The sequence below is a fragment of the Taudactylus pleione genome, unplaced genomic scaffold (assembly GCF_031769625.1).
Source record: "Taudactylus pleione unplaced genomic scaffold, aTauple2 ptg000587l, whole genome shotgun sequence".
Lineage (NCBI taxonomy): Eukaryota > Metazoa > Chordata > Amphibia > Anura > Myobatrachidae > Taudactylus > Taudactylus pleione.
In genome coordinates, this window is record NW_028284989.1 from 207,793 (window position 1) to 279,881 (window position 72,089).

The 72,089-nt window shown below is 41.1% G+C and overlaps 1 protein-coding gene across 1 annotated transcript; it reads left to right on the plus strand.

Annotated features, from left to right (window-relative positions):
- Nucleotides 1-5,905: 5,905 nt before the first annotated feature.
- On the plus strand, nt 5,906-51,211 carry LOC148481231 (vomeronasal type-2 receptor 26-like). The gene is made up of 7 exons (XM_088453796.1): nt 5,906-6,003; nt 30,721-30,810; nt 33,405-33,545; nt 34,395-34,686; nt 38,853-39,077; nt 48,351-48,474; nt 50,316-51,211. The coding sequence occupies exons 2-7, from the start codon at nt 30,773-30,775 to the stop codon at nt 51,209-51,211; spliced, it is 1,716 nt and encodes a 571-aa protein (XP_088309922.1). The 5' UTR covers nt 5,906-6,003; nt 30,721-30,772.
- The last annotated feature ends 20,878 nt before the right edge of the window (nt 51,212-72,089 follow it).

The following is a 72,089-nucleotide window of genomic DNA, read 5'->3' on the forward strand; positions in this document are numbered from 1 at the left end:
CTCGGATCTGAAATCGAGGCAAAACATCATCATCCCGCCTTCCGGGTCTCGCGGGTTTTGGATACTATATAAGGTACCCGCGTCGGCACCATTTTCTCACTCGGCTGTGGACAGTGAAGAGGGAGGGTGGGAGTTAGGGCTGGCTGAGCTGTGTAGTGTAGTGTAGTGTAGTGCAGAGTAGTGTTGTGCTGTGCTGTGCTGTGCTGTGCTGTGCTGTGCTGCGCTGTGCTGCCATTGTCCATAGGGGCTGTGTCCACTACTTCAAAGTCCATAGGGGCTGGCTGGACTGTGTTGTGCAGTCAGTTGTCCATAGGGGCTGTGTCCACTCCAAAGTCCTGTGCAGTGTCCCAGTCCTAAAGGGGTGCTGTAGTGTTGTCCAGGGGGTGCTCTGTCGGTCAGGGGTGCTCCCCCAAGTGCTAAAAAAATATATATTTTTTTTCTGTGTTTGTGAATTGTGTGCGCAGTAGCCGCACGTGCATCAACAAAGTAGTGCCAAGCGTGCGCCTGTGTCATAAGTAAAGAGCCGGCTGGCTTGACCATTAAAGGGTGCTGTAACCACCCAAAGTACACTCCAAACCAAATAAAAAAATATTTTCTGTGTTTGTGAATTGTGTGCGCAGTAGCCGCACGTGCATCAACAAAGTAGTGCCAAGCGTGCGCCTGTGTCATAAGTAAAGAGCCGGCTGGCTTGACCGTTGAAGGGTGCTGTAACCCCCAAAGTACACTCCAAACAACATAAAAAAATATTTTCTGTGTTTGTGAATTGTGTGCGCAGTAGCCGCACGTGCATCAACAAAGTAGTGCCAAGCGTGCGCCTGTGTCATAAGTAAAGAGCCGGCTGGCTTGACCTTTAAAGGGTGCTGTAACCCCCAAAGTACACTCCAAACCAAATAAAAAAATATTTTCTGTGTTTGTGAATTGTGTGCGCAGTAGCCGCATGTGCATCAACAAAGGAGCAGCGCCAAGCGTGCGCCTGTGTCCCATAAGTAAAGAGCCGGCTGGCTCATTTCTTAAAGGGTGGTGTAACCCACAAAGTGCACTACTCTCCAGCAAAAATAAAAAAATATTTTCTGTGTTTGTGTGCGCCTTAGCCGCACGTATATATCAAATCAATATAACATAAATGGAGGACCAAACTTTCTCCGATAAAAATAAAATAGAGAAAGATCAAGAACCACTTCCTCCTAGTGCTGAAGCTGCTGCCACTAGTCATGACATAGACGATAACATGCCATCAACGTAGTCTGCCAAGGCCGATGCCCAATGTCATAGTAGAGGGCACATACAATCCCAAATGACAAAGTTCAGGAAAATGACCTTAAAAAAAACATTTAAATCATCTGAAGAGAAACGTAAACTTGCCAATATGCCATTTATGACACGGAGTGGCAAGGAACGGCTAAGGTCTTTCCCTATGTTCATGACTAGTGGTTCAGCTTCACATGACGATGGAAGCCCTCCTCCCACTAAAAAAAAATCAAACGAGTTAAGCTGGCAAAAGCACAGCGAAGAACTGTGCATTCTAAGAAGATATCACAAATCCCCAAGGAGAGTCCAAGTGTAGTAGCGGTTGCGATGCCTGACCTTCCCAGCACTGGACAGGAAGAGGTGGCTCTTTCCACCATTTGCACGCCCCCTGCACATGCTGAAAGGAGCACCCACAGTCCACTTGCTGATATGCAATATCCTAGTGCTGAAGTTGCTGCCACTAGTCATGACATAGACGATGAAATGCCATCAAGGTCGTCTGCCAAGGCCTATGCCCAATGTCATAATAGAGGGTATGTAATATCCCAAAAGCCAAAGTTCAGTAAAATGACCTTAAAAAATAAATTTCAATCGTCTGAGGAGAAATGTAAACTTGCCAATATGCCATTTACGACACGGAGTGGCAAGGAACGGCTAAGGTCCTTCCCTATGTTTATGACTAGTGGTTCAGCTTCACATGACGATGGAAGCCCTCCTCCTCCCGATAGAAAAATGAAAAGAATTAAGCTGGCAAAAGCCCAGCAAAGAACTGTGCAGAAGATATCACAAATCCCCAAGGAGAGTCCAAGTGTGGAAGGTGCGATGCCTGACCTTCCCAACACTGGACGGGAAGAGGTGGCTCTTTCCACCATTTGCACGCCCCCTGCAAGTGCTGAAAGGAGCACCCACAGTCCACTTGCTGATATGCAAATTGAAGATGTCACTGTTGAAGTACAACAGGATGAGGATACTGGTGTAGCTGGCGCTGAGGAGGAAGTTGGCGAGGAGGATTCTGATGGTGATGTGGTTTGTTTAAATCAGGCTGCGGGGGAGACAGTTGTTGTCCATGGGTTGAAAAAGCCCATCACGGTCATGCCTGGGCAGAAGACCAAACATTCCACCTCTTTGGTCTGGCAATATTTCTATCCAAATCCGGACAACAACTGTCTTGCCATATGTACCATATGTAAAGGTGGAATAAGTAGGGGTAGGGACGTTAACCACCTAGGAACATCCTCCCTTATACGGCACCTGCAGCGCGTTCATAAAAAGTTACTGTCAAGTTCAGAAACTTTGGCTAAGACCGTAAGCAGTCCAGGAACACCTAAATCCCGTTGTATCCAAGCGCCTGCAAACCACACCGTCAACTCCCTCCTCGTCAATTTCCTCCTTAGTCAGGATCGGAAGTAGTCCTGCAGGCCATGTCACTGGCATGACTGACTCTCCTATCCAAGATTCCTCCGGAGGATCCTGCATTGCTACACCTACTGCTGCCGCTGCTGGGAGTCGTTCATCATCCCAGAGAGGAAGTAGGAACACCACTACTTTTACTAAACAATTGACCCTCCAACAGTCCTTAGCGAGGAGGATGAAGTACGACAGCAGTCATCCTGAAGCAAAACGTATAACTGAGGCCTTGACTGCTATGTTGGTGTTAGACGTGCGTCCGGTATCCACCATTAGTGCAGTGGGATTTAGACAATTGATGGAGGTAGTGTGTCCCCGGTTCCAAATCCCGTCAAGATTCCACTTCACTAGGCAGGCGATACAGAGACTGTACAGAAATGTCAGAAAAAGTGTCCTCAGTGTCCTAAAAAATGCCATTGTACCCAATGTCCACTTAACCACGGACATGTGGACAAGTGGAACAGGGCAGACTAAGGACTATATGACTGTGACAGCCCACTGGGTAGATGTATCACCTTACACAGCAACAGCAGCAGTGTCACCAGTAGCAGCATCTCAGAAACGCCAGCTCGTTCCAAGGCAGGCTACGCTGTGTATAACCGGTTTCATACAGGAAAAGGGGAAGAAGATTGATTGCACAGGAAAACAGTTAATTCTAACGATCTAATTATAGATTTATTGGATACACGTATCTAGGTATATTTCAAAAACTGGAGGTGCATCCCAGGAGTAAATATTATCAAGGTTTAGAAGAGGAGAGAAAAAAAAAAAAAGAAAAGACTCCTATCAGGGCACACTCCTGTGCTGTATTGATGGCTACAAAATTAGTATAGGAGAAATAGGACAAACTGATTACATCTAAGTGAGATCATGATCATATGTGAAATTTACATTAATGTCTCAATTAGCAGACAGACCACCATATATTTACCCATTTAATATATCTGAAATAGATGTATTGATGTTGATATTAAAACTAAAAAGTTTATTACATTCTTAAAATGAAACATAGACACTCAAAATCAACTTATTATACAAAGACAGCATAGACAAATAAGAACATTAATAGTGTATGATACACTATATCTATTAACAGTGATCCACTATATCCAGGTCTATTTGACAGTACTGGAAGTATAGATATAAATATTTGCTAATGATATACACAACTGAAATCGACTATTCATCGAAATGCCACCCTAAATAGTACACATGCGATACTTCACTAATCACAGAAACCATGCATATGGTGCTGGGGGTATAGTTATAAATATATGCACAATTGGAATAGATAATTCATCAAATTACCACCCTACCTAGTACACATATTAAGATGCAATATTTCAATGATCACAGGAAACATACATATGGTATGTCTAGTGAAAGTAGTCCCTCAATAATCCACCGGAACCAGTGAAAAAATAATACATAAGATGAGCCCACCACAGCCTTCTAATGTGATATTAGTTAATAAAGGTGTAATGTACTGTTATCTAGGGTAGGATATTCTAAGGTTGAGTGGATCCACCTGTATATTTAGATATACAAATAACATGTATCACAATTGACATACAAATACAAAACTAAAGGCGAAATAATAAACAAATACATACAACATGCAAAAGGTATAATGACACCACAATATTAAAATGCTGAACACCACGGATACCACCTATATATATAATATGGAGGTTATTAGAGGCGTCCCTCTATTCCGATCTGGGAGAGTACATATGGTACTAAATATTTTCCTGATATAGATACAGGTATAGAGTGGTGTGCTTATATGCCCAGGATCTGCTGTTGCCTGTCTTAGATATTAGAGGACAGGGAATGAGAGTCCCAGGAACTGGCACCAGAAATTAGAAAGCTGCTTCTGCTGTTACAGCCCAGTCTCACCAGTATCCCTGTTGCCGTACAGCAGCGCAGGGAATCCAGGCAGCTGGCTATAATGAGAGAGCAGGAAAAAGTAGAAGGAAGATAGTACCTGCCAATATTGTCTCCTTCTGTATGATCATCCGTGGTGCAGGGGTCCAGAGTGCGCACTGTGGAGCCCACCAGCAGGCTGTCTGACACGTGTTTCGCCGGGGCTTTATCAAAGGAAGCACCATGCTGTCATGTGCATGCCAGAAATAAATAGTGCTGGCTGTAAGCTGATAGGTTGCTGTTTGTTATTGACAGCATAATCCACCAATGGGCATGTGGTATTGAATAAAGGGGAGGGAGCAGTATATGCTGTTCGGCTGATATCATCTGTCTCTTAGACAAGGAGCTGGCCTGATCGTCAGCTGTGTCAATTACGCTGCTAATCTATGGTAAACTCTCATTATATCACCTAAACCCATATAAAGGGAAATAGTTGTAACAACAGAAAGTGACCCACTGTGTACTAGGTTAGTATCCATTATTAAATATAACACTACAAATAGAATAGACAATATTAAATAAAAATACAGTGATAATTAGCTATATTAGTTTTGCACAAGTAACCACCTGTAGAGTCTTTTTAATCAATATAGATAACAATCTGTAATTAAATACAATGTCAGCTCAATCCATAGTATTATAATTCTATAATGATGAAAATCATTATTAAACATCCATTGTTACTGATGCGGACCCCTTATGGTTAAATCATTAGCACACAAATTTTCTATCAGTATGCAGTATGCTCCATACGTTATTGTTTGTAATTAAATATGTTACAAAAACTATTTTACATATTCCTGCAGATCCATGTACTTAGATATTAATACCGCATAATAGAAATAAAGAGAACTATATTCCCACCTATGTCCTAAATTAATCTTGGATTAGTGTAATTGTAGGTAATTGTGACAGTAGTGCTGTTATGTGAAAGTAGTGATCACAAAAGGGTGTAATTTGTAATTTTAATATTGTCTATTCTATTTGTAGTGTTATATTTAATAATGGATACTAACCTAGTACACAGTGGGTCACTTTCTGTTGTTACAACTATTTCTCTTTATATGGGTTTAGGTGATATAATGAGAGTTTACCATAGATTAGCAGCGTAATTGACACAGCTGACGATCAGGCCAGCTCCTTGTCTAAGAGACAGATGATATCAGCCGAACAGCATATACTGCTCCCTCCCCTTTATTCAATACCACATGCCCATTGGTGGATTATGCTGTCAATAACAAACAGCAACCTATCAGCTTACAGCCAGCACTATTTATTTCTGGCATGCACATGACAGCATGGTGCTTCCTTTGATAAAGCCCTGGCAAAACACGTGTCAGACAGCCTGCTGGTGGGCTCCACAGTGCGCACTCTGGAGCCCTGCACCACGGATGATCATACAGAAGGAGACAATATTGGCAGGTACTTTCTTCCTTCTACTTTTTCCTGCTCTCTCATTATAGCCAGCTGCCTGGATTCCCTGCGCTGCTGTACGGCAACAGGGATACTGGTGAGACTGGGCTGTAACAGCAGAAGCAGCTTTCTAATTTCTGGTGCCAGTTCCTGGGACTCTCATTCCCTGTCCTCTAATATCTAAGACAGGCAACAGCAGATCCTGGGCATATAAGCACACCACTCTATACTAGGGATGTGCAGGCTCGGATAGGTTCGAGTTTGCACGTGGAGTTCGGATTTTTCCCTCCAAAAAAACGGAACTCAGAACGAGGCAAAACGTCATCTTACATGGACGAACATCATCATTCCTGGACAAAAGACCAGGAATGATGATGTTCGTCCATGTAAGATGACGTTTTGCCTCGTTCTGAGTTCCGTTTTTTTGGAGGGAAAAATCCGAACTCCACGTGCAAACTCGAACCTATCCGAGCCTGCACATCCCTACTCTATACCTGTGTCTATATCAGGAAAATATTTAGTACCATATGTACTCTCCCAGATCGGAATAGAGGGACGCCTCTAATAACCTCCATATTATATATATAGGTGGTATCCGTGGTGTTCAGCATTTTAATATTGTGGTATCATTATACCTTTTGCATGTTGTATGTATTTGTTTATTATTTCGCCTTTAGTTTTGTATTTGTATGTCAATTGTGATACATGTTTTTTATATTTATATGTTATTTGTATATCTAAATATACAGATGGATCCACTCAACCTTAGAATATCCTACCCTAGATAACTACATTACACCTTTATTAACTAATATCACATCAGAAGGCTGTGGTGGGCTCATCTTATGTATTATTTTTTCACTGGTTCCGGTGGATTATTGAGGGACTACTTTCACTAGACATACCATATGTATGTTTCCTGTGATCATTGAAATATTGCATCTTAATATGTGTACTAGGTAGGGTGGTAATTTGATGAATTATCTATTCCAATTGTGCATATATTTATAACTATACCCCCAGCACCATATGCATGGTTTCTGTGATTAGTGAATTATCGCATGTGTACTATTTAGGGTGGCATTTCGATGAATAGTCGATTTCAGTTGTGTATATCATTAGCAAATATTTATAACTATACTTCCAGTACTGTCAAATAGACCTGGATATAGTGGATCACTGTTAATAGATATAGTGTATCATACACTATTAATGTTCTTATTTGTCTATGCTGTCTTTGTATAATAAGTTGATTTTGAGTGTCTATGTTTCATTTTAAGAATTTAATAAACTTTTTAGTTTTAATATCAACATCAATACATCTATTTCAGATATATTAAATGGGTAAATATATGGTGGTCTGTCTGCTAATTGAGACATTAATATAAATTTCACATATGATCATGATCTCACTTAGATGTAATCAGTTTGTCCTATTTCTCCTATACTAATTTTGTAGCCATCAATACAGCACAGGAGTGTGCCCTGATAGGAGTCTTTTCTTTTTTTTTTTTTTTTTTTTTTTTTTCTCTCCTCTTCTAAACCTTTATAACCGGTTTCAGTAAGAGGCACAACGCCGACAACCTCTTAGAGAAACTAAGGGAAATCATCGCCCAGTGGCTTACCCCACTTAGACTCTCCTGGGGATTTGTGATATCTGACAACGCCACCAATATTGGGCGGGCATTACATCTGGGCAAATTCCAGCACGTCCCATGTTTTGCTCACACAATAAACTTGGTGGTGCTGAATTTTCTGAAAAGCGACAGGGGCACGCAGGAGACTCTTTGGGTGGCCCGAAAAATTTCTGCCCACTTTCGCCATTCAGCGACTGCGTGCCGAAGACTGGAGCACCAGCAAACACTCTTGAACCTGCTGCTCCTGGAGGAGCAGCAAAAGGCCATTCAAGCCTATACATCCACCTATGACATAGGCAAAGGAGGGGATATGCACCTGACTCAAGCGCAGTGTAGAATGATTTCCGTGTTGTGCAAGGTTCTCCAGCCCTTCGAATTTGCCACACATGAAGTCAGTTCAGACACTGCCAGCTTGAGTCAGGTCATTCCCCTCATCAGGCTTTTGCAGAAGCAGCTGGAGAAAGTGAAGGAGGAGCTAAGACGGAGCAATTCCGCTCGGCATGTGGGACTTGTGGATGAAGCCCTTCATTCACTTTGCCAGGACTCCAGGGTGGTCAATCTGTTGAAATCAGACCACTACATTTTGGCCACCGTGCTCGATCCTAGGCTTAAAGCCTATGTGGTGTCTCTCTTTCCGGCCGACACAAGCCTGCAGAGGTGCAAAGACCTGCTGGTGAACACACTGTCAGCTGAAGCGGAACGTGACATGTCAACAGCTCCTTCTTCATTTTCTCCCGCAACTGGGGCTGCGAGGAAAAAACTTAGCTATCCTAAGCAACCCGCTGGCAGTAATGCAGGGCAGGCAGGACCAAGTTTGGACATCTGGTCCGGACTGAAGGACCTGGCAACAATTTCTGACATGTCTACTGTCACTACATATGATACTGTCACCATTGACAGAATGGTGGAGGATTACATCGGTGACAGCATCCAAGTAGGCATGTCAGACAGTCCATACCTGTACTGGCAGGAAAAAGAGGCAATTTGGAGGCCCCTGTACAAACTGGCTCTATTTTACCTGAGTTGCCCCCCCTCCAGTGTGTACTCCGAAAGAGTGTTTAGTGCAGCCGGGAACCTTGTCAGCGAAAGGCGTAGGAGGTTGCTTCCACAAAGTGTGGAGATGATGATCATAAAAATGAATTATCAACTCTTCCAGGGAGACCAGCCTCCAGAACGTACAGAGGGACCTGTGGTGGTGGATTCCAGTGGGGACGAGTTAATACTCTGTGAGGATGAGGATGTACACAACACTGAAGAGGGTGAGGAATCGGTGGATGAGGAGGATGAGGACGACATCTTGCCTCCGTAGAGCCAGTTTGTGCAGGGACAGATTAATTGCCAGCTTGTTTTGTGGGGGCCCAAACGAACCAATAATTTCAGCCACAGTTGTGTGGCAGACCCTGGTGCTGAAATGATTGCTTTGTTAAAGTGTGAATGTCCTGGTTATACAACATAAGGGTGGGTGGGAGGGCCCAAGGACAATTCCATCTTGCACCTCTTTTTTTTCTTTGCATTATGTACAGTTTGGGGCCTAGTTTTTCAAACTGCCATCCTGTCTGCCACTGCAGTGCCACTCCTAGATGAGCCATGTGTTTGTGCCACCCACTTGTGTCGCTTAGCATAGTCATCCAGCTACCTCGGTGCAGCCTTTTGGACATAAAAACACTATTGTGAGGTGTTCAGAATAGACTGGAAATTAGTGGAAATTAAGGTTATTGAGGTTAATAATCGCATAGGAGCAGAAAAACCAACACATTCTGTGATTGTAGCTGTTTTTATTCTTTTTTTTAAAAAAATACAGATCCAAAACCCAAAACACGGAAGGGTGGTTTTGGCAAAACCAATCCAGAACCAAAACACGAAGAAAGATCCAGATCCAAAACCAAAACACAAAGAGTGGCCGGTGCACACCCCTAACGTATACATATATATGTATCTCCGACAGATCCCACATATTATAAATAACATATGTATATGTACAGTATGTATGTATGAAAATATATAGGGCAGGGTGTAGGAGATCTAGTCATAGTGTAGGGTGTAATAGAACTGCAAGATGTATCTGTAATTGGCAGTGACATGCCATGACTGTTTATTGTTGCTAAGGGGTCAATTTGTAATTTCCCACATTTTAAATGTGGATAGGATATGATCATTTTGCTTAATTTTTAAAATTACAATTTTCACGCAAATTTAGGAATAATCTCTTGCCGAGACACTGGCTCTGTCTGTGCGTGTACTGCGCATGTGCATTCGTTGGCCTGTGCATGCGTCATCAGGGGCAGATGGAAGATCACTCTGGTATACCGTAGCCCATAGGCTACTATAGGCAACGCTTTTCAGAGCTTGGTAAATACGTATTGGAACCTATGGGAGCTGCTTTGTAGTCAGAAATGGAGGGAACACAACAGATATCGGTACACATTAGTAGCCGGTACACATTAGAATATTTCATGAACGACGGAATTATGTAGGTCCAGCCTTCATTAATATGCACTGCATATGTTGCTGCATTATAGGCAGATCAGAGGATGTGATGAACAAAGCACAGGAGTGCGCAATAGTGCGTACACAGTAGACAATGTGGACAATTTGTCATTTCAACTTGTCTAAAATCGTGAAATGTTCAAATCTACAGTCTAGTGTGTACCCAGCTTAACACATAACACCATCTGAGGATAGCGTAATGTGCGCCCTCAGGGTAGATAAGTAGGAATAGACCGTTCTCTTCCTGCTCATTCATACTACATAGCGCCCCACCATGGGCCCCAACCCAGCTCATGCATGCACAGCTAAACAGCAATAACTTAACCCCGTCCTGTTCCAGTATTACCACTGCAGTTTTGTTTGTTAAAAAGGAACAGCAAAAGATGGCAGTTCATTTATTAATTTGCTGCAGTGATTAGGGATGTGGGATGAACACTTATGGAAATATGGCAATAATCAGTGAACATTTTTTTTTTATTAAACTAAACTGTACTAGCAGTCACAGAAAGGCAGACAATACAGTTCACACCCTTTCACGGAAAACAAACAAACCAGTTTTCTTGCTATTTCTCTACTATGAAGTGGTTGAAGGTAGGCACTAGCTATGCCCTCCATGAAGATAACCACACCCATGGCATAGGTCACACCCCCTGTATAGACCACTCCACAGTGGTCATGACCCCACATCACCGCAGCAATTGTCACACCCCCTGCAGTGACACACTATAGGCCCTTCATGAATTTTAGCTCCAGGCCCATGTGGACATTAATCTGGCACTGAGTACGTGTAACTGTTCAGGTGCAGGTGTGTCTGCTGGCTGTGATGTTACCATCATTCCTTCTAGAGCTTGAATACTGACAGCCATTAGTTTCTCGCTCTGGATCTCTCTCCTCTTTGAGATGTTTTTGTCATGTTCTATGGCAGATTCTATGAGGGTATCTATTGTCACTCACCTCCAGCCAGGCTGTGAGGTCTGAACTACTTCCCTTGTGGGCACTACTCCGTTCGCATCCACATTTCCATTCAGAACAGGTATTGTCTGAATGGGATGCAGACCGGCCGCGCTGCTACCTTTGACCTTATTACCTGGCTGGAGGTTTAGTCTGTTGCTGCAACGTATAGTATTAACAACTTCCTCTACGGGTGCAGAGGATGTTAGCACTTCCCTTGCTGTTACTGATGGAGATGGTGGCACCACTTGTGCTTGTCGTGGTGCAGCATCTAACATGTTTACAGCATGGGAAATGGCCGACATAACAATAGGCTCATCATCCACATCTTAAACATTTTCCTTATGGTTACTTAAGAGAGGGTACAAATTACTTGTTACATTTTTATGGGTTTTTTCAATAACTGTACCTGCACCCCAATCCACATAAGGTGGTGGTGGTGCACGTGAACTACTGGCAATACCTTGTCGCACGTGCATGCTATTTTGCGGCTCTCACGCATTGAAATCTAGCACCGTGGGTGTATTTTCTGGCAATGCGTTCGCAACGCTAGTTTGCGTCGCTTGCACATTTTTAAGCCACGCATTGCCTTCATGCTGCCACAATTTTAAACATTCGTAATATTTTACCTTTTTCCCTCGAACACACCAGACTGATGTGATCCCGGACATTATTCAATACATCCTTATCAAAACTACAAATTCTGGGAAACGGTTTAACACTCTTCATCGTTATCTTAAACCATACATCACAATACCTTATTGCATAAGCACCGTACTTAGTATGCATAATACGATGGGCCGATCCAAGCGGCGCTTCCATTAGCACCACATCATTGTCTAACATCTCTATTGTTTGCGTGGCTCCCATCTTGGGACAACTCCTACATTTTTCAATGAAAATTTAAACTAGTGAAAGACAATCAAGATACTTTCACTTACCTGCGGACGTCTTTGAAAAAGGGTGTATCCACGAACCCTATGGAGGACCTCTAGACGCTTCCACTTACCTTCGGGAGAAAAGCTGCTCCCATGCAGAAATCCCTTTTTGACTATGTTTCAACCACTAGGGGGCAACAAAGTACCCTTTGTTTTCCAGTTGATTTCGTCTACCCTCTCTCCAGTTCACAATCATAATCTAATCAAAATTATGCTGTTCAATTATAGTGTCCAAATAAGCCTAACAGATCACACACATTGATTACTGAATACTATAATCACACTGGGAGCCGAACCCTAACAAAAATAACAACCCATACACCTGCCTTCTGTAAAGTAAACGGTAAGCTGCTACCAAGTCACTAGGCTGTTAGTTACGCCTAGCACTTAAGGGTCCTACGATACCCTTAACATTTAGGTCCCGTGTTACGCCCTAAACAAATACTCACAGTTACACACTTTTTTCCTGCGCAGAAAAATACACGTTAACCCAGTTATTGGCAACAATTGATAAAGTAAACTCAACGGCTTTGTTTAAACACATGGCAGCACAACCGGAAATACGTATACGCTATTGTGCAACTAGTCGCATACACAATAATGCGACTACCACACAACCGTATGACTCTTACCCTTAGCTGCGTACGCAAAAGTGCGTCTCTGCTGCGCGCGCAAAAATGCGACTCAGCCGTGTATACAATACTACGGTACCCTTTTTAGCGTAAAATACTATCAACAAAGGAAAACAAACTTTTTCCTTTCTAGTCCCTGGATTCTAGTCAGCGTACCTTGACTCACATGATAACGGATAGCGATTTCTCAGCATCAAGTGGTTGCAGGAAAACTGCGTGTGGCCACTATCCACCCTTTGGTGAGATATCGATAACCATATGTTTATTGTGTGAATAGGTAAGTGACCTCACACTACGAGCCCCCAACTAACGATACTGAATTTAAACCTCTATTCACTCCTGCCTATACCTTCTAAAACCTGCCTATACATTCTAAATCCTGCCTATACCTTCTAGGGTTTGACGCTATTTGTGTATGCAGTCTTACAGTAAATAAATGCCTTCAGATCTTGAACATGTGTTTCCAAAGCACAAAGTATTATTTTAGCAAAGTACAGTTAGCTACATGCTGTGCTTAAGTACAATTTGGCACAAAGAAATTATACAGACCCAAGATACAGTTATGCATACACACGCGCTCTGGGACCATATACCGGCATAACCAAGAAACCTCCGTCAATCAACAATCAGCAAGAAGACTCCAGATTGGGGTCAGAACACACATATATATACCCTTACAGAAATAGACAATACAATAGAGTTTTTTTTGCGATCCCATTGGTTCTCCATCACGGTGCTTCTGTTACAGGACATTTAACAGGTCGATTCAAATGGACACAGATCAGCCTCCAACAGCCTTTGTCTCCGTTTTCCCGCCTCATGCAAATCTAGGCTGTTAATTTTACAAAGTACATTTTGGTGCTTTAAGTCTCTACGGTCCATAAGTTGAGAATGCATGTTGCGATCTTCACACCGATGATACCGGAAAGCTGTTGAGAAAGTGCAGATCAGTATTACACCAAACATGGCTTACTTATCACGTATTAAACCTTGGATACCAAATAGCCTTTATTTCACAGCATTTGTAATAAATGAATAAAACTTGAATCTTACACTTTAGAGCTATGGAACCTTTTATGTGAATGTGCAGTGTATAAGTATTCGGGGTTTGAGAAAAGATGCTAGTTAACTTGGGGCAGATGCGTGCGCATGAAGCTAATAAACAGCGTTTTCATACAGGATCTTATGCATTCGCTAATGTGCGACATGTTAACAGCGCAACTGTGTGTATTAATGTGTGTATGGGGTATGGAAAAATAAGCAATTGTATGATGCTAATAATGGCATCGCCATATGTACTTAAGTGTGAGTTCAGCTAAAATGGCGCTGGGCGGCCATTCGTAAAATGGCGGCTCGCAGATCTCAATTTCAAGATGGTGTCTTGTGGCCATTCGCAAGATGGCATCATTTTGATCTAATTTTAAGCTAATCTTGTCTCAACCAATTATCCAGCTTCGACTCCAGCACAGGGATTAGTGCAGCCCTGTTGTAGCACAGTACATAACTATCCATTTTCAAGGTGGAAGGGTGGGTCCCCCTTTCCCTCTCTCCTTTCAAATTAACCCATTTTGTTTAATTCCATAAATGTAGCTGGGGATAGTAAGTTGTGATTTGTGATTATTGCATGAATAGGTTATGAGGTGCACAGGCGAGTCAATGAAACATATTTTTGTAACACATTTTGGTCCTGATTTAGAGGTGGATGCACCAACGGTGTTGGATGTAGTGGAGTAATTTTTTGCTACTGTGCATGTATCCCGATTGTGTCTGTGCAAAGTCACAGGGCTTGGTTCAGAGATGAACGTAATTGCAGCTGCGACTGGGACTTTTTGCAGAGTTGCAGCAGAGATAATATGCAAATGCTAGTTTCAGCCTTCACATCATGTACTAGCATGTGCCAGGTTGTGAAAGTGCCTGAGACACCTACTTTCGGAATCGGTATGTAGGCACCTAACCCTAACCTCCCCCCCCAAGTGCCTAACCCTAACCCCCCCTTCCCCGCTGCCTAAACCTAAGTCCCCCGGGGGGGTGCCTAACCCTAACCCCTCCCTCCCCCTAGCCTAATCCTAACCTCCCGGGGGGGTGCCTAACCCTAAGTCCCCCCGGGAGCCCTAAACCTAACACTCCCCCCTGTGGCTGTCCGCTCGTGGCACCCGGCATCCCTTCATTCGGGATGCCGGGCACCTGTCTACATATAGCCGCCGGTCATTTCACCCTCGCCGGGATATGACAGTCAGGAAGCCGGCTGTCAGTATAATGACAACCGGCTTCCCGATTACATCCCCCTACTTTCAATGCCTGTGAACTCTATAACTCTGCTGGGCGTTCCAAACAGCGCACCATCAGTGCACCATCATGTTCACCATCGACACTTGCACCAGCCCTATGGCTGGCGCATTGTCTCCTAAAATTCCTGTGAACATGGCCTCTGTGGCTGCAGCACTGCATTTGGGAATGCAGCAGCATTCACGGACACGACCGTAAATCTCCCATAACATGCCCATGAGACGCCCTTTTTTTGGATTCACTTCAGACCACCTCCCAGTCACCGCCAAGGAATGCCCATTTTTTGCCTCGCCTTTAATAATACCAGCACCTCCATATGCAACTGCGGACTCCACATTCACTCAGGGGAACGCAAGCGCCATAAGGGTTTTCAGGATGTTTCACACACCAATTGGTATTCGTGTATGTGTATGGATGCTGACAGTGGGCGAGATGCTCATTCAGACACACAGATAAACACAAGAGAAATAGTTTGTACAGTGATAACACATGGAAACTTCAGACCTGTTACTCGCTGGCAGTGCCATAACAGGGCTGAGACACCCTCTGAGCACATGACATCATGAAGTCATGCAGAGGGGCGAGGCCACCAACACAAACAGCACTGCCCTAAGCTTTTTCAGGATGCTCCGGGAGAGTCTCTTCTGCCAGCATGGTGCCCATCCAGGGACCGTGGAACAGTGACAGAGCCACCCATTGGGCTCCATTTTCTGTGCGGCAGGACCGCTCACACACCCCTAGTTACAATCCTGCTCATTAGTGCTCGATGCCTAGTACAGAATACAGACCGATGGTAATGATGATTGGCAGCCGCTTTTGGTTGAATTACATCCTGCTGATACTATGATTAGAGTGGATGCTGCATACTATTCACATTATTTATATGATATTTGTATTCAGTCTATATGCAGGAAAGCAGATTTTGGGTGTTTGTATTTCATTGAATTTAAGTCTTGCTTTTACTATGTATTTGCATCTGTATTTGATTTTGAAGTTGTTTTACATGATGAACGTGTCTGCAGTAATTATTAATAACACCGTCCAGACACTAGCAGACTGTTTCATACAAAAGACACTATTGTGCATGAATTGGGTACTGTAATGTCAACATTTATCAATAACACTGTCAAGCCATGTCACCTGACGTACAGTTAGCCAGACTTCTGGACAACTCTTTTGTGTTAGTGTCTACTTGCATACTACTGTTCTCACCTGACATAAAGACAAGTCAAGCTCTGCATGATGCGTAAGGTGATAATATGTTTCGGGTGCATTTTGGTTTTGAAAGCCCATACGCGGGGGCACCGAGAGGGGGGGGGAAGTGGGAACAAATTATCCGGGCCCGGGCTTGCTGGGGGGGCCCGGGTCTGGCACCACTCCCCCCCCCCCCCCCCCCTCTTACATCACACAGCAGTCTCCTATTCCTGTGGGGGGAGCGATCAAGCTGATCATGCCCCCCACTGGTTATGCGCTTCAAAACTTTTTTTTTTTTAAGCTAAGGGAGCATGGCCACGCCTCCTGTGATTAGGTCATGCCCCCTTTTTTACCGGGGCCCAGCGTGGCTCTTGATGGGCCTGCCCATACGCCCAGGGGCGTTTTAAGAGAGGACCCATGCGCATCCACCGTATGGGCCCCCTCCTTTCCGGGAGTGCAGTAGACACTGGTTTTGACCTGTAATATGACTCATTTTGTGATGTTCTACTTGAGTACAACTCATCCAGCACCGCACTGATAGGTTCCTCCTACTACAAAAGTCAGCTGTGTTTTTTGTTACTAGATTAGTGCAAGAGGGTTAGTTGTTAGGTCCTGATGTGATGATCACCTTAGGTGTCCGAGTCGTGAATGGTTTGAGGGTACTCTATCCAGATGCGATGCGGAAACCTCATATTCCTGTTGGACGAGATGTCTGGGGAGGAAAACAAGAATGTAGTAACATGTTATGTTCTGCAGTGACACGAGTGGCGCTCCGCTGAAGCTATGGATACCCCTTTCTGGGTGGCGTGAAAGGTCATCACTGGCACTTTTGTCCTTAGAATGCAGTTTTCACCTACTGTAGCTCTTCTTCCTCCAAAATCCGATGACCAGTCTCTGCTCAAAGTGGCTATAATACAGCGACCTGTGATTTGCATGCTGCAGCTGCCCTGGTTTTGCTGTCTCTCGGCAAACCACGATTGGGGACCATCTTTGAACTGAGAGATGCTAATTGACATGGCACTGCAAATGTTGTAACTCACCAGAAAATTAATCTATAACTTTCCCTCTGGACCTGATATCCACAGAAGTGGTGAGTAGAAGAGCACCCCTCCTTCTGTGAGGTTACCTGGGCACTTGACCTGGGTCCATGCACTGATAAAGACAGGTAAACCAGATGGTGTTTGAAACGCCATTTTGTTTGTAAGTGTGTTCCATTTTAATAAAATACACAGGCATTGCTTATAGAGGGATGTTAGCTGGGAACTTGTCCTTGGAAGAGTAATGAGGACATGTGAAAGTATTGCAATGAGATAAGATGTATAAGAGAGAATACAAAAGCCGGTACGGCCGGTACAGTGAAACTGCGAATGGCTCATTAAATCTGTTATGAAGGTCTTGCATACCCTTATGATAAAATATTATTGCTTTACATGCTAAGAGAAGTTATTTTTATTCAGTATACTACTGCCATCTAGTGACAATATATTATGCTTAATGTTATTCATATACAGTCAGCTGCATAAATATTGGGACATTGACAGAATTTTCATCTTTTGGCCTCTATTCACCACCACAATGGCTTTGAAATGAAACAAACAAGATGTGCTTTAACTGCAGACTTTCAGATTTAATTTGTGGGTAATTACATTAAAATCAGGTGAACGGTGTAGGAATTACAATGGTTTCTATATGTGCCTCCCACTCTTTAAGGGGCCAAAAGTAATGGGACCATCAACTCAAAAGCTATTTCATGGACAGGTGTGGGCTATTCCCTCGTTATTCATTATCAATTAAGCAGGTAAAAGGTCTGGAGTTGATTCTAGGTGTGACATTTGCATTTGGAATCAGTTGCTGTTGACTCTCAATATGAGATCCAAAGAGCTGTCACTATCAGTGAAGCAAGCCATCATTAGGCTGAAAAATCAAAACAAACCCATCAGAGAGATAACAAAAATATTAGGTGTGGCCAAATCAACTGTTTGGAACATTCTTAAAAAGAAAGAATGCACCGGAGAGCTCAGCAACACCAAAAGACCCAGAAGACCACAGAAAACAAATGTGGTGGATGACAGAAGAATTATTTCCCTGGTGAAGAAAAACCCCTTCACAACAGTTGGCCAAATCAAGAACACTCTCCAGGAGGTAGGTCTATACGTGTTAAAGTCAACAATCAAGAGAAGACTTCACAAGAGTGAATATAGAGGGTTCACCACAAGATGTAAACCATTGGTGAGCCTCAAAAACAGGAAGACCAGATTAGAATTTGCCAAACAACATCTAAAAAAGCCATTACAGTTCTGGAACAACATCCTATGGACAGATGAGACAAAGATCAACTTGTACCAGAGTGATGGGAAGAGAAGAGTATGGAGAAGGAAAGGAACTGCTCATGATCCAAAACATACCATCTCATTAGTGAAGCATGGTGGGGGTAGTGTTATGGCGTGGGCATGTATGGCTGCCAATGGAACTGGTTCCCTTGTATTTATTGATGTGACTGCTGACAAAAGCAGCAGAATGAATTCTGAAGTGTTTCGGGCAATATTATATTCTCCTATTCAGTCAAATGCTTCAGAACTCATTGGACGGCGCTTCACAGTGCAGATGGACAATGACCCGAAGCATACTGCAAAAGCAACCAAAGAGATTTTTAAGGCTAAAAAGTGGAATGTTATGCAATGGCCAAGTCAATCTTCTGACCTGAATCCGATTTGAGCATGCATTTCACTTGATGAAGAGAAAACTGAAGGGAAAATGCCCCAAGAACAAGCAGGAACTGAAGACATTTGCAGTAGAGGCCTGGCAGAGCATCACCAGGGATAAAACCCAGCATCTGGTGATGTCTATGTGTTCCAGACTTCAGGCTGTAATTGCCTGCAAAGGATTTGCAACAAAGTATTAAAAAGTGAAAGTTAGATTTAGGATTGTTTAGTTTGTCCCATTACTTTTGGCCCCTTAAAAAGTGGGAGGGACATATACAAACCGTTGTAATTCCTACACCGTTCACCCGATTTGGATGTAATTACCCACAAATTAAATCTGAAAGTCTGCAGGTAAAGCACATCTTGTTTGTTTCATTTCAAAGCCATTGTGGTGGTGAATAGAGGCCAAAATCTGAAAATTCTGTCAATGTCCCAATTTGAATTTGATAAGTCAAAATTTGACGCATGTGTAGTGCTAGTTCCTTTGTCTGTATACTAAATTATGTTAATTGTGAGTGGTATAAAATGTTATAACTAATCCAAAAATAAACAGAGTGTAATGGTGTCGCAAATTTGATGTTTCTCTACATTCATCTTCTGGCCAGAAGCCATTTTGGATTTATTCTCATTTGAAGATTGACTGTTTTGCTGTGAGGTGGTTTTATATATATATATATATCACATTAGCTCTATCACCACATTAGAGTAGACTAGAAGAAAGTGTATTTCCCAAACATGTTCCCTTACTGAAGTCTTGTTTATAACCTCCTGTAACCAGGTCCCCCAATGTAGGATCAATCAATAGTTATGAAAGTGATCTCATTATCCAACTCATTTTTGTTATTCTGTCACATGTTCTTACAGATGTGTCCTGCAACATCTTTGTCAACGAAGCGGCTTGCCGCGAGACGCGTGCCCGCGATGGGTGCATGCATCTTGTTTGCTCCTACAGTCCATAGGATTGCATGGTGCGAATGCTGCTGCGGCCTGGCATACTGTCGCACGTGTATGCAGCAAATTGCATGCCGCAATGCATACGAACGTTTGCCGCATCAGGAAAAAGATGTAGCAGGACACTTAATTATTATTATTATTATTATTATTTAGTATTATTATTATGTTTTATACTCTGATATTAATGCTGCTGAGTGAGAAGTGTTTTCTACAGTATTAGGTCACTTTCCCTTATTTTAGGGCTGTTGTAAAACTGAATCATGATAACATGGGTCACATAATAGGTCCCACATTTTTGGGCTTCTCACAGTATCTTCATCAGAACCTCAACAGCTAAAGAAATGACCCACTGGTACAACCCCAAGTATACCATGTGGATGGTAGCTATCACCTCTCCATAGTGATCTGTCTACAGGAATTTTCCTGTAGGTGGTGCTATGAATCATCACTTGTGTGCCCCCTCCCAAGGTGAGGGTCAAAAACTGTATCTAATAATGATAAGATATCACAGTGAATGATACATTGTATTCATTATTTAAATATTTCACAAAACTTAGTAATTTTTCAATTGTCCCACTAGATATAAAATGGCATCTATTATACAGTATATTCCACTATCTGTATGTCTATCAGCCCGATCCCTCAGAGTTAGATCTGATATCTCCTTCATACCTTGGTACCACAGCTCCAGTTCTCCTTTTAGCAAAAAAATTATTTTTATAACATTTGCTGGTTAATGTCTCTGTAAACAATGTATACAGTATAATTACCTCTGATGAAGTTCTACTGACAGGGTGAAATGAATCAGGCATATAGTCATCCCTGACAGCCCCGGCTCACACCTCACATTGGAGGGGGGAAGATGTATCAGTACCAGCCAATCAGCTTCTAACTGTCATTTGTCAAACACAACCTGTAAAATGGAAGAAGCTGATTGGTTAGTACTTTATCTCTCTCTACTTTCTCTATCCCCAAGGATTGGTATATTTCCCTCTGGATCTTATATACTGATGTGCCCAGCTATAATGTGGCATCACAGCGCTATCTCTCACGCCACGCATGGCGCACCACACACCACGCCATGAGTCGCGCCACAAAGAAAGTTTATTAGTGAAAAAAGTCATTACGTGTAATACAACATTTTGCCCACCAGGTGTCACTTTCCAATGTACCATACGGTATGTTCTGTATCACCGGCCGATGATTGTTTGACAGAAGCTTAGACATTAGACTTTACAAACTACAGAACTCTAGTAATGGGTGAAGCATGTGGCCTAGCGGTCTAATGCCTAGTCTCACTACTTCTCCTCTCTTCTTGTTCTGTGGGTTCGAGACCTTGAAAATACAGTATGTTTTTTTAATTTATTTTTAAAATCTTCACTTAAAATATTCAGTATTCAATACAGTACATGTGGAGCGCATGTCTGCCCAGTGCTTCGGGAGTCAAACAGCGAAACTAGGATTTTTATTATTGTACATACAGTACTGTACCTTAGAACGCAAACTTGCGTCAATGCCGGCGCGGACATGAACGCGGACATTATAGTGATTTATTATGACCATCAAGTGGCAATGGTCCCTGTTAAAGAGACTGGTTTCTGTATATCAAACTGACTGTGCGTTTTAAACCGCAAAATTGCGTCAATGTCTGCGCATGCCCAATGGTCGGATTTTAATCACAATGGAATGTGTGCCCCATGTCCAGTGGAGCTAAGCCATACATTAAGTAGCCCATGTCCAGTGGAGCTAAGCCATACATTAAGTAGCGCTATTTTATGGCGCATGCCCAGTTGTCTGTATTGCTAACAGTACTGTTGAATTTTCACACTAGTGCCATTCTGCACTGTCCGAGACTTACAGTACCGCACAGTATACACAATAGTAAATTCATTACTACATAAGGTGCTACAGTAGTGGACTAACAGCAGTTTGTAGGGCATATGCAGAGCGCAAACTTGCGTCAATGAAAATGCTATCCTAGACTTGGTAACATTAGTAATTTAATATGTTTAGTAACTGATAGTTGACTGTGTATAAGAGAGGGGTCTCTATAGTACAAACTGACTCTGCGTTTAAACCGCAAAATTGCGTCAATGTCAGCACAGTTTGCATTGTGGTAACTTATAGCCAGTTCTGATGGGTTACGGTACAAATAGGATCTCTGGCTTGTGCCCAGTGGCGGGGTTGCAATGCATTGCCAGTGGTGCTGCGCCATAGCCATACCCTTGTAGCGCTAAGGCTATGTACTGTACGCCATGGCGTACAGTATGGAATATCATACTGTACAGTACCGGGTCATGATTCACACACAGTGAAAGTGTGTTTATTATTATTACACTGACTGTGTAATAATAATATTAAAAATAAAAAGCGTAACCTTGACTGTCTAATAATGAAAAGCTTCATTATTAAGCTTCCTGGTTTCGAACCCGGGTTGTACAGACGTCTGCTATGTAGAAGTTCGATTTCTTACCTCTACGCTACAGATGCCTGAGTACTGTACTTCATTGTATGGTACTGTAGATGTCACATAAAGTACTGTAGAGGACTAGGAGAGACTTGTGAGCAAGGGTTTAGGTGAGAGGAGGAGGAGGAGGAGGAGGAGGAGGAGGAGGAGGAGGAGGAGGAGGAGGAGGAGGAGGAGGAGGAGGAGGAGGAGGAGGAGGAGGAGGAGGAGGAGGAGGAGGAGGAGGAGGAGGAGGAGGAGGAGGAGGAGGAGGAGGAGGAGGAGGAGGAGGAGGAGGAGGAGGAGGAGGAGGAGGAGGAGGAGGAGGAGGAGGAGGAGGAGGAGGAGGAGGAGGAGGAGGAGGAGGAGGAGGAGGAGGAGGAGGAGGAGGAGGAGGAGGAGGAGGAGGAGGAGGAGGAGGAGGAGGAGGAGGAGGAGGAGGAGGAGGAGGAGGAGGAGGAGGAGGAGGAGGAGGAGGAGGAGGAGGAGGAGGAGGAGGAGGAGGAGGAGGAGGAGGAGGAGGAGGAGGAGGAGGAGGAGGAGGAGGAGGAGGAGGAGGAGGAGGAGGAGGAGGAGGAGGAGGAGGAGGAGGAGGAGGAGGAGGAGGAGGAGGAGGAGGAGGAGGAGGAGGAGGAGGAGGAGGAGTTCAGCCCAGCCCAGCCCACTGGGCCCGGCTGGTGGCGGGGCTGCTCACCCTGTGGGGAAAAATACATGTCGTCATTAAGGAGCATTTGAAAACAAGAGTTCACACCTCTATTCCAAATTGGAGAGGGATTACGGTACAGTACTGTAGATGGCCTTAGGGAATTAGCTATTGATTAAAATACAAACCGATACAGTATACTGTAGTACAAAAACTACTGTAGTCTGTGAAGCTGGCATTGGGCCCAACATAAAACAGTATGGTACTGTCCTGTATATAAAAAAATATACAGTCCAGTAAAGTACTGTATGACCAAGTGGTGCAACGTCACACATACTGTAGGCTATGTGGGTGGCACTGTTGCCACCCCACGAGATGTACAAGATGGCACATGTGCATGACACTGGAGCCCGAACCCAGCGTAGGACCCCGCTGAGGACTTTGCGAGACCTCGCCGGAGGGGTACGTACGGTATGAATAAATACAGACTTAAAGGGGGCAGGGCCAGCACAGAAAAATAGTGTGTACAGTACTGTAGGTTAACATAGATTTGGTCGACAGAGATTATAATGGTGGATCAATCAACTTGCCTTTTGTTACTGTAGGTTTATTAATCAAACAAGCCATGTCAACCAATAGTGTGTAACCCTTTAGTCCATGTACAGTACTGTAGATTTAATCAGCCTGTCAATCAAATGTCTGCCAGTCATGTCAGTATGTGTTAACAACTGTCAGTCATCATCAGATACTGTACTATCCAACACCCTACAGTGCAGTGTACAGTAATGTAGAGTATGTCAGTCGTGCATTGTACTGTATTCGTTATTGTACAGTATACTGTAATTCATGTGATTATACAGCAATGCTGTACTTACTACAAATTATTCACCTCCGAATTCGCTGTAGGCGAGGCCTGTCCCTCCGAAGCAGGTCACTCCACCTGCACTGCAGTGCGTGACCTGTGCGCCGAATGCCATATAGGCTATAAATTTCATTACTCGCGGCTCTGTAGGCGAGCACTTTGTCTTGGTTAGTGGTGAACTCTTGGTCCCGCCACTTTACCAAGACAAAGAGCTCGCCGGACGAGTAGCGTCTTGCCCTGACAGAAGCCATTTTGACTAGCCAGTGACGCACGTCGTACATCGCACAACGCACGCTGACAGTAATTCTCTCGTTATGGCAGGCGTCTGTGGTGCACTGTAATGTAGTCATAACCGTAGTGGCAAAGTCAGTTTTGAATATTCATTACAGGCACATTCATAGCGGCACACTAGTTGTCCTAGCAGACGGGGGATGGGGTCCTTGGCAATGGTGACAATTCATAGCATTTTTCAGGACACTAGGGCAGAGCTGACTACTTACAGTAAATGGATTAACAAAGCTTTCTTTATTATGGTAATGTGAGGCTCTTGGCTTGCTTTGGGGGAAGGGACCTGATGCACTGTGTATGACTCTCGGCCCACTGGGCATGCGCCAGAAATCCCATCGCAACCCTCCTACTGGGCATGTGCCCACCAGAGATGGAAATGCAACAGCATAGAGTACAAATACTGTACTGACTGCAGTAATACAGCCAACTGTGCATGCTCAGTGATAGCATAGCGCTACATGGCGTATGGCTTGGCGCCACAGATCCCATTGTACCCCCCTCCATTTCTAATCCATCGCAGATGGCTGACAGCCACCATAGCACCAACCGTGTAATACAGAGAGCTCTCTCTCATACAGATCCCACTACTACCGTACTTAGTGTGCAAGGTTGGAGCAGCATCACCAATGTCATCAGTTTGCAATGCAACGCTATTTTGCGCATCAAACGCACAGTCAGCTTTGAACACAGAGCGCTCTCTCACAGACGGAAACCACTCTCAGACACAGTCCAAGGGACGTAGCCATAGTGCACAAGGCTGAGACCGCATATGCGTTGTTGCATGTTTGCGTTTTGCGGTTTTTGGGCGCACATGATGTGATGCAGAGCCCTGTCTCACATTCTAGACAGTAGATTCACTAGCAGTTTCTGCAGTTATCAAATCACTATTCTGTGGTGCTAAATTGTACGGCACCGTCAGTTTGCAGATGCAGAGCCCTGTCAGCCACCATAGCCACAGTATGAAATCACTATTCAGTGAAATACAGAGCCCTCTCTGGGCACTACAGATCCCATTGTAAACCCTCCACTGGGCATGCGCATGAAATCCGATTGATGAAAGCGCAGACATTGATGAAAGTTTTGCACTATTGAAACACACAATCTGTTTGTAATGTCTTACTTTTAACTAGCCTTTTAAACAACAACACTATAGCCTTTTAAACAAGTTTCACTATAGTGTCCAGAGCAGACAGTGACAAAAAAAAAATATACAGTACGGTAAATTCGTTTCCAGGGATCGAACCCCGGACCATAATTCTACCAAAGTGATCACCTAACCACTAGCCCACACAACAGCTACAGTGAACCACAGAGAGTGGCCTCATCCTTGTGCACTCCTCCCGCTGCTGTTTTTTAATTTAAAAAAAAAAAAAAATTGTCATACTGTAATGCATCCCATATCAGTGAAAGCTGTGCATGCATCTCATTAATCTACAGTATCGGTTATACCGTGACAACAACTCCGGCAACTTCTCTACTATTCAGTTACTGCACCGTACCGTATGTACAATACAGTATGTGCAGTGATTTGCATCCTGTTATAAGATGTTACGTACAGTATGGTACAGTACTATATACTGTATATGTATATTGTGCGACATTAAAAATACAGTATGGATTGTGCGTTCATGAAAATGCTGTGAATATGATATCCACCCAATTTACTGTAAGTTTAACATTATGGCATTCTGCACAAGACATTCAGTACAGTGGAGCACTCGCCACCCAGCGGTTAAGCACTATATTACATGCAATTACAAAAGTGGAGCACTCGCCACCCAGCGGTTAAGCACTGTATTACATGCCGTAGCATATCTTTCGTTGAAGAATACCACGGTATTCCACAAGTCCATGGCGCGACTCAGAGGCCTGCACGCCACGCCACAAGTCCATGGCGCGACTCACGCCACGCCATGAGCAACAAAATAGCTGGGCAGATCTGTAGTAAAGGGTTTGAATGAAGATTACTTTATTTCCAAATTTCTTCTTTGTCCGTATTATTGTTTTTGTCAGCGGTGTGGTATTTAGAACACACTGGGAAACTCTTTGCGGTAAAACTATTTATAATAACATGAACAACAGCATTACTTTAGCATCTTCATCTTCTACTGGAACATTCCTGTAACAACAGAGTAAACTACTATGTACAGAGTGATAGCACACCAACACTTCGTAACAGCGCCACCTGCTGTCCCTCCAGTGTAATCACTCAAACAACACTATTATGCCTCAGTCTGTTGCAATATCCCAACACCTCAATAGATGAGGCTTAATCCATGAGACCCATCCTTCTAGAAAGTCTCCAATGTCTCCCTCCAGCCTATGGTTCCTCTTCCTGCTTGCAGCCCAGCAAGTGTCCATGTCTGGTTGTCATGTATGGATTTCATACTATCTGTTTAAGAAGGGAAATAAAATAATTTCTCTGTCCGCCAAATTAAACTAATAAACTTAATACAGCCTGTCTAGTGGTCACTCCTGGGGGATACATTGGCTGCTCCTTCAGATATTGTAAAAGGGACTGACAAGGTAGAGGGAAGGAGAAAGGAATGTTGATGCGGTTTAGGTTCAGATGCCCCACACAAAAAATGTCTCCAAACAAGTCAAGGGTGTATTAAGAGAGGAGGGGGTCCATGTGCAGTCTCTGTCAGACACCCTCCTTTCTAGCCAGTGGTTTAAGTGAGTAGTCTCTGGCGCTGTAGTAGTGGCTTCTGCACATGAGTAGGTCTCCGGGAACATGGTGCCCGTCCATGTTTCCAGTGATTTTTTTTTTTACTATGCATGCAAGAAACACCTTGAAAATGGCTGACACACCATTTCCCTGGTGATTTGTGCAGTGCTACCAAAACAGGACTCCAGAGAGGTACTGTAAGTATTGAACATGTGTGGATGGTGTGTGTTGTGTGCCCAACAGACCCAGGGGCCTGTATGCACCGCATACCCCTGCACCTATTACAGATATGCCACTGCAGTGGGGAGGGGGTGGACAAGATCCATCTGTTGATTGCCCACAGTGTGTGCTGTCATGACCCAGGGGGTGACATAATGTTTACTCTCCTCACCGGGTCTAGTTTTAGTAATACTCGAAGTGACTGCTTCATGCTTTGCAACGGATAACGGGTGAAGCCTGGGTAGCTTTTTCTCCATGGTAGCTGTATTTTTAGTACATGGATCTATAAATCAGAGTAACTTAGCCCCCCTAGAACAGAGGAGGAACTGGTCTGAAAGTGATTTCACAGCTTTGTTGCTATATCTCCCTTTTAGTAAAGTAGGGATAATGTGAAATGGGATCAGGCTAATAGGAGGGGAAAGGATGGTATGTCTACAGTGTGGGGGAAGGCAGCTGAGGTTGGAAAATAAACTAGTTTGCAGGAATCTATGACCTATGAATTTATAACCTGCAAACTGTATTTGTCCTAGGGAATAGCATTGCAACTTAAGCAACAGCTGGTGGGCTTAGGAGCAAGCCTACGAAAGTCCGCTGAAGGCAGGGAAAGTGATTTTGAATCACTTCCCTGTCAACCAAAAACAAAAGAGCTGCACATGTGCAACACAGGGATCTCATATACAGCAGTCATGTGTATGGCTACAAGCAACAGCTGCTACCCGATTCAGATTTTCAGAAGCTTACCGATGGCAATCCTATGCCAAGGCACTAATATTATTATTAATTATTATTATTATCATCAGTTTCTTATAAAGTGCATGATTTTCCATTGCACTTTACAATTGGAAACAACATTAATAGAACAAAACTGGGTAATAACAGACAGACATTGAGGGCCCTGCTCGCAAGCTTACAAACCATAGAGATGAATGGATGAATAACCTGCGGTATTAGAATTTGAGTAGAGATATATTATAAAATGTAACAGAACTGTTTATTATGAGAATCATTGACTAATGCTGCAAACCAGCAGGAAAATCCAAATTGAGATTATAGGACAGGATGAGGTAAAGCAAATGAAAGTAAGACAAATAATTGTCTAGAGAATGTAAGGTAAAACTTTTTCTATGGTAGGTAAGAAAGTCTTTAAAATTTAAACGAAGGCACTGGTTGGTTCAAGGGTGGTAGTTGTCTTTTAAAGGAGTGATAGGGTTACAGAGCCTTTTGTGTTAACCTGAGAATAGGAAAGATCCTTTTATGGTGCAGATTCTACCAATTGAATACTCAATAGCACTTCTTAGAAATGGCTTTAGCTCCCTGATCAGTCTGAGAAGTCTGCTGCTTTGACTATACAGCTCTCTTTCACTATATGTAAAGTTCACATCTGTACATAAGTAAATATTAATCAATGAATAAATAACTGTTTGTATTTCACACGTGGCCTATTGGACCTTTAACTGCAGTCTCTGCCATTGTTATAATATTATTATTATTATCCTTAATATGGCACCACAAGGGTTCTATAGTGCCTTACAAAGTACATAGACAAATAAGTGACATCAAGTAACTTACAGTACAATAAAATGCAGGACAAAGATTATATATATTGTTGTATCAGTGATCATAATACTCAAATAAGCAACAGGGCATAAGCAACCAGGTTTTAGTAGCCCGAGTGAGAAGTAGATGACAGTATAAGTAAGGAGAAGCACAATAGGGTAGAGGGCCCTGATCATGAGAGCTTACATTCTAAAGGGTCTGGGCAGACAAACAGGTGTGACACAGATGGGGTAGACAGAGAGGAAGGAGCAAGTAGCAGTGGGTTAACATGAGAGCTGGAAGGCTTTGATGAAGTAGTGGGTCTTGAGAGCCCGTTTGAAGATTTGTAGAGAGGTGGAGAGTCTGATGGGAAGAGGGAGAGAGTTTCAGAGGTAGGGAGCAGCATGAGCAAAATCTTGGAGGCAGGAGTGGGAGAAAGTAATCAGTTAGCAGGAGAGGTGATGTTCATTTGTTGAGCGAAGAGGACGAACAGGAGTGTGAAGAGAGATGAGGTCAGACATGTAAATGGGAAAGGAATGGGTGAGGGCTTTGTAAGTGAGTGTAAGAACCTTGAATTGGGCTCTGAAAGGGAAAGGGAGCCAGTGGAGGGCTTGTAGAAGAGGGGAGGCAGATGTAGTACGTTTGGAGAGGAAGATGAGCCGAGCATTAGCATTGAAAACAGATCGGATTGGAGAGAGGTGGGAGTCAGGTAGTTCAGATAGGAGGAGATTACAGTAGTCCAATCTGGAGATGACCAGTGAGTGGATCAGGGTTTTAGTAACATCCTGGGTGAGAATGGGTCTGATCTTGCAAATATTTTTGAGATGGAAATGGCAGGACTGCAAGAGGTGCTAAATGTGTGGTTTGAAAGAGAGGGAGGAGTCCAGGATAACTCCAAGACAATGCACTTTGGGCCTAGAGGAGATAGCTGTGCCGTCAGTTGATACTGAAATTGCTGGAAGAGAGGTTATGCGGGAGGGTGGGAAGATGATCAGCTCAGTCTTAGACATATTAAGTTTAAGAAAGTGCTGGGACAACCATGAAGAGATAGCAGAGTATAACATTTGCATTGAGCGAAAAAGTCGCTCGGAGCAGACGAGTCGCCCGTGTGATGTCCTCGTTTTGTTGTGGGCACAGGGTGGTGATAGGAGCAGACACAGAAGCAGATTTAAAATAAAACATGGAACTTTTAATAAGTGGTTTGGCAGACATGAACAATGGGAGAAAATAAGTCCAGGGATGGCACTAAAGTTCAAATGGGAATTGAGGTGAATGCAATGAGTAAAAGTCCAGGTAGTGGCAGATAGGAGCAGTCCAGTATCCAGGTCTTGTGAGGGTGGTGAAAAAAGACTTGTCCAGCAGTGTGAGGTTCTGGTTAATAGGGAAATGTCCAGTTAATGACAGGCAGGGGAAATCAGGTGTAGTGGTTGAAATGAAAAAATGCAGGCTGAGGGAAAATCATCCAGCAGAGTGTCAGTGGAGGCAAGGTGCAGGGTGAACAGCAGACTCAGGTTCTCAGGCAAGGGGAAGGTAATGGAGGATGCAGGGTAGTCCAGCGGGGTTGGAGAAGACAAGCAGGCAGGCAGATAGCGTTTCACAGGAACAGATGGTGAGCACAGGAAACACTCTTTCAGCTATGCTGAGAAACACGTTGCACTGGCAATGAAGTGAGGCTCTGAACCTCCCTAAATACCAAGTGCTGTGCCATTACTGGCCAGGGAAGCATGTCACAAACCAGGATTGGGCGATTAGGTCACGTGAACTGAGGCAAGATGGCAGCGCCCATGCTGGAGCGGAACGGAAGCCCCACCAGGCCTCACCAGCCCAAAGTGATAACATGCCTGCACAGAACCATGCACAGCCAACGTCCCTCGCCAAACACCAGCACCACTGCCAGACACCCCCCGCCATAGTGACCTCACAGGTAATACCCGTCGACCACCATGCCGAGAAACACTGGTCGTGATAGCCCGCACCTGGTGCGTCAAGAGGGGCTATTTGCCGCGCCTAGAGCATGTATGTGTACTTTGTTGCAATATGTTGTATAATATTGGCTCCTGCTCACAATATATTAATTACTGTACTGACACTGGCAGATTTCACAGTTTATTTTTAAGTTTAATATTCACTTTGGTGGAGAAAAACATGTTTGTCATACTTAAAATAAATACTGAACTGATCTTTGATTATGTCATAATTACAAATGTGATTATTGTATTTATTATGCTATATAAATATATATATATTTTAATAACTCAACTGTACTCATGTTCATTTATAAAGGAGCATGTCAAACGCAGTGTCTGAATTAAAGTGCATATACTGATCTTTGTGCATGAAGCTTACAGAACTTAGACACATTTTCGCTGTAAGGTAAGTCCCTCTTGCTGAGTTCAATAAGTTATGCATAATGTCAGTGTAATAAAAATATATATTTCTAGTTTATTCACTCACAATATTGCTAATTAATTCCTGACATGTTTAATGTAGTAGCCTACAGATAGTAATTTTATTCTTGTAAAAAATACTGATAATTGTTTGTTAATATGTACAATGTGGTAGCTATTATTACATCAAATAATACTACAGATAATTACATGAAGCAAAGTATTAAAACCCCATTAGTTTATATCTTATTTTTCTCTGTATGATAAGTTTTGCAAAATATGTTTTTAGCCTAGTACATGATCTGTATTTCCTAGTCACCCTTTAACTGTCTCCATTCTCAATGTTGCAATAATTTGCCTTTAAAATCACTCTATATGTATTTTAAATTCTTTACACATTTATTTACCAAAACATCATTACAACCACAAGTTCTGTCTATATGACCAGGTAAATTAAACACTTTTTAAAAAACTTTTTTACTTAATAATCTACCCAGCGAATTTTATAAGTTATACTAATAATATTACATTTATTCCACAACTTTGAATGTTAAAAGGGAAACATAATACGATAAGTGTTCTTTATTATAGACTGTACTGTTATTATCAGGGTTTACATAAACTATAAGTGTGTTTGTTCATTTCTTTATTTTAGTTTATTTCAACAATTATTTTATTTTTTTGTATATAATTTTTATATCTAACCCTCCATGGGGAATTTTTTTTATTATTATATAATTTTCACTTTTGTAAATAATTTTATTTGCAAAAACATTACTTAAGAATACAGTGAGCGGTCAGCATATGTAAAAGCATATTAATACCACAGTGCAAACAAATTATGAGAAATATTAAATTAATCAGTCTTCAAAAATCTAATAAAGTCTAAATAATATTCAATATTAAATACAAAATCACCTATTAGAAATGTGCATAAAGTAAAACTCAATTAAGTCAAAGTTTCAAGAACTCAATTAGTGGGACTATACATAACATTTGCTATCAGCTTATTCCTGGCTTGCAGTCTGCAACCATTAAGCATGTCTATTGAGCTAACTCATACCTATATGAAATAAGAGAGAAGAAGAAATGTATAACAGTGTAATATACTTAATAAACAAAACTCCTCAAAAGAACATTTAAATTGAAAAACAAAGATAAAAATCATATGTACTTATTTATTATAGAGAGTTTGCAGCAAGTTGTTCTCTACAAAGGTCTTCCATGGTTTATCCTACTTAAGGAAGTAATCTTTTTTTAACCTTACTGCAAATTTTACTGTACTGCACTTTCTACAGAGATACTGTATCATGCTGCTTAAACTTTAATAATGCCAAGTTTGTGTTCAATATTGAGCCATACAGAAACATTGGGTTAACTTTACATTCAGGTACTGTAATAACAAATATACAGTATAAATTGAATATTAGGATCACAAAGGCTAGAGGCTCTTATACACATTAGACATATTTAGCAGATTCAAAATTATAAAATATCTAATGTCAGGTTCTAAAAGATAAATATTGCTATCATGTATTAAGGAGAAATGTATGAAATATTCTAAAGAGGTCCATAGCAACCAATCCGCTTCTGTCATTTTATAGACTGTGCTAGATTAACAATACAGTAGCTACAAGGTGACTGGTTGCTACAGTCAATTTCTCCACGTTATCTCTATAGTCAGTTTGATACATCTCCCCTAAATCATAAAAATACATTATTCTTAAAAGCAAATACAATTAGTGTGGCTATTGTTTCTAGAATACGAATGTATGTGAATATTCAACAAGATGCAAGGTGTCCAGCAAACATATAAATAAGGAGAAATGTTAAAAAATTTGAATCAATGCTTGTAAAACTGGATGCTAAATGCAACCTGAATGACAGAATATTAAACAAATATTCAGAATAAATAATTGTTATTTCTAAATCTCTTTAGAACATCAATTTAGAAAGTCATAACATTATATTCATTATATAAAAGGTATGCATACTGTAAAAACAGCTAATAACTCTCCTAGATAGAATGGCAATTATACTTAGGTTCTGTTATAAAATTAAAATAAATAAAGCTACTTTTATGCTCCATACTGAACAGGGACACACATACAAAGAAAACCTTCCATAACAAATGTTCTTCTTCTTATACTATATGGGTAATTTCCCAACTGTTTAAAAATAAAATCAACATTGATATAACCATATTTGATAATACAAATCATTTTAATGTACGGATAAAAATAATTACAGCTGGACATTGTTCTATAATGTTTAGTGATAGCTTTGTTTATGTTAAATGTATTTTTATATTTATTTTTATTTTCTTTCCCATTATCAGAACCTATAATTGTTGTTGTGAAATATTGCTTGTTTTTGTTTTTTGTTTTTTATAGAATTTTGATGTGTTCCATACTAAAGCACCTACAGTCAGATCATGGAACTGAAATATTTACCTCTACAAAAATTCCAGAGATTGGTTCAGTTGTTAATTTATTTTAATCAATTATACATTATAAAGGCTACAATGATAACTTTCATTCTCACACTTCCTGTTTTTGCTGGCCACACCTTGTTATCCAGCTGCATGCTAAAAGAGAAAAGTGCTGCAGGTTTTCTACGTGAAGGAGATTATAACATTGGAGTTGTTTTACAGATATTCCAGAGAAAAAGTAATATACCTGTAAATTTAAAACAGGAGCCCTCTCCAGTCTTCTGTTATGAGTAAGTAGTGTGTGAGGAAAATTAGCTACTTGTTAAGTAACTCATTTGATTACATATATTCAGAGAGCAAAAATACCTTGAACAGATGGCAAAGAAACAATAGTTTTGGAAATTTGACCTGTATCTTGTGGTTACTTTATAATTATGATGCTCAGTAGAGAAAACATATAAGTCCACTTCTATTAAAAATAAAATATGGAGCTGTTAGAACTAGTTGTTTTGCTGGTCCAAGTGTAAAATTCAGATTAGGAATAAATACAAAAGTAAAAATTTACTAAATGGTAGTTTTTGATGAGGGCCTTTAACTGCCACACATTGCTGGATATTTTGACCTCCAATTAGCAGTTTGGACATTAACTCTCTCAAACTGCCGGTGATGTCTGGCGGATTACAAACGGTAAAAACCACTGCAAAAAAAATCCACAAAATCTTTGCATATCTCTGGCAAATCAGAAGAGGAGGAATCACAATCACCTTATAAATGAGGGCAATCATTATGTAACAAATAAGAAGACAGTACATGAATACTTTTTTTATTGGTGACAATAGTATTATTACTACTATTATTATTATTATTTTATTATAAAGCAAAATCCATGTTTAATCTTATTAAGAGAGCAATAATAGAAAGAACCCTAGTGCTCTTTATATTTTGGCAGGTTGTACTGTACCTTGGCTAGGCACAGGATTCTTTTGTGTTTATAACTTCCAGTTTGCACTGTCCATTACCATTTATTGAGAAGAAATATAGGAGCTAACTAATTGATCCATTATACATTTTAGAGTTAATTTAATATAAAAAATGGACAATTTGAAATGTACATTTACGTTGCATTTTTTTATTTATAGACCATCTCTCAGGCATTATCGTCACCACCTGGCTGTTTTTTATGCCATCAAAGAAATCAACCAAAATATGAATCTCTTGCCCAATGTGTCGCTAGGGTTTCACATTTATGACTCCTGCTCCTGTGAGCGACGGGCATTAGCAAACACCCTGAGCCTTGTAACTGGAAGGAGATCATTTATACCCAACTATTCCTGCAATAAAAAGGGGAGACTTGTTGGATTTGTTGGACATTTATTATCATCTTCAAGTTATGTCATGTCAGAGATTGCTGGGGTTTACAGTTTTCCCCAGGTAAGTTTTTTAAGATGGAAAATTCCAATTTACACTATGTATAGAAATTAAACTTTGTTACATATCTGAAAAAATACTTATTTTTGACATGCTGCTTTTTTCTGGCATTTTTATTTGTGAAAATGGATTTATCAAAGTAAAAAAAAACATTTTAATTCCGGTATTTTATTTGACACAGCTTATAGTATTAAATTATTGAGAATAAGTTGAAAAAGCAGATGCAGAAAAATGTCTGGTAGAAATAGATTGTATTGATAGGTTCCTATCAGATTAAATACGAAGTAGATCAATGTTTGTGCCATACTTGCTCAAGTTTAACTGTCTGTAAATTATTTATCAACAGCGCAAATCCACTAAGAATTAGTCCTAGAGACTTACATATGGTGTTATGGTGTATTTATATTTTTTTTAATAGCAAAATCTTTTGACAGTCATCAGAGGATCACCACAACATGTACAGCAGGGGTGATCCTTCCATTTACATACTAATAAAGAGTACTAGATCTAAAAAAAAAAAAAGACTTGACATTTGTATTTGTGACTGTATATTATTGTGTGTTATTTGTATTTTTGATACAAATGTATTGTTTGCATTGTTATACATACATTTTTATACATTATTTGGTTTTATTATATTAAACTGAATGTCTATGGTTTCAAATCTTGCGACATCCTTTATAAGGTTTTCTGCTCCTTTTTGGGAAGCTATCATTTTAATAAATCTGATCACAGATTTGAATTAAGATAATACTTTCCAATTTATGTTCATTTTATTGACATGATTTCTATGGCATTTGGATATTGTTGAGTATTATTATTATTATTATTACCAATGATTTTATTAGACTATATATAGAAAAATAATTAAGCAGTTTAGAGGTCTAATAAAAATTTTAAAGCAATCAGGGAGTTTAATTTATTTTTTCACTTTTTATTTTACAGTACAAGCAAAACAAATACAAAACATCATTAATAAATGCATTTAGGTTGTCATATATTAGCTTTTTGTAGTATACAGCAAGTTAACACATATATGTGTTTATATAAGGTAGTTTTAATCACAAGAGCTGCAAAGGTGCCACCAAATCCATATATTAAAAAAGTATGTGTCACCTACTGCTATATTCGCAATTTCATTTTAGAATTTCATGTCATATCATATAGAGCTTATAATAATATTAATCATAAATGTAAATGTAAGACATACTTAAACAATCAAATATCAGCATAAACCTTTTCATGTAGTAAAAAAAACAGAAAACATAAATTAATATTAATTGATTAGTCAGTATTATATAAAACACATCTCCTACTCCAATATTGGTCAACTTCTTTAGTCTATGTGAAAAGTGGATACAAACTCTTCAAACATAACAAAATTAACACTATCTAGCAATAAGAGAAAAGTGGATAGGACTTAAGAAATTGGCCTATATTAGAGTAGACACATGGATCTTTTTTTAAAATATTATTGACTAATCTACAAATATTAATTTATGTTACCATATATTATATTTTTCACTACATGAGAAAGTAGAAGTTGATGTTAATAACAGTTTTTTTTTTAACAAATGTACTTATTAAAATGTATATTTTAGGTTATTGCTAGAATTATATAATATGACTAATATGCAATTGTGAATGTAATGCTGGGTTAGGCAAAGGGATAACACAGTAAATTTTGGCACATTGAACTCCCTCCGCCACTAATAGCTAAAAAGCATAGCCACAGTGTTAATGAAGTTTACCTATGTATTGATGTATTGTTTTTCCAGATTAGCTATGGAGTTACAGATCTAATCTTAAGTGACAGAAAAAAAAATCCCACCTTCTACAGAACTGCCGCCAGTGAAATAGTACGATGGGATGCCATCATTCACCTGCTCAAAAAGTTTGGTTGGTCCTGGGTAGGGATTTTGGCCTTAACAGATGAAAGCAACATGAGTTCTGCTAGTGCACTTAGCAATGAAATAACCAAAAATGGTGGCTGTGTGGCATATTTTGCTCTGTTCTCTTTAGAAAATATAATCAGCTTTTACACAGCCCTGGAGAAAATAAAAATTTCATCTGTCAATGTGATTATTGTCTACAGTGATCCAGTTTTTTTATTGCACATTTCTCTAACTCTTTCCCCCATTTTAAAATCTAAAAAAACGTGGATTATTGCATCAACAATGGATATGTTTATGCTTAATTATCTTGCAGTAGTGGACCAAATTTTTAATGGCTCGCTGCATTTAATGGCCCATGAAGGGAACATTCCTGGCTTAAAGGAATTTATGTACAGTGCAAACACTCTGAAATTCCCAGATGATGACTTAACAGCAGTTCTGTGGTACATTATTTTTGGTTGCATTCGATCCAGTGATTTGTCTGATAGTCGCTCATTTCGACTTTGTATGGATAATGATACCTTGAGCAGTTATGACACTTCTTTTTATAATGTGAACAGCTTCCGTAACACCTACAGTATATATGTTGCAGTATATGCTCTGGCACATGCTTTGCATAATATGCTTTATGAAGTACGTGATGTAAGGGTTCTTAAGGAACAAGGATATCTTCTTGAATCTATACACTGGAAGGTAAATGTATGATGCTATGAACATGTAAAAATAGCATCAGGTTCTTCTCTGTGTAAAATACTGTAGAATTCACTTTTACAGTATCGCTTTTTATACTGCCCTACTGCCAAAATTTGCTTCTCAGTCTGTTAGCTAAACTTTCTGTGAGTCATTTATAGTTCTTTCTTCCCAAAGTGACTTTTTTTTACCTTTTTTATTTATGGTTTTCTGTTTTCATAGAAGTTTTTAAAATATTTTATTTAAATAATCTGTATTTGAATTAATTTATTGTTTTTGGACTGATTCAGAGTAAAGCGTAGACCTGATGGTTTGCGTACTACTCAGATTAAGACAAACCTGCGTATGCACAGAACCTGAACTGCACATGTGCAGGTCTTACTCCACAAGATCTGTTGCAGCTCCCTCAAAATTGACAGGCTGCATCCATTTGGGGGTGGGGAGTGGGTAGGGCCAGCCACCATTCCATAAAATGGGGGCATGTTGCCCCCATTTTTGGAGTGGCGAGGCCAGGGTTTTCGTCTTCTGGTGCAGACTTCCTGACCTTGACTAAGGAGCTGCATGGGGCAGTCTGAGTAAACTCAGGGTTACTCAGATTATGCATGGTCTCACATGGACACAACAGTAAGAAAGAGGAGTGAGCAGGGCTCAGAGTGGAGTTTGGGACAGCTGTGAAAGGGGACAACTGTGCATTGCATAAGTGGAAGCAAGGTAAGCACTAACAAAGATATGGGTTTTCAGAGAGGGTTCAACTATTTAAAAGCTGTTGGGGAGTCTGATTGGGTGAGGCTATCCATTTCATACATGGACAGATGCTTCGGAGAAGTCTTGTACAGATGTGCCCTCATACAGTTACCAGTATATGCTATAGGGTGTGAGACGACCGGCACGGCTGTGAAGCTCAGACAGGAGTAGCGTACCACATTTTTCTTTAAATTTTTCATCTTCTACACATTGCAGGATCAGCAAAAAGCCACTCATTGTATACTAGAAATGCTAGGCTGTGACCCTTTTTACATAAGTTTAGTCTCAGTCACACACAGATGTAGAAATGTCACACATTAAATTGATCAGTGTAATCTGGCATGGTAGTTTTGTGGCTTCCAGATGTTTTATTTATACGAATAAGATGCACATGTTGTGCGATAAAGACACTTGGTGCGCTAAGAGGGGCTTGCGCACCAAAAAGGTATATTTGGTGCAACTGAAGCCACAGTGAAAGATTACATCTGTAAGTGGGAGTGAGAACTGGTTACCAGAGATGAGATGAAATGCAGGTCAGAGGTAAATTTAAGAGGGAAATATTTTGAGATGAGGTTTGAAATGTATGACAGGATGGCATTGTTGAGGGCTTTGTAAGTAAATGTTTGTATTAATTAATACTTTATTTTTTACAGAATAATCCTTTGAGTACAAACATTTCAGGTACATCAAATGCTGTATTTTGTTTAATGTTGATATACTATATTAATGTCCATTCATATGGCTATGCAATTCATTATATCTCTTTGTAAAGGTTTATTGGGCTAAATGGACTTAATCAAACTATCATGTGATGTAACAGATGTTCTTCTCATTTTACAGTTAAACCATTATTTAAAGAAAGTTCATTTCCAGACAACCTCCAAAGATGAGATATATTTCAATGAACACGGAGAAGCTCTAGGACATATTGACATTCTCAAATGGAGCAGGTTTCCTGATGGAAGAGGCAGCATGAGAAATATTGGTGTATTCTATTCCTCAAATTATTCCAACCAACAGATCATGATCAACAGACAGTTAATGTGGGGAACTGAACTAGACCAGGTACATTAACATAATGAACAAGTAACTTCATGTCTCTACAGTCATTTTAAAATAAATATAGAGGAAGCAGCAATAATCCAAAATTGATTTACAAAAATATAATAAACCATATAGTTATCTCTGGAAACATTTGCTTTGCCTATCCTTAACTTTAATTTAGAATATGTGTATTGTATTAATTTATTGTTGTCATTTTAAAATTTCAAGAATGATTATACTTATATTTTGTAGTTTGGCGTTTTATTAAATTGATATTGTTATCACATCACTTTTTAGAATCATAATTCTGCGTGTTTAGATGCAGACTTTGTTTGCTAAATAATTATAGAATTGTATGAATTTCTTAAATGTTGGCTCAATTAACTTTGGTTCAATTAACTTTGTGATTTTATTGTTTGGATTGGATAACCCATTCACATTTACTTTATTGGATAATAGCTTGTTAATAACTTGTTAATTCAATAGGGCAAATAAATACCTCCACTTCCCTGTAATAGGCAGTATAAGAGAATTCCCTCCTATTTAAATTCTATTTACATTTGTAGCCTTTTGTGACAAATCACCTCCCTAAAAATGCCCATCTATGACTAAGGGCTAAATAGACCAAGCATCAATTGTGATTTCATTCGCAAACCACCAGTGGATTACAGAGTAAAACAAAAAGTATTTACTAACAGATTTCAGCGTTAATAGAAATCTGTCAGCAATGTTCATCGTTTGTTCTTGTCTAAAAGCCCATCAGATTTTGCATTTGCGATAGAATCCGCCATCAAATTGAACTGTAATTTCAACAGAAATCAATAAACATCCCATGGAGACTGACCAAATACTGACAAAAATTTACAATTGCTTTTCTGTTACTTTAAACAAGCACATGCCTTTTTAGGCACGATAAACCCCTTATGAAATATACCCACGCTGACACGTTAATAAGTGTGTAGTGAGGTGGTTGGTAATTGTTGTCAACAGGATTTTGCATTTTGGAGGAGTTACTTGCGAGTAAAAATTTATTGCTGAAAGTTGTCTTGTCTTTTTTTATTGTACTCATGTATCATGTCCTATTTTTTGATTTGTGCTTCATTATTATTTTTGTCGTGTCAGTATTTATTTGTGTGTGCCTGTGATGTGCTTGTGTGGAATGTAGTGTGTTTGTTAGTTTACAGTAGGTTTATTTTTCTGTGTTTGTCTTGCCTGTCCTTTGTGTTCTTTTTATATTTTGGAGGGAGAGAGGAGAAGAAGTAGGGAGGTGGAGAGGGAGCGTGAGGTAGGAAAGAAAGCACAAGAGGTGGAGTTGGACTCTGAAGAGGAAAAGTCAACTCAACAAGATAAATTCAGGGCAAAATATTAGCTTTCATTTTTAAGAGAATTAGAGACATGCGCCGACCCCCATGTTTTGGTTTTGGATTTGGAATAATCTTTGTGTTTGGTTTTGCGAAACCACCCTCATGTGTTTTGGTTTTGGATCTGTATTTTTTTTTTTTTAATAATTAAATAAATTAACAGCTAAAATGACATAATTTTGACCTGTTAGCATGCAATCCAAAACCTGAGTTCCTAGTTTAAACCCAAGTTCTGAACCACTGGAAGATCCAAACTGGAACTTGGTTTGACACGGTACCCCAAAGTGATTCCAAACTCAGACTCGGTTCAACTTGGAACCTTTGAATTCAATTGTTGTCAGTTCTTTGAGACCTGGACCGCACATCTCTAATGAGAATGTAGCCCTGATGAACACCTTATAAGGTGCTGTTTGGGAGACTGGCTGCAAAAACCTCTGTGTAAAGGAAAAACCAAATCTGGCAAACAGTGGTGCAGACTATGCATGCATTGGACATATAAAGCAGAATATTGAGCCATGCTAAAAAATGCTTCCCAGATATTATGCACAAAGTCAAAGAAATTCTGGCCAAGGAGTGTAAGACTTCACTCCAGATTGGTGGTCATTTACCCCTCATGATGGAGTATGAGGGATCATAACACTAGAATATGTCTGCAGCATCAATGTCAACAACTCAGATGCCCATATACAGTCAGGTGAGTGTAAATAATCATATATGTAAAAATATTTTAAGTGTTTGTATACATGTGTAACATGTGTTAAAGTAATCCTCTGCACACACAAGCCTAACTAGACATTTGTGGTCCTCATGTCAAAATATAGTAATGACCCCTATGTAATATTGAACTATGATTTTTTTTAAATAAAACATTAAAAACTTTGTTCGTGAAGGTGGGCCCACATCTGCCGTGTGGCCCATGGCAGCTGCACCCCCTGCACTTATGTCAATTATGCTGTTGTCTACATACTCAGATCACTTGTTTACCCAAGAACCAGTGTCGAAGTGAGACAAACTGACACATTTTGTGGTGTGTTGGTGAAACCGGGCGCTCCTGTTGAGGGTAAGTGGGCCGTGAATGGTAATGGGTTTTCCCTAGTGAAAACCAAAGTCTGAATTGTGTGCCTAAAGGTAGGTATTACCATGTATTTAGGCGCTCCTCAACATAAATGTTGTGACGGAGTCGACCGTATAGATGACATAGGTCAGTGTAGACATAAAATAAAATTTATTCATGAATACAAGGTGATGCATGGAATATAAATGCATACAGTAAAAATGTGCTGTAGATTCAAAAGGGATGAGAATTCACAGAATCAGTTGTTAAATACTGGGTGAGGCAGAAAAACGGTATCTGCCATGGACATTAGACATATGCAATAGGTGAATTATGTATATTGTGGATGAATAAAGGCAAGGACTCTGGACTGTTTCAACAGGATCTGATTTCCGTTTGAATAAAGCGTAAGGAGCCTTGCAGGGCAACCCGGGCACCCTGCAATTCAACACCCGCTGGCTCCCCATCACCCACCGGGTATGATATCCTGTACTTTTTTGCCTACTACCAAGTGTACAATTATTACCATTTATTTGTACATTGCACGATAGTGCTTATTTTTAACACAGGAGTCACATTTCCTGCTGCAATCAGAACTCACCAGACCTGTCATTTGTTTTATGTTTCATGCCTTTATTCACAGAATCAGTTGTTAAATACTGGGTGAGGCAGAAAAACGGTATCTGCCATGGACATTAGACATATGCAATAGGTGAATTATGTATATTGTGGATGAATAAAGGCATGAAACATAAAACAAATGACAGGTCTGGTGAGTTCTGATTGCAGCAGGAAATGTGACTCCTGTGTTAAAAATAAGCACTATCGTGCACATTAATCTCCTATAATCAGGAACTATTAATAAATTTGTAACTGGGCAAAATTTCTTCAAAACCAAGAAAGATTCCACAGGTTGCACCAATTCAACTTCCATCTCCTCAACAAAGCTTGTCACATACCCACACACCCCTAGACCTAACACGGTGCAGACAACAACATGTTCTGAGACCTTCATCAAGTAGAAGTGAAAGAGAAGATGAGGAGGAGGAAGACCCTCATCCTAAGAATCCGAGGCAGTGACCATTTTCTTGATTTAATAAAATCATTAAAATATTAAAGTAGTTTTCATTTATCATTATTGGAATAATTGAATGACCACATAGCCATGTTATGTTATACATGGGTAGAGGTTGAAACAGGTTCTTGTTCATTTTATTAGGTATATGCTGTATATACAAATATCAGACCTTTGTCTATGTGTAATAAATATCAACTTGAGCATCTCTATATGATTTTTTATAATAAAATACATATTTAAAAAATACACACAAACATATATACCAAATTTTTGGTTTATTCTTTATTTAAAACCCCCATTATTTACAGGTAAACAGATATTCATGGTCAATAATTGACATTAATTGGTTATATACATATATCAGGCTACGTTGAAGTGTCAATTTGGCTAGCTGGTGAAATGTGATAAAAATGTCACAAACTATTATCAAAGAGCCACGAGCATGCTATTCTGAGCCCATCAACTTTTTAAATACAAATTTTAGTGGGAGATCATGAATATTGGATTACAATTACTATTGTCTTTCCCAAAAAAATCTCTAATGCACATGATTACAAATATATATGTATAGCTAACAAATTATTTGGTCACATATGATGTAAAATAACAAATTTTCGGCATGTGATTTCAACATTTTGAAAATCAAAAGTATTTGATGCATCTTTTTATTTTGTGGCAAATTGGAGAGTGATGAGAAACCCTCCAGAAAAATATGGCATTATTTTAAAATAAATAACTAACCAGTGCAGTTTTATATATTTCCTATTTCTGATTCTATTTTTACTGATGTTTAGTAAAGGTTGCCAGGGTAAACAAAAATATCCTGGACAAGTATGACAAAGAACATACTGTATTTTAGTCATATAAATGATCACAGAAGATATAACTTAATACAAATCATTTAACTTGAGATTGATATTTTTTTTTAAATTAACTTTTATTTAGAATGAAAGGTTTTGAAAAGGTAATCACGTACCACTTTTTTTTTGTTGTGCAAATATTTAGGCCAAAGAGCTGCGGTTACGGGATGCAATCGGGAAACCGGCTGACGTGATCACGACAGCCGGCTTCCCAACTGCTTTATCCTGGCGAGGGTTAAATGACAGGTGTCTAAATCTAGATACCTGTAATTTTTCCGACACCGGGAGACCGGCGCCTGGCATCCCGATCGAAGGGATGCCAGGCGTCGTGAGCGGACAGCCACGGGGGGGAGGGTTAGGTTTAGGGCACCCCCCCAGGAGGTTTAGGTTTAGGCAGCGGGGAAGAGGAGGGTTAGTGTTAGGCACTTAGAGGGGGGATTAGGGTTAGGCACTTGGGGGGGAGTTTAAGGTTAGGCACCCCTAAGGGAGGGTTAGGGGGGTAGGTTAGGTTAGTTTTTACTTACCTCAAGACGTTTGGGATTTCCAGCGCTGTCGGCCTGCCACTGCCGGGATCTGTTGAGCTGTCGGGCTGCCGCTGCCGGGAATCGAACTGCCGGTCTTGCGGCCAATGGTATTTCATACCGATTTCGCGGTTACAGCTATTTTTATTGGTAGATGGCTGGAATGCTTTAGAAACCCACTCCCGCGTGACATAGACTATTCACCTGGGTGGCTAAGTGAGTCAAGGTGAGTAGTGTATGTCTCTGAGGGAGGGGGGACAGGGAAGTCCATGATCTGGTGGAGGGGGAAGTGTTTCTGCACATGCCTATGACTGCAGGTCTGATTGAATTACAACATTACAACAGTGATGGCCTTGTCACGTCAAAATAATGTTGTCGACATACAGACTGCTGACAGACTGAAGATCAACAACTTGTATTGTATGTGTCCCGGTTTTCAAAAGTTTTATTTAGGCCAAGTATCAATTGCCTATAGTATGCTACTGTTACCAACCTTGGTAACATAGGGCCTGATTCAGACTCACTCGCGAGCGGCTGTCCGCTCGCAAGTGGGTCGATGGTCTGCACTGAGCATGCGCACGATGGAGGGAGCTCCGTCGTGCGCATGCGCCAGACACGACGAGCGAAGGACTTTCCTTCGCTTGTTGTGTCCGATCAAAGGGGGCGTGCTGTCAATGTTGATTGACAGCACACCCCCTTTGGTGGGCGTGCCAGGGGCGTGCCTCCCTGACGGGGGCATTCCCACGGGAACGCCTCCCGTCAGAAGCCGGCCCACTGACATCACTCGTGATGTCAGTGGGAGTGATTTTGGCTCTGATAGAGCCAAAATCACTCCGGAGTTTGCGGTTGAAAACCTCAACCGCAGGCTCCGGCTCGCAATTTCGATGGTCGCGATGGTCACGACCATCGCGGCCATCCAAATGCACGCTCGTATAGCCTGTGGGTGGTGACCCACAGCTATACGAGCGTCCAGGAGGACGCTCCATGAAAATGGAGCCCGGCCCTCATTCAGAGCGTGCGCTCTGCTCAGAGCGTACGGCTCTGAATGAGGGCCATAGTTCCTGTTTGCATATGCATCCAATTGCAACTTTTTAAAATAAAACAAATGGCACCTGCAGTTTGGGTCACAATATGTGGCCAATTGTGCACCATCCCCATTTTCTGAATGCAGCAGAATAAATTACTAAATGAAACGGAGTGCTAAAAAAATATTTTCTAGAGACTCAATATGTATTCTAGCTTAATATTTGATTTAATGGTGTCGGGACTTTGACTATTTCAGTACATAAAGATAAGCTACACTTGCCGAAGTTCCATTGTGGTCATTGGAGGATCTATCCTGGTTGCTGGCGTTCATCACATGCAGTGTGCAGAGAGTTAAAGTGATCATCTGTTTCTTAGGTGTTGTCAGGTTCTTGGATTTCTTGATTGCTTATTACTCCAAACCTGATTCTATTTGGATCACATGTTCTGAACTTCCTATGGATAACAGACCTCTAGTATAAAGCCTGTTACTAACTATGCCTCATTGTCTGTACAACGTTACTTTCAGGTTTTCCTTGGACTCCTGCCAGGGGAGTAGCGAGGGTGGTTCCAGTGGAGCATGAGCTCCGGGCGCCAAAATGGACAGAGGGCGCCATCCAGGGTTCTGGAACTAATGGGCACTGCACAGTATGACAGACGCCTGTTAGTTTTATCTCAGTTTGTTTGCTCTATATCTTAAATAAGTTACAGATCTGAGATCAGTTTCTACATTTCATGCTCCCTCAAACTGCCCAGATTGTCTCCCGTCCAGCCCTCCCTCCTCTGTGATCATCTTCTGTCACCTCCTCTTTCCTGTCAGATTGATTACATCCACTTCTCACCTCTTTAATTCCCTCCCCTCTCTACCATGGGATCGGCTCTTTGCCCCTGTCCACTCCTTCTTTTTGGCTTCTGTCACCACCCCTCTCTGATCAACTCTTTGTCCCTCCCCTCTACTTTTCTTATTGGCTTCTGTCACTACCTCTCTCCTCTCCTTTTCTTATTGGCTTCTGTCACTACCTCTCTCCTCTCCTTTTCTTATTGGCTTCTGTCACCATCCCTCTCTTCTCCTTTTTTTATTGGCAGGTATGAGTTTAAAAAAAAGTCACTGCTTTGCTATATAAAGTAATGAGGTGTTCGTAGGCATGATCACAACGTGTTATTTGAAAGGTCTTTTAAAAAATACTGTATTAGTAGACCTGGAATAATAAAAATGGTGGAACATGATTAGTAGTACTCACATTAATATAGGTGCAATGTATATTTGCAAAGTAGGAGCATAGCTGAGAATGGAGCTTCCCATAGGTGTCCCCACTCCAGTGATAGCTGCTTGGGGCAGTAATTGCGGTAATAAGCTGTGCACCCTGTGGAATCTCACTCTAGCACATGTATTCTGTCAATTTAAGTTAAATGGTCAGAATATATAATACAATCTGCTCTATTGACTAATAACAATGATTCAAATGAGATAAAAGTCAGATCCTAGGTGCTATACATAAATAAAGCAGTGCCCAAGGAGCTACCCCTTAGTGTCAGATAGTGTATCACCGAAGCGTTCTATTCCCCCAATGGGAACTCAATGCCCAGCGTGATACTGCCACTTGTTTGCTGTTTTTCTCTTCATTTCAGTATTCCCCCGCAGGCTGCCCATACCCCACTGGCACAGTTGAGAACAGGGAGGAGGGGCCCCGCTGTGCCTGGTGTATGCTGTGGACCTCGCTACATTCCTGCTCGTGTTCTGGTTCAAGTTCTGATACAGGTTATCAGCTGCACTACAGAGCTCAGCATTGCCATTGTCTTTCCATTGTTATCCTGCTCTATTACTACTATTCCATTCTACGCTACACCATTTGGTTTACTTGTTATTATTGACTCATAAGGACACTGGGGTTACTTCTTCTACAGTTGTCAACTGCACCGTTACAGTCTATCCTTACCGGAATCCCATTATGCCACAGGGCTCAACCCTGCCCCGGACCTTCATTTTGCCGCAGGGCTCAACACTGCTCCGGACCTTCATCACGTCACAGGGCTCAACCCTGCTCCGGACCTTCATCACATCGCAGGGCTCAACCCTGCTCCGGACCTTCATTCTGCCGCAGTGCTCAACCCTGCTCCGGATCTTCTTCTTACCGCAGGGCTCAACCCTGTTCCAGATCTCCACCACGTCTCAGGGCTCAACCATGTTCCGGACCCTCATCATGTCTCAGGGCTCAACCATGCACCAGACCCTCATCACGTCTCAGGGCTCAACCATGTTCCGGACCCTCATCATGTCTCAGGGCTCAACCATGCACCGGACCCTCATCACGTCTCAGGGCTCAACCCTGTTCAAGGTCTTCATTACATCTCAAGGCTTAACCTCGTTCCGGATCTTGTTACATCTCAGGGCACAACCCTGTTCCGGACCTCCGTCACGCTACAGGGCTCAACCCTGTTATTGAACTCCATTCTATCCTGAGGCCCTAGCCTCGTGTCAGACTCGGGGTTTCACCCCACACCAGTTCAGTGTGTACTTCGAACTTTGTTTCTCACAGGGGCATACCCCTGCACCTGTTAGTGCATGTCATGAACTTTGTGTTATTGAGATTTAATGTGGAACTTTCCCATACAGTTTTTGTTCTTGAATAAATTCTATTTACTTTTATTTCATGGCAGTGATATTTCATGAAAAGGTCATTCCTAAAACCACCTCAGTTTATATTTCCTAGTAAGCCTGACTCTTCCCAGGAGTCTCAAGTGACAAATGGTGATTCTGTATTAGAGATGAGTGGTTCAGTTTTGAGGTCAAAATTTGAGGTTCCGAGTCGAACCTAGTCTCCACTCGGAACACTTTGGGGTCCTGACTGAGATCTTCTTGCCAAGTTTGGAACTCGGATGTAAAAAACGGATCTCCCTCGTGATTTCAGGTGCTGTGCGGTGGTCAATATTGACTGGAAATGTATGTTATTGATGTTAATAATACTATAGGAAAAAAACAGGTCCAAGTTACATGATTTTAGCAGTTTTTATCAATTTTTTTAAAACAAAACCAAACCAAACCAAAACACTTGAAGGTGGTTTTGCCAAAACCAAAACATGACAATTTAAAACCAAAACATGGGGGTCTAATCTGTATACCTCTCTAATATGAATACCTCACTTTAATTTCTGCAATACACAGTTAACTGCAGGCATAATAGCATGGCACAGTAACTGCCCATTCACCAGTGTAAAATTGTGATAATGAATGTCAATACATAGTATAACTATAATATAATATTAGTTAACAAAACGTACCTGATGCATACAAAACAGCAACAATATGCATGACACAGATGCTTCATAAACGTAATGCACCGTATGTGATAGTCTTTGAAAGTATATTATATTTCCTTCAGCATTTTTCTATTTTAAGGTCACCCAATCGCTGTGTGTTCCTCCATGTGAACCTGGGTACAGGAAAGCCGTCATAAAGGGAAGTCACACATGTTGCTACGACTGTGTGCGGTGTTCAGCTGGATATTTCTCCAATGCATCAGGTGATCACTCAACAATTTTGTATTATTAATAAAAACTGAATGTGGGGTAGTGTGTAGTTGCTTTTAACAATGGGCCATGTTTTTTGTACTGTTAGGCAAGTCCATGACTGCTCATCTATCAGGGCACTGTTGGATTAGGTGTAAAAGTGCCCGTGAACATGAGCATTTGCAGTAATTATCAGTTCAATTCTTGGAGGTGATTAAGAGGTGTAGTAGGGAACTAAAAGTACAGATGTTGGAAGAATGGACTTGAGAACATATCACTTTGAAATAACTTTATTTACTTCTTCATAACTTTACCTGGTTGCAGACAGGAGCGCCGGAGGGAGAGGAGAGTGTGTACTAATTACACCGGCCTGGGTTTGTTGGAGGGGCCCAGATCTGACACCACGCCCCCTCCCTCTTAACTGTTAGCAGCCCAGCACATGATGTTGTGTGATGGGCTGCAGCGGGAGACCAAGACGACTGCTTGGGCGATCACACTGACCGTGCCCCCCCTGGATTTGCGCCAGGCTGAGGGGCTCACAGAGTTCTTTCCCCAAGTTGTATTATTTTTATTTTTTCAAAGGGGGCATGACTACGCTCACAATTAGGCCACGCATTCTATTGTAAAGGGGCCAGGGGTCGGGTCTCTACTGCCCTGGTTGCAGATAGCATACATTTTGCAACAGACTTACAGGTTTACCTCAGAGTACATGTAGCCACTTTGTATTTTGTTTCTTGAGGAAATAATTCAAGAAGCATTATTTAAGAAAAAATTTAACTCTTTGGGTGGATAGTTCTATGTGAAGGTAACTTTTGGACAACTTAAAGTTGTAATTACAATAGGAAGAAAATAAAGAAAAGCTACTGTAAGGAAAAAATTATAAATACCCTGGGAACAGTTATTTACAAAATTGTTACAAAAATTCTTGAGACTAAAAATTGAGGATGGCAGCCAGCTGAAAATTGGGTATTCCTAGTAAGTCTGAAACAGTGAAGAATAAAGCTGTTCTACTGAATCATAGATTTGCTTTCTTTGTTCTAGGGATTGCCCCCTAGCAACAGCTGAGGGGCTTGGGGAGTAATCATCCCCATTCTCTGCTGAAAGGCAGGGGAGTGAAATAGTTCCATCACTAACCTTCCAAAACTAAAGCTGAATACACAGTAGATGATATGCTGATTTGGACCAACATATCGTCCGGATCGTCTAGTGTGTATGCATTATGCGCACTCCCGCGCATCAACATCAGGGTTGTTCCATGAACCGTGCATGCATAGCCAATGGATTGACCCAGCTGCCAATGCCAGGAAGGTGAATGGTGCATGTGATATATATATATATCGGGCAGCTATTCACCGGAATAATGCAGTTTGTACCGACCGCCTGATATATTGTTCCATTGGGCATTGTATTAGTGGGTCACCTAGTGTCTACCCAGCCAAACAGTGAAGCTTCACCTGCCCAGTAGACTAGGTTGTGCACAGGTCACCTGCACACTAGCAGCTGGGCGGGGCTACTGCTTGCTGAATCAGATTTTGGAAAGCTTACTTGTAAAAATCCTAATAACTAGAATTCCTCAGGATTAATAATGTGTATGGTTGGAAAATGAGCAGAATAATATCACACTTTATGGCTGAACTGACTGAAAAAATCCTGAGCAGCTCAGCTAGCTGCTCATAACAGAATCTGTGCCTGTAGAACTGAGTTTTGTCCCATAAACCCTCCTGGCCAGTTATTGTGCCCTTCACCTTTTGCCTAGTTTGCAGACATGACATATTATAATCTAGTAACATGACTATGCTATTTAAACTATATTTTAAATTGATAATTTTAACATCTGTATTTATAATTCTATTAGACATGGAAAACTGCCTTCAATGCCCTGATGACCAGTGGCCGAATGAGAAGAGGACTAAGTGCATCATGAGATCCATAGACTTCTTGTCCTATGAAGGACCACTAGGATTAGCTTTGGCCATAGCAGCCATCATTCTATCCATCATTACAGCATTCATTTTGGGGATATTTATTAAATACAAAGACAGCCCTATAGTAAAAGCCAATAACCGAGAGCTTAGTTATATTGTACTTGTCTCTCTTATGTTGTCTCCCCTCTGCATATTACTGTTTATTGGTCGTCCTATGAAGGTGACATGCTTACTAAGGCAGGTTGCTTCTGGTAATGTATTTACTGTTAGTATCTCTTCAATACTTGGGAAAACAATCACTGTTATTACTGCATTTAATGCTATAAAACCAGGGAGCCGATTAAAGAACTGGGTTGGATCCAAGGTTCCAAGATACATTGTTCTTCTATGTTCATTGGGAGAAATTATAATATGTTCTGTGTGGATGCTTTATTCTCATCCATTCCCAGATTGTGACACCAAGTCTCAGCCATCCATGATTATACTAAAATGTAATGAAGGATTTGCCCCTGGATTTTACATTGTGATTGGATACAATGCATTATTGGCATCTGTTTGCTTTGTTGTAGCCTATTTTGCCCGGAAGCTGCCAGACCTGTTTAATGAAGCTCAGCACATTACCTTCAGCATGCTGGTGTTCTGCAGTGTCTGGGTCTCTTTCATCCCGAGCTATCTGAGCACAAAGGGGAAATACATGGTGGCAGTTGAAATATTTGCCATCCTGGCTTCTAGTTCTGTACTGCTGGGCTCCATATTCATTTCCAAGTGTTACATTATATTTTTCAGACCTGATCTAAACAACAAAAGAAAAACATTTATTAAATAATTTTCCATGCTCTTTTTTATTACATTTCAAAAAGTTGAACAAACATATCTCAACAGAGGCACCTGATATTTTTGTTCTAGTTGAGTAATTTTTTTTGTAATGCACATGAACCAGTTTGATTAGCCATGGCTATCACAGTGAAGATTTGGATGCAGAATGATTGACAATCAATGTCCATTTTGCAAACTTACAGTACGAGACAATTACTGTATGAGTGCCTGGATTATTTACATCATTACAACATACATTTCATTACAATAAACAAGACCCACACTAAATAAAAAATGCATCTCGAAGTCTTCGCATAAGACCACTACTTCATCACTGAAGGACAGACACCACCTTCATTACTTGTATTAAAAGGCACAGAACAGTCTCCAATGTTCACATTGGCCTCACCCTCACCACCCCTCTACCAGTTGAACAATAGCTGTAGCTATCCTTTTTGAATTATTTTGGTGTAACGGAGTAAAAAAAAATTATCATTTGTCATATAACTTGTAGAGTCAATACACCTAGCATTTATCTTTGCGCCTGTGTTTATACTGAAAACACATTCAACATTAGAAGTATTCAGCTACTTTATAGCACTCTTTGCTTTTTGCTTTGTATCTGGTTTCTTTAGAGGATTCATTCTGGCTTTCCAAACTCTGTAGTCTACCTTTAGGTAACCTGTTTTTTTGCACACAAACATTCACTTGTTTTGGTCTCTGACTAGTGCTTTTATAAATAAAGTCCTGAACTCTCAATGCTGTATCATGGTTATTTGCACTTTCTATTTAGCAAATGACTCATCCACAAGTTTCCCCTTAACATTCTCTGATGTTAGTTCATCATCTGGTCTGGCATTAAGTGCTGTTACAAGTATCTCATAGCTGTCTGGGAGATCTCTGAGTAGCAGGGCTGCTATATGAAAGTCCTTTATTTCTTCTCCTATGCAGCACAAATGCTCAACCATCTCTAGCATACATCTTATATAATCCTGCAGGTGCTGGCCTTTAATCAGTTTAGGGCCTGAATAAGGTCATTGGTACCCATTGGTTTATGTACATCTCTGAATTTTTTAGATCTGCGCATGCGCAGAAGCTACACTGCATCCTCAGAAAGAGTATCAGATCAGAGAAGCCGACAAGAGGCGTCCATGTATACAAGATGCCTCCTATGGTATTAGTACATTATCGTACAACTGTTGAGTACAAAGACACAGCATCTGTGTGATATGCACACAACTCTGTATCAGGCCCTTAGTCTGCTACAACTTTCTTATTAAATACAGCTTATTGCTTAAATTAGCTAACTCATGTACTATCTGCTGCACTTTCCACATTTCTCTTGCAGTGTTACATATCTGATCATAACACTGAGAGATATTGTACTGTGGGCTTTCTGGTCTTTGTCAATCTATTCTTCTGTGACTAGGTCAGGTTTAGTCACTTGCACACAATTCCATATACCTTCCCTTATGAGCATCATCTTTACCTTGAATTTCCATGCGTGATGCTGTAGTTCTGGTTATTCAGATTGATCACTGGGAATTTGGCTGAAGCACTAGTAACAGCAGTCATTTCCTCTGGGCTCTATCTTTTCTTTCACTGAGGTTTCGACTTTTATAACTTTTTTTCTTTTCTTACTGCAGTCCTGGGCCCACAACATGTCTGAATATACTGTACACTATATAGGAACAGCATAAAGTATAATCAAACATGAACTATTTAAGTATAAACAGGATCAAACATGCTATTTTCTTAACATGGAGGAAAGGAAAGAAGGAACACAGGGCCTGATTCAGACCCGCTCGTGAGCGTTGAGCGCTCGCAAGCGGGTCGATGTTGGGCAAGTGCGCATGCGCACGACGGAGGCTGCTCTGTCGTGCGCATGCGCGAGACCCGGATAGCGACGGGCAATCCGTCGCTCCAGGTCTCGCTACAAAGGGGGCGTGCTTTGGTGGGCGTGCTGGGGGCGTGGCTGCCCAGATGGAGGCGTTCCCATGGGAACACCTACCATCTGGGGCCTGCCCCACTGACATCACTAGTGATGTCAGTGGGAGTGCTTTTGGCTCTGATAGAGCCAAAAGCACTCCAGGGCTTGTGGCAGATGAGACCCTACTGCAAGGGTCTCGTCGCAAGCCCGATTGGTCGCGATGGTCTTGACCATTGCGACCATCATCCTGGCCACTCACACTAGCTGTGGGTTGTCACCCGCAGCTATGCGAGTGGCCAGGAGGCCATTCTAAAAATACAATAAGCGGGCACTGATTCAGAGCGAGCGCTCTGAAAGAGCGTCTGGCTCTGAATCAGGCCCACATTCTGCTATTTCAGAGTTTGGATAAACACACCCCCTAGCTACCTTTTTTTTTTTTATCGGCTGCTGAACACTGGTAACATCCTGCAAGTACAATTAACACAGTTGAGAACAGTGGTTGCAATATCAAAATGACACATGTCTAACATCATTACACTAAAGGGGCCTATCCATTACATGACTTTGTGAAAAATCTGACCAAGACCAGGAGGTTTTGGTTGCGTTTTTCACAAAGTCGTGTAATGGATAGCATGCACGCTGGGTCCTTGCTGACCCCGACTATCTACTGAACAAGCCCGTCAACCTGACGATGCTCATCAGGTTCGGGATGTTTAGAGATAGGAGGTTGGACTCCTGCACTGAATGATGTTCAGTGAACGCCGTTCAGTGCAGGCACCGCACTTCGGCAACCTGAAGGTCTGAACGCTAGACATTCAGTCTTTCAGGTCGTCTAGTGGATAGGCCCCTTTAGTCCTCACATCCATCACATATAGTCACACATTCTCTCCCCATTTATCTCATTTAGTCCACATAAACACCCCACTCAGTTGCCAGAACTATATGACTCAGTTACCAGAACCATCAAGCAGAAAGTATCCCACTTAATTGTTACAACCATTACAATTAATCACAACAATGATTCATTAGCTTGAACTATTACAGTCATTTGATACAACTTTTGCACTCAGTCTACTGCTAAATCCACACATCCTACTCATTCCCAACTCTTACTCCCTGTCTGAGTCCTTACATCTCATTCAATAACTACATCTCTATTCTCATTCAACTTTCTACATTCTTATTCTCTATATAATTCTCTCTCCATCTCCCACTTACCCCTCTACATCCGTAGCACTCACCACATCCCATTCAGCCTCCACTTCAGATAAACTGCTTACCTCTCAATGGGGCAGATGTATGAAGCTCTGGGAAGTGATAAATGACCAACCAATCAGCTCCAAACTGTCAATTTTCAAACACAGCCTGTAACATGACAGTTGGAAGCTGAGTGGCTGATCGTTTATCACTCTGTACTTTATCACTTTCCAAAGTTTCATACATCTGCCCAAATATGTCCCGTGGTATAATGTTCTAATAATTTTCCATTTCAACTGTCCTATATAGTCTTCATTCTAGCACCCTGCACCTGTCACAAGCCATGCAGTTCCTCTTTCCTGCCTGGGGTGTCACTGTCTGCTTTGGTGCTTTTAGCACACAGTGGTCTGTATCTCAGAAGTTTGTTGCATCAACAGAGTGTGCTAGAAGCACGAGCAGAGAGTAACACCCCAGGCAGGAAAAAGGAACTACATGGGTTGTGACAGGTATAGGGTGCTAGAATGAACACTACTACACATTATTTACTTGCCACTCAACACTCACCTACATATATGTTGCTAAATTGCCAAAACACTACCTCAGCCTCAAATATGTACAGTTTCTGTACAGTTAGTGATACCCACCACATTGCATCATACCAATGATCAAGGCACAATATAGTGAGCCTTGCCGGTGTCCACTGTACAACATAAGGATCCCCCAAGTAACTCTGGCACAATACAGTGAAACTACCAGAGACATTGACACAATACAGTAAACCTTTCAGTGTTCATGGCATGTACTGTGCCTTGAAGGGACCCCTGTTCAATAAACAAAGCCTTGGAATGACACATTTGCAATGCTGAGAGCCCTATTATCATGTCTTTACAACACAGATACATTCCAATGATCATGGAATGATACAGATAGTTTTCCAGTTACTCCAGCGCCACATATGAAGCCTTCCACTGACATTGGGAAAATAGAGGGACAGGGAGACTTCCAATGACTTAATACAACACATGAGCCTTTCAGTGACTTTTGCATTGCTCATTGGGCCCCCAGCATAGCATAGAAAATTCTCCAATGATCCCAGCACAGTACATGGAACTTTGAAGTGACCTCCATAAAGTGTCTATAGCACAAAACAGAGATTATTCAAGTGACACTGATAAAATAGAGGGGGACATTTAGTGATAGCATTACAATACAGTAAACCTTCAATTGACCACAGCACAATACATAGAGCCTTCAAATGACTTCTGCTCAATAAATAAAGCCTTCTAATGACCCTCTCAATACAGATCTTTGTGGTAAAATATTCACATTGAAGAAACATTGCAACGACCCTGGCACAATACAGGGTACAGTGAAACTGCGAATGGCTCATTAAATCAGTTATGTTATCACAACATAAGTAGCTTTCTAGTGACTGAGCACAGCAAAGGAAGCCTTCCAGTTACTTCTACCACATCACAGGAAGATTACCAGTAACTCTTACATAACAAAGGGAGCCTTTTAAGTGGAAATAATACAACACATAGATTTGTGACTCTGTGAGGACAGAGGAGACCTTCCAGCACAACACAGGGATTCTTTCAGTGACCCCAGGTCAGTACAGGCATCATTTTATTAATCCAACACAATACACGTATTCTTTTATTGACACTAGCACAATATGGGGAACCTTTCAGTGACCCTGAAAAATATAGGAGGCTATCCACCAAACCCGACACAATAAAGTGAACCTTTCAGTGACCTACTCACAATACAGAGAGCCTTGTAGTGATGCATTCAAAATCATCCATGAAACCTGGCAGGGCTATGATCAGGGGGGGGATTGCCGGGACTCCAGTCCCGGGCCGGACAGAGAGAGGGCTCATATCTGCAGCTGTGAATGAGAGTAAAACTGTATATAAATGTCCTCAACAAAATGGCTGCCGACATGGAGGAGACAAAACAACTGACAATATGGAGTTACAAATACATAGTAACACAAGGAAGCAAAATGTTTAACACATGTCAAAGAGAAGGCAACATTATGTCTGCTGAATCAGCTAGCAAGCACACTGGGAATATATATGTGAGAGGGAGGTGGCTGGGATATACAGTATGTGTGAGAGGTAGGTGGCTGGGGCAGGGTCTATACATGTGTGAGAGGGAGTTTAACGGAGCAGGGTTGGGGAATATATGTCAGAGGGAGATGGCTGGGGTAGGGCTGGGTATATGTCTGTGAGAGGGAGGTGGTTGGGGAGTGTGTGTGTGTGTTGAAGCTGCCATGATGGTATTTATGTATCATACTGAGGTGGGACTAGGGTTGGGAGGTGGCTGCAGAAGGAGGATATATGTGTGAGAGGCAAGTGGCTGGGGTATATGTGTGAGAGAGGTTGGTGGCTGGGGCAGAGGCTGGTATGTGTGTGTGAGGGGGAGGTGGTTGGGGTATATATGAGTGTGTGAGGGAGGTGGCACTGCAAATCTACTGTAGTACAAAACATTCTGAGGTGGCTGAGGCAGGGTTATGGTATCATATAGATAGATTACCAGGTTATAATAACACCAACCCACACAGCCCAAACTTTGACATTTTTATTAAACTGGTTTCCTCACCAATTGATGTCCCACATTAACCACAGCTCTGCCCCCCAGGGGGGTCTTCCTATTTTATCAATTCCGGACCCTGGTACAATACAAGGTGCCTTCCAGTTACCACCACAAAAAATAAAGCCTCTAGTGACACCACTACTACAAAGAGCCTTCCATAGATGGCTCCACAAAACAGGGAACCTTAGAGTGACAACACCACAACAAAGGGTGCCTTACAATGATCCCAGCACAATACAGATAGCTTTGAAGTGAATGTGCACAATAAAGTCTTATTATGACACATCCACAATGCAGAGAGCTTTGTGGTGATGAATTTACATTAATCACCCAATAATCTTACAATCAGCCTTTCAGTTACCCAAGTACAACATAGAGAGCCTTCCGGTGACATCTCCACAACTCAAAGACCGTTCCAGTGACCCTAGAGTAACATAGGAAGCCTTGTAGTGACACTGGCACAACACAGGAAGATTTCCAGTCAGTGCTGCCATCAGAAATCGTGGAACCCAAAATAGGCAGCTCCCCCCTCCCCTTGTTTCTGCAACTCCAGCCCCTTCTGTCACCCCAGGAGGCACCCATTCTGTCTCCCCATACAGCACTCCCTCTGTCTCTCCAGCCAGCCCCTGCATCCAGCCTCTAACAGCCCACTGACACTTACCTTATTCTGTGTTTTCTGGCTGCTCCTCTTAGCACTGCAGCCAGCTTCTGTGTCAGTGGTGTTATGACATCACATGTGCCTTGTCTGGCAACCACAATCCCCCTACATCTCTCTCTCTCAGCAATCCCCCCCATTTTCCCCTGTCTCAGTGACACCCCTATACATTCCCCTCTCTCTCAATGAACCCCTCCACAATCCTGACCTGTCTCTCTATGATTACCGCCCACACACACTGATTCACCTCTGCCTCTCAGTGATCCCTCCCCCCACACTCCCCTTTTTCTCTCTTTCTCTGCAATCCCCTCCACAGTCCTCTCTCCCCCTCTCTGGGCGATCCTCCCAAAATTTCACTGTGTCAATAACACACATTCTCTCTGTCAGTAAACCCCCACACACACATTCGCTCTGTGTCCCCCCATTTACCACTGACTTCACGCTCAATATGCTATGAGATCCTCACTGCTGCAGTGCCAATTGTTGAAAGTGTGAGGTGTGAGAGTAGTGAAGTGAGCTGGGGACAAATGAGTGCACTACAATACTCACAGCTCAGGCATATGCTCTGAGCTCATGGTAAGGTGGCTGGTCCATGGAAAGTGTAGCTATGACAATTGTCGGTGCTGCGGATCCTCAGTGATGTTGATCTGGTAGGCACTGGGATCCTGATGGGCCCATTACACCCAAGGGGCCTGTCAGGTTGCGGCCTAGGATCTGCCGTTACTCACCTCAGCGCCGGCTTTCCCTGATCATCTGACTGGCCCTTTACCCAATGGTAGCATTGGTTGCTGTCAGCTGACAGTGTCCTCCATTGAACTACTTCCTTAGAGTATATAACCGGGCTCTGGACATCAGGAGGTTGCATGTACAACATCATTGCTTCCAGTGTAAACTTGCTGTTGCAGCGTTCCAGGTTCTAAGCTCTGCTCCATCTAGTGACTTGTTCCTACTGTTTTCTATGGTGTGTGTACTCAGAATGTCTTCTGAGAACAATCTGTTAATAGTCATCTCCTGTGCTAGCTTCATGGCTAAATCATCAGCGTGTGTACTTAGTACATCATTCAAGTACCATCTCGTGATACTATTCTCCTGTGTCAGTGCTGCATCTGAGGCCACAGTGTGTGTACTTAGTACATCATTTAAGTACCATCTTGTGATACTATTCTCCTGTGTCATTGCCGCGTTTGAAGCCACAGCATGTGTAGTTAGTACATCATTCAAGGTCCATCTTGTGATACTATTCTCCTGTCAAGTGCTGCATCTGAAGCCACAGCATGTGCACTTAGTACATCAGCCAAGTACCAGTTCATTATTCATATCTCCTGTGCCAGTTCTACATCTGAAGCCACAGTATGTGTACTTAGTACAACATCCATGTACCATCTCATTATATCATCATCCAGCTCTGTCTGAAGTCATTAAGTGTGTACTCAATACATCACTTCAATACAAACCTCCAATATCTGTCTCCTGTGCTACCCTGTGATAGTGTTCTTCCATCTTTTCCCACTTGTGCCAGATACCTGACCAAAGGGTCACGACCTGCATACTGGGTGCAACTTAAACCCAAATCCCTCTTGGAGGGGTCACTAGTGAACACCTCCCAGTAAGTTAGACTCCGCCGCCTTTGATCAGGTCTCACCAACATCCGGTACTGGTGGATGAGGAAGTCACCTTAGCCAGATCATGAAAGTTTGTATAGGCACTATGGAAGCCATTGGATCACAGGCTGCAGGGGCATTGCAAGATCTTGCCTCTTGCATTGAGAATCAGGAGACAAAACAACACCAGGTGGCTCAGTATCTCCAGGAACTCTCAGGTCAATTACTCTCCATTCAGTCGACTTCCTACCCCTTTTGGATCTTCTCCTGCAAATCTTCCAGTATCAGTAACTCAAAAATCTCATCTGCAGTCGGCCTCTCCTGAGAGTTTTTATGGAAACCCCAGATGATGCTGGTGCTTCATCAATCAGTGCGAGATACAGTTTGAGTGCCTACACCAGAACTTCCCCACTCCAAGGTCAAAGGTGGTGTACATTATTTCTCTACTATCTGAGACCACCCTGGACAGGGTCTCCCCATTATGGGAGCAAGCGGATCCTCTCATCTCCAATTACAAAAATTTTATTTGCTCTTTCAAGAGAATTTTCAATGAGCTAGGCCAGACTGCCTTGGTTTCCTCTGATCTCCTTCAAGTTCAACAAGGGACACGTACAATGGGGCAGTATATGGTCTAGTTCCAAACAATCACTTCTGAAGTAGAATGATGAGCTGCTTAGGGCAGCATTTCTTCATGGATCATCAGAAAGGATGAAGACTGAATTGGCCTCTCAAGATGTTCCTGAATCTTTATTGGAAGTAATATCCTTATGTACTGTATCAGGATAGACTTGCACCACAGAGAACAGCAGGCTAGTAAAGGGCATAAAGATCATTTCAAGGATCAATTTCTGTCAGCTGCACATTATTTCTCTCTTGCTCCAACTAAAGAGAAACCTATGCAGATCAACAGGTCTCAGTTAATTCCGTCTGAGCAGATCTGCCAATTCCAGAACAAGCTTTGCCTCTATTGTGTTTCACCTGATCATATTCTTAAACTTTGTTCTTTCCTGATGGGAAATAGGAGACCCTAACTGGCTCTGGAAGAGTCCAGATGGGGGTGTTAACCAAGTCTTCCCATGTGATTGATAGTCTTCTACTGGTGTCTATTTGTTTCAAGGCTCGAAACAAAAAATATTAAAGCCTTGGTAGACTCAGGAGCCGCTGGAAATTTTATTTCTGAATCTCTGACACATGAACTAGAAACCTCAGATCTTCCTTTTTCAAAAAAGTTGTCTCTTTCTGGAGTGGATAGCAAAGTTATCCTTAGAGACGTTATATCTTCAGTTACTCTACCTATTGCACTTCAAGTGGTTTGCCTACATCAAGAGAAGTTAGAATTGCTGGTTCTACCTGACTCCCCATGCTCTGGTTTTAGGTCTGCCTTGGCTGAAAGCCCACAACCCCATGCTGGACTGGTCCACCATGCATATCCTGACCTGGGTATTAAATTGTTTTCACCAGTGTCTTCCTCATGTTGTTATAGTACAAACTCCACAAGTCTCTACTAACTCCTCCTCGAAATTTCCTACATCTGATCAATTAATTTCCAAACCAGATTCTCGTTTACCCAAACCATATCAAGATTTTGCTGACGTTTTTTGTGAACAAGCTGCAGACAAATTGCTTCCCCATTGCCCTTGGTACTGTGGCATCGATCTTATCACTGGGAAGATGTCACCTCGTGGCCATATCTATCCTCTGTGGGTACTGGAAACAGCTGCTATATCCAACTACATAAAAGAAAAATTAGCCAAGGGTTTTATAAGACCATCTATCTCTCCTGCTTGGCCGGAGCTTTCTTTGCTGAGAAAAAAAGGTGGTGTTCTCAGACCTTGCATAGATTACCGTGGGCTGAATCTAATCACCATAAAAAATAGGTATCCTTTGCCACTCATTTCGGAGCTTTTTGATAAGGTTCGTGGAGTGTCCATTTTCACTAAATTGGATCTCTGGGGAGCCTACAATTGAATTCGTATTAAAGACTGGGGACGAGTGTAAAACTGCTTATAATATGTGAGACAGCCATTATGAATACTTGGTGATGCCTTTTGGCTTGTGTAATGCACCAGCAGTCTTCAGAGTTACGTCAACTAAATCTTTCGAGATGTCCTTTACAAATTTATTGTAGTTTATATGGCAGTCATATAAATTTTTTCAGAGAACTTGCAATCTCATTACCTACATGTCAGAGATGTTCCGTCTCATCTTCAAAGTCATCATCTCTACGGGAAAATTTTGAAATGCCTTTTTGAACAGTCCTTTGTGGCATTTTTGGGGCACATTATATTGGGAAATTATCTTCAAATGGATTCAGACAAGCTAAGAGCTATCCAAGATTGGCCCCAGCTGCACTCCTTGAAAGCCATCCAACGATTTCTTGGCTTCGCTAATTATAGGAGATTCATTTTTAGCTTTTCTACAATTGTTGCTCCCATCATGGCTCTCACCAAGAAGGGTGCTAACCCATCTCACTAGCCTTCTGCAGCAGTGGTGGATTTCCAAGTCCTCAAAACTGCTTTTTCAACTAGTACAATCCTTTGAAAAAACCCTTCACGTTAGAAGTCGATGCCTCTTCAGTAGGATTGGGAGCTGTACTATCTCAAGTGGCTGAAGATGCAAAGAATCATCCTTGTGGTTTCTTTTCTTGTAAATTTTCTCCGGCTTAAAAGAACTATGCCATAGGGGTTCAAGAATTGTTGGCTAAGAGATTGGCACTAGAGGAGTGGAGACACCTTTTGGAAGGCACTAAATTTCCTATTACAATCATTACGGATCACAAAGAATATTCTTTATCTCAAGACAGCTTATCGTTTAAATGCTAGACTGGGTGCTGGTCTCTTTTCTTTTCCAGATTTAATTTTAAAGTGCAATTTCGGCCTGGCATACAAAATAACAAAGCTGATGCACTCTCCCAGTCCTTTCTGCCTCCACAGGAAGAAGAACAAACTCAAGTTCATCCTATTCTAGACCCTATTTTTGCTCACACCCAGATGCATCCCCCTCCTCCTCCTGGCAAGATCTTTGTGGCACCTCAGTTGCATAAGAATCTATTAACTTGGCCTCCTCAGTTGCATAAGAATCTATTAACTTGGACTCATGCCTCCTTGTTTGCTGGTAATTCAGGCATCCTCAAGATGTTTAAGCTATTACAGTGCTCCTACTGGTGGCCCACTATGAAAGAAGACGTTCAGGACTTTATCTCCTGTGCCAAGTGTACCCAGCATTAATCCATATGCAATAAAATGGTTGGACCTTTGCATCCTTTGCCTATTCCTGATGTTTCTTGGACTCATCTATCAATGGATTTTTATCTCTGAGTTGGTGGTGGTAGTGGACTGATTTTCAAAAATGGCCCATTTTTTTCCCTTGGTGGGACTTTCTTCTGCAACAGAGTTGACCAAGGTGTTTATTCATGACATCTTCCATCTTAATGGACTATCAAAGGAGATAGTGTCGGACCGAGGTGTGCAATTTGTGGCCAAATTCTGGATGGATTTATATGCCTCTTGTGGAATTAAACTGAAGTTTTCCTCCACCAATCACCCACAGACAAATGGTCAAACTGAGAGGGTGAATCAGGAATTGGAGACATTTCTGAGACTTCTTGTTTCTTCTTCTTAAGATGACTGGCTTGATTTATTGCAGTGGGTAGTGTTTGCCCACAATTTTAGGTACCACTCTTCTTCAAATGCTACTCCATTTTTTGCAGTATATGGAAGACATCCACGTGTTTCCAAGATTTACCTCCCATGGAAGTGCCTGCCTTCACTAATCTTGTGAAATCAAAGTCTGAGACATAGAAAAACATTCATTCCTCTTTGAAAAAAGCTTCTAGTAATTACAAAAAAAATTGCGGATCAAAAACGTCTGGCCATTCCTCTTCTGCAGATTGGAGATAGGGTGTGGCTGTCAACTAAGAACATTCAACTAAAGGTTCCAAGCATGAAATTTGCTCCACGCTTCATTGGACCATATCATATTCTTAAAATAATCAATCCGTTGTTGTATAGACTGGAGCTACCTCCTCAGTTGAAACTTTCCAACACATTTCATGTTTCTCTTCTACGACCATTAATTCTTAAGCAATTCCAGCATTCTCCACCCTAGACTCCTCAAGTACAGACTCAATTGGGAGTTGAATTTGAAATTGAAAAAATCTTTGAGTCTTGACACTGATTGAATCATCTTCAGTATCTAATTGACTGGAAGGGGTATGCAGCTGAAGAATGAGCATGGATCAAAGCAACTGATGTCCATGCTCCACAGTTGGTCCAAACATTTCAGAAGAAGTTTCCTGATAAGCTTTGTGGGTTTCCGGAGTCAACCCTGAAAGGGGGGTACTGTCAAGTTGCAGCCAAGGATCGGTCATTACTCACCTCAGCACCGGCTTCTCCTGATCACTAGAGAGGTCAGATGCCAGGTGTAGCAGCGAGTGACTCACTGAGGATTATACCTGGTGTCTGTGTTATGGGTTGGATGGTTAATCAGGTAAGAGAATATGAGATGCCACCTGTGGGCAGTAGGAGCAGCCTTGAAGGCTAGTTGTGGCCTTTATAGTCGTGGACAAGGGACTGGTGATTGAGAAGCAGCCTTGAGGGCTGGTTGTGGCCTTTATAGTCCTGGCCAAGGGACTGGTGATGTGAAGCAGCCTTGGGGCTGTTGGAGCAGGCTTGATGGCTGCTACCAGTGTCGCCGGGATGACACTGGCGACGGTGTGCTTAATAGTGCGCCTGGAACACAGAGCTGCTACCAGTGCCGCCAAGATGATGCTGGCGACGGTGAGCTTAATAGCGCACCTGGAATGCAGAGCTGCTACCAGCACCACCGGGATGACACTGGCGATGGTGTGCTAGGTCGTGCACCTGGAACGCAGAGTTGCTACCATCGTCGCCGGGATGACACTGGCAACGGTGTGCTGGATTGCGCACCTGGAATGCAGAGTAGCTACCAGTGCCGCCGGGATGACACTGGTGATGGTGTGCTGGATTGCGCACCTGGAAGGCTAAACTGCGACTGGAGCTGCTGAGCTGACACAATTCACAGGATGATGACAGATGCTTCTGGGGTAGAAAGCGCTCCGTGCTGCCTAGATGGTACAAGCAGCAGATATGGACGAGATGCAGGTGGAGCTGCCTGGATGGAATATACGGCTCACATGAAACACAGCAAGACTGACACAGGTACTCGACTGACATGCAGGAGACAGGAACCAGAAGTATGAACAAACTTCTATCACCGGCATGGATTGCTGGGCTGGGCAGAAATTAACAGAGACAGAATCCAATCCAAGCAACTTTCCCTTAATGATAGATTACTGTGCACCTGGGCTGTGTCCAGAGAGGAGAATCAATTAGTGCACCTGACACTGCACAGGGGCAGCAATTAGTGCAGTGCCTCAGTAGTAACAAAGGCTGGAAGTCCAAGCAATAGGATCTGCTAACTGCAGATCCTAACAGTCTGCTAGGACATCCATGTGCTCGCTCCGTGATGTGGTTTCTGCAGTTACCATCATGGATGCAGCCATGACAGTCTTTTATTACCTGACTGACCCTTTACCCAATGGAAGCATTGGTTGCTGTCAGCTGACAGTGTCCTCCTAAGGACTGTTACAGGGCTCTGGACAACAGGAAGTTGCCTGTACAATGTTACTAACAGTGTAAACTTGCTGTTACAGCATTCCAGGTTCTAAGCGCCATTCCCTCTAGTGACTTGTTCCTAGTGTTTTCCGTGGTGTGTGTACTCAGAACATCTTCTGAGTAAAATCTGTTAAAAGTCATCTCCTGTGCTAGCTCCATGGCTGAATCATCAGTGTGTGTACTTAGTACATCATTCAAGTACCATCTCGTGATACTATTATCCTGTGTCAGTGTTGTGTCTGAAGCCACAGCATGTGTACTTAGTACATCATTCAAGTTCCATCTCATTATATCAACATCCAGCGCCAGCTCTGTGTCTGAAGTCATTAAGTGTGTACTCAATACACCACTTCAATACAAACCTCCAATATATGTCAATCATCATTTAAGTACCACCTCGTGATACCATTCTCCTGTGTCAGTGCTGCATCTGAAGCCACAGCGTGTGTACTTAGGAGAATAGTATCTTGAGATGATACTTGAATGATGTACTAAGTACACACGCTGTGGCCTCAGATCTAGTACTGACACAAGAGAAAGATATGAAAAGATGGTACTTGAATGATGTACGCTGTGGCTTCAGACACAACACTGACAGGAGAATAGTATCTTGAGATGGTACTTGAATGATGTACTGTCAGTGTTGTGTCTGAAGCCACAGCATGTATACTTCGTACATCAGCCAAGTACCAGTTCATACCTTATATCTCCTGTGCCAGTTCTACATCTAAAGCTACAGTGAGCGTACTTAGTATATCAACCAAGTATCATCTCATTATATAATTTCCAGTGCCAGCTCTGTGTCTGAAGCCATTTAAGTGTGTACTCAATACACCACTTCAATACAAACCTCCAATATCTGTCTCCTGTGCTTTCCTGTGATCGTGTTCTTCCATTTTTTCCCACTTGCGCCAGATACCTGACCAAGGGGTCATGACCTGCTTACTGGGTACAACTTAAACACAAATCCCGCTTGGAGGGGTCACTGGTGAACACCTGCCAGTAAGTTAGACTCCATGCCTTTGGTCAGGTCTTGCCAACATCCTGTACTGGTGGGTGAAGAAGTCACTAATCCAGGTCCCTCGCCTCCTGTTTCCTTCTTAACCTGGGTCTATATCTTCTAATCTCGTGGCAGAGAATCATCTTAGCCAAATCGTGACAGGGCCCCTGCTGCATCTCTGTCTAGGCATGGTAATCCAGTCACAGCAGTCCCCTCCTGATGGCAGCCCTGTTTAAAATGTGCTTGGAGGAATGAGTAACTGTCAGTGCAGGTGCAGTGTGACAGTTGATCCTCTGACTCACTGCTCTTCCATTGAAGCTCTGCCTGCCCCCCACTGTTACATATTAGCCTATGTCTTCAGATCAGTGCAGTTTTGGGCGCTGGAAGACATCCTGAGTGAACTTGCTTAAACCAATATTTAAAATCAGAGACTCCACATCCTACTTGGTGTGCCCCATGTAGACCTCCATGGCCCTGATGAACTTTAAAAAACCTTTAACCTAATCCTGGTCAAGCTACACCACCATGCCAAATTTGGTGGAGCTAGGTACAAAACTCTGGCCATGCATAAAGGACAAACAAACACATACTTTCTTGGTATTATATAGATTTGACCTATTCTCCTTTTATTCATTAACTTCTATTGTTTCTTTTCAGAAGCAACCTGTGACTTGATTTTCATCCTGTTAGCACTTTTTCTCCAAGATTTTTCCCATGTTTCCCCTCTCCCACATACTCTTATTTCCAGACAGTGTTCCAGAATTCAAATTTTTAATAGCTCTCATCTCTCATTCAAATCCTACCATTCTTTCACCTTAATCCTCTCGCACCGGCTAGGCTTGCCTTCTTCCAGCTGTTTTAGACCAGCCTCTGCCCATGAGATTGTAAGCTATTAAGGCCAAGGCCATCTTTTCTCCTGTATTTGTGTCTACTTCCAACTCATCCACTTGTGTGATTATATTTTTTTCTTGTATATTCCATTTTATTATTTATGTTACCCAATATAATTGTTACTCAGTTCTACATTCTGCATATACTGTATGTGATTGTATAATATTTTAATCATGTCTTTTATTTTTATCTATTTTATGTAAAATTGTGTTTATATTGCCGTTTTACTGAGAATTTTACCATTACAGATTCATATTCATAACTTTTTCTGCTTGTACTGTACGTCAGTAATGTAAACATATTGCTATTATCATTTATCATTATGTATAGGAACATTCATTCAAATGTTTTGTCACTGTCCAGTCAGTATTCCCTAGCCAGTTATCCATTTAGCACTAATTGCACCTGCTGGCATAAATAGTCACGTTTGACGTGGGTTTGTTGGTAAGGTATAATTTCAAGCAATTACAGACTAATAAAAAACATTACTCCCATGCAATTGTATACATGTCAGAAAGACATAAAAACACAAGATGTGTAGGTGTTAACCATTGAACAGAATATGACAAAGGCACTGCTTTGATCACTTTATCTTAACATGTACAGGACCTTTTGAACAATTAAGAACAGCCTTAAAGCACTATTGTCTGTAAATGATGTGTAATTTTATATGTACAGTTCTGTTTCTTCTTTTGCTGCCTTGTGTTGCTTGTAACCTGCAAACATCCATCTGTTCTCTCCAAGCACCTATTTCCCAGCAATATTACCAAGAAGCCGATTTAATCATTGGTGGGTTAATTACTGTAATGGGGTCAATGATGCTGATGAAATTCAATTTGGAACCTAACCCCTCAGCAGATACCGTGAATTGTCGCATGTCACTACTGTAACCGTCTTTTCCCTGTCAATTCAGTTCATAATATCTTCTAGAATATTACCTATACTAAAGACATAGATGTGCTGCAGACTTCTAGAATAAAGGATTGATTTAGATTTGGGAGCAAAGTAAAATATAAAAGGGGGCACATTTGCACCTGGGCAAATGATGTTGTACTACATGTGCAGAAAGATTTAAACTTGAGAAAAGCATATCCTAGATGACCTCTAAATTGCAGTAAAAAATAAAAAATAAAGCTGTCCAGTATTTGTGGCCTAAATGCAAAAGCGGTATTTACTGTGCATGCAAACATTTTATAAATAAATGTATTTGCACCCTTTGCTTTGCAACATGGTTTGACCAGAAACAATGTAGCTTGTTATATTTGCTTTGCTTGCAACTTTGAATTAGTCTTCTGAACTGTATCATGATGATGATGATGATTATTATTATTATTATTATTATTATTATTATTATTATTACAGGTTGAGTCTCCCATATCCAAAATGCTTGGGACCAGGGGTATTTTGGGTATCGGAATATTCCGTATTTTGGAATATTTGCATACCATAAGAAATGTCTTGGGAAAGGGACCCAAATCTAAACACAGAATGAATTTATGTTCCATATACACCTCATACAGACAGCCTGCAAGTCATTTTATACAATATTTTTAATAACTTTGTGCATCAAAAAAGTGTACATACATGAAATTCATTTATGTTTCATATACACCCTATACACACAGCCTGAAGGTTATTTTATATTTTATTTTAATACTTTTGTGCTTTAAACAAAGTTGTATACATTGAATCATCAGAAATCAAAGGTTTCACTTTCTCAGTCATGCTAAAAATATTCAGTTTTTCGGGATATTCCATATTTCGGAATATTTGGATATGGGAGACTCAACCTGTATTATTATTATTATTATTATTATTATTATTATTATTATTATTATTATTATTTTACTCCTGTACAACATTTTTGTTTTTATGCAAATATTGTTAATTTGTTTTTCTGTATTTTTAAATTCAAACACGGTCTAAGCGATAATTATCTGATGTTGGAAAAAAGTAAAACTTTTAATAATATAATATTTTTTAAGAATATTCAAAAATATGCCTAACTTTTTACAAAGTTGTTAGAATATAAAGTTTTTAAATTGAATAAGAATATGATTATTTGCAGCTACGCAAATTTAAGGGAATGTAGTTAGCGGTCGACAGTCAAAATGTCGATAGCATAATGTTGACATGAAAATACTGATGTGGTAGTGATACTATTTAAAGCATTTTAACTGTGTCTGCATTATAAAACTTTAAACATGGTGCTTTACAAACATGTTTAAATTTATAATGCCGACAAGGTTAAAATGTTTTAAGTAGCATTACTACAGTGTTGTCATTCTCACAGTGGCATTACGCTGTCAATATTTTTAAAGTTGACAGGTTAATGGTCGACAGAATGTATGTATCCAAATTTAAGATAGAATATAAGTGATTGATAATGTAATCCAAATATAAAACTTCTAAATATTTTAAGTAACTGAGGTTTTTAAAAACAATTTCTAAAACTTTCTGGCTACCACAGTTGTTCCCAAACTGTGTGCCGTGGCACCCTGGGGTGCCTCAGGGCACTTACAGGGGTGCCTCGGGTTGGTGGTCCAGTACCAAATAAAATGATTTTTAGTCGGTGCGATAGGCAAAATGGGTGCTAATGGCTGCCAATCAAAAAATATGGACAAAAGAAGCACAGCCCTGTCAGCCACCCCATAATTGAACCTAAGGGTGACATATAAGCACAATTTACTTAATTGAATTTTTGCTGAATTTCTCAATAAGAAACTTTTGGCCATGGGGTGAAAATTTGCTGATACTCTAGGGCACAGTGATTTGAAAAAGTTTGGGAACCCCTGGGCTACCAGAAAATAACATTTTCACTGCTGTACCTGACCAATCCGAGTTGCGGTTCTAATCTCAGGAGTCGCAGTTCTGATCTTCCAGCGGTTCGGAATGTGGATTTTAAATCCAAATTTTTGGTTTTGAATTGCAAAAATTACAGGATTTTAGCTGTTTTTAAAAACTTTATAATTTAAAAAAAAAAAAAAAACAGATTCAAAACCAAATCACTAAGATCCAAAACACTCTGGTCAGCGCACATGTATATATATATATATATATATATATATATATGTGTATGTATGTATGTATGTATGTATGTGTATATATATATATATATATATATATATATATGGGATGTGCAGGCTCGGTTCTACTCGGTTCCGTTCGGTTTTTTTACCGAATCTTATTGGCTATCCAAAACTCGTGACAGCTGAAACCCAATAAGATTCGGTAAAAAAAACCGAACGGAACCGAGTAGAACCGAGCCTGCACATCCCTAATATATATATATATATCAGCCTTGTCATTACACCCTGATGACAAGGCTTGCCGGGCCTTGAAATGTTGGCTTAATAGAGAATAATTACTTATGAGGGCAGTACATAAAAGATAACAAATAAAAAATTAAGAATAAAACAATAGTTCATAAAAAAGTTACTGAATGAGTATAAAAAGGAAAGGTAAGTTCATGAGCAGGTGGAACCAGGAGTCTCCAACGCCTTTCGTCCAGTCAGTGAACTTCTTCAAGAAGTCCACTGACTTTTATGTACTGCCCTGTGTGTCAGGGTCAGGTCTATAGTCTGAATTAAACTCTTTTATTATATTCATATATTTTGGCATTATTACACTGATATACACAGTACTGCAATATTCTGCACTTTTAATTGTATTTATTTATATAATTGTATGCACATAATGCAATTATCATTGTATTTTTGCCCATTTTTACACATTTATCTTTTATACTAATGATTTTAATGGTACACCTTAAGTTTTGATTCATGTTATAAAATGAGCACATTTGGCACTCTACATCAGTTCCGATATTCACACACTTTTATAATTGACAAACCAGCATTGTCATTTTATTACTGATGAGCTGAGACCTATATTATTAGGGAGTACTTTATTTTAGACACCTGTATTATTTATCATATTTATCATCTTGTGCCTCTATAGAATTGCACAATATTGGTTAAGCGTACTGTGATAAAGGACTTTGACAAAATTTGGCGCTGTAATCTCCCACATTCACTATATATATATATATATATATATATATATATAATCTCCTCTTCTCAAAAATCGGCACTCACAGACTTAAGTACTCGTGCAAAAAAGTATTTACTACATATCTACGTTTCGGGGTCTAGCCCCTTCGTCAGGACATACATAAACAATGAAAATCAAACATTTTATACTAACAGACAGTGATGAACAACACCTGCAGCGCGCCATCTCGGTCTCCGGTGTCCGGTGTTCTACTTCCGGTTCCCGACTGTGATGTCACACCGGAAGTGACGCTGACTGGGTCCATAGACAGGCTTGGTTGCTAGGGGTGAACAATACAAATATAGTGACATGGTGTTAGTTGTCCGCATTTCATGTGGACATCAATTTAAAACAATATAAATATTTACCAACAGACAATTGCATAATAATATTTATCAATGTAGCATTATTAAATATTTCAATGACCATTAAATTCTCCTTCTATTATATAACTAATGTGTGCCTATACTCTTCCAAGGTCTCCTATGCAAGCTCGCCATCTAGTGGTTACTCATTTAACAACATGTAAATCTTTATTATAAATACAATTTAAATAGCTAGAATAAATCTCTGCCTGCTTATGCTGTATATTAATGTAAATCAATACAAAGTCCTTGCTATAAACCTCTCATTCTTAATTTTATGAAACCTGAATTCTATTGACCATTAACGTTTATCATAAAAAACATCCTAAATTAAGTGCTTCATTTAAACCAAAAGGACTAACAGTATTTAAAGTGAATATCCACTTGCTTTCCATCTGTAATAACTTTTTAGCCCTGTCCCCCCCTCTTATAGTCCAAGGGACATGATCAATCATGCGGTATCGTAACATGGCCATAGTGTGTTTTGCTTCCAGAATATATATATATATATATCCACACACACATGCATACATACACACAGATGTGTCGCCATACACCTAGCATTCGGCACGAGAGGCACAGAGCTGCTGAGACGCTCTTAGAGGAGTAGCGTGCCATATTTTGATTTAAATTTTACGTTTTATTTACATTGCAGATGCAGTGAATAAACACTCACAGAGTACTACGGATGCTGGGCTGCAACTTTAGCAGCTTAAAAAATATATTTAGGTTCACCAACAGTTTGGTCACTGCATTACAACAAATGTAATATAATAATTAATATTAATAAAACTAATATGAATAGTTATTTATACAGCACTTTTCTCCCAATAGGAGTCAAAGTGCTTTACATTTGAATAAAAAAAAAACACAAGATGCAAAAAAAAAAAACTTAACAGAAAAGAGAGCTACTGCAAGCTTTTGGATTGTATTGGGTTTTTTTTCAAACTAAAAGGAGC

What these genes read in the sequence shown, in the direction of transcription:
- LOC148481231 (XM_088453796.1), top strand. Translation starts at nt 30,773, where the DNA reads ATGAAGCTTACAGAACTTAGACACATTTTCGCTGTAAG. An exon ending in TCTCCAGTCTTCTGTTATGA is followed by an intron (nt 33,546 to 34,394) that starts GTAAGTAGTGTG and finishes TTTTATTTATAG; the next exon opens with ACCATCTCTCAGGCATTATC. An exon ending in GGGTTTACAGTTTTCCCCAG is followed by an intron (nt 34,687 to 38,852) that starts GTAAGTTTTTTA and finishes CTCATTTTACAG; the next exon opens with TTAAACCATTATTTAAAGAA.